At 41.0% G+C, this 72,089-nt stretch overlaps 1 protein-coding gene and 1 long non-coding RNA gene across 2 annotated transcripts; one reads left to right on the plus strand and one right to left on the minus strand.

The window, feature by feature from the left end:
* Nucleotides 1-28,119: 28,119 nt before the first annotated feature.
* Nucleotides 28,120-37,406, minus strand: lhx1a (LIM homeobox 1a). The gene is made up of 5 exons (XM_049575562.1): nucleotides 36,493-37,406; nucleotides 34,118-34,341; nucleotides 33,119-33,402; nucleotides 31,051-31,216; nucleotides 28,120-30,046 (listed from the first exon to the last, which is right to left on the minus strand). The coding sequence occupies exons 1-5, from the start codon at nucleotides 36,660-36,662 to the stop codon at nucleotides 29,667-29,669; spliced, it is 1,224 nt and encodes a 407-aa protein (XP_049431519.1). The 5' UTR covers nucleotides 36,663-37,406; the 3' UTR covers nucleotides 28,120-29,666.
* A 169-nt stretch (nucleotides 37,407-37,575) lies between these two features.
* Nucleotides 37,576-40,505, plus strand: LOC125888304 (uncharacterized). Its single transcript, XR_007449315.1, has 3 exons — nucleotides 37,576-37,750; nucleotides 40,071-40,163; nucleotides 40,245-40,505. It is a non-coding gene; the product is annotated as an uncharacterized LOC125888304 (long non-coding RNA).
* The last annotated feature ends 31,584 nt before the right edge of the window (nucleotides 40,506-72,089 follow it).

Genomic DNA, 72,089 nt, shown 5'->3' on the forward strand with positions numbered 1-72,089 from the left:
ATGAATGAATGAATGAATGTTGTTTCAAAATTTTCTATCAACAGTTTTGTTTACCACAGTCACCAGGTCCAACAGGAGTAAACCACAGGGTAATTGCTCCTGATACTTGACTAAAAATGTTAACAAAAAGGGCTGTTTGTTACAGTAGCAATTATTGTACTTGTGCTTGTTGTAATGTAACAACATCCGCAACAACTGACCTGTACATGTGCACCTACAAAAATGCGTACCGACAAATATGCAGAAAATGTTCAGAGCCATTAAAAATCAAATCAAATATACTGCATGCACAACTGTTATAGATAAATTAACTATGGGTGAGCATTTCAATAGCATATATATCCAATTGAAATTCTGAATTCAAGTTAATAAGCCGTGACTTATTGATTTACAAATGGTCATTTTGAATTTGTGAAAAAACTTTTCTTGAATGCCTCCATGGAAAATGACATACTGATTTATTGATTAAGGACCATGTTTAAAGGATAACTTTGGTATTTTTCAACCTGGGCCCTGTTTCCCCATGTGTATGTGTGTGTATGATTCATAGGTACCACTCGTTCTACAATCGGTTAAGTATTGAAGGAGGCGGATGCAGCCGGCAGCCGCGAAACAAGCTAAAACGGTAACGGGGGCAAATGCGTCCCGTATAAGTTTGCGCATTAAAAGTGCTTTTTTTTCGCCACTGACCGGTTCAGATCGCCAGTGCTATCTCTGTAAATAGCATACTAAGTGTTTCCCTGACCCTTCACCTCTGTGAAGCTGTGTGTGACGTCATGTTGCGAGAGCTTTGCTTGTTGCCGGAAGAAAACAGAGGAGCCATGCTAAGTGCCACACAGTGTGTTATCCTTTAATAACAACAACACTATATTAACACATCACTTTACAAACTCTCACACAACTCATGCGTAATCCAAGTCTCACTCATTCATTCATATGCTCAGGACTTTCCAAATGAATGCATTTTCACTTACAATATCCCTTTGTATTTTAAACTAAATGAAAGTTATTGGTGCTCTCTTCAAAACCAGACTCCAATACTATACGAGCTTTTAAGCCCAGATGCATGTGCTTGCGAAGTACTGAGCATACAACTGGATAAATAAGACTTGTATTATACTGCACAAGTTGTGTGAGAGTTTGTAAATGGATGTTTTGGTATAGTTTTGTTGTTGGTAAACATCATCTCCAATCAATCAATAATTATGGCAACCTTTGTCCATGGAGGCATGCAAGAAAAACAAAGGTTTCTTAACAAATTCAAGGTAACATGGCGTGACTAATTGTTTACAAGTTTACAAATGGCCATTTTGTGGGTGGAGCATTCCTTTCGCGGTTTCGGGATGAGCCAAAATATTACATAAATATATTATAATAATATAGCCGCAAGCATCAATTCAAGGGTGCAAGCCCTTCCTGGGGGCGGCAGAAGGAAGCAGCTGAATTGCCCACAATCAAAGACACAAGAAAAATCTATTCATAATACTGTTTTTTTCATATAATGTATATTAGCAAATATTCCATCATGGAGGCCTTAATTGTCCAAGAGGCTTTTTGTAGAGCACATTGAGATGTAGATGGCTTTCAAATTTCAGGTCATTCAAACTCATGGTGTGAGGGGCGTGGTCTGTCAAAGTTTTCTTTTTTTAAGATCTCAGTTATTGTACCACCATCAGGCTGGTGGGGATCAAATGTGATGTGAAGCATTAGGATATAATTTCCGGTTATGGTGCCGAGTTTCATGTCTCTAGCTTTTTCCAGGTCATGGTAATTTGAGCAAAGGCATAATAAAGCATACAATACTAACTAGGCCATGCCCACATGCACCAATCACCATGACACTCCAAACTTGGTTAATAATTGAATCCACAGCATGTGTACCAAATTTGGTGAAATTCTATCCACTGGGTTTTGAGGTACAAGTTTGTGGCGTCTGTGGTTCTGCCCCTTTAAGGGCTTGAACCCTAAATAGAAATGTTGTACAAAATTCTGGTGGAAAGCATCCTGTCTTTTGACATGGTTTCATAGCACAGACACTTGAGTGTCAAATGTAAAGGGAAACTGTCAAGAGTAGTAAAACTTTTTTTTTTCCAGCTGTTTCGACTCCAGCCTGCTCTGCTTAATGTCAGTCTGGACATCCCTGTGCCAGGGGTTCTTGGGCTACCCTTTCTTTCTTATGCCTTGGGGGCTCCATCTGCTGGTATTGGGTTTCCAGAAGGTGTAGCCAGTCCATCCCCAACTAAGTATCAGGCATGTTCTGGAAATCAAAAAGGAAGTTCTAGACATAACAAGTGATCGTCCCATCTACTGTACCCCCAGTTTGAATTGTGTCCCTCAGGAAGGTGCATTAAACTGCACTGACCAACCAAAATTTTTTACGAGAACTCATTCTTCTCAAGTTCAGCTAATTATTTAATACAGAGTCAGTCACACAGGGCCACTGCTTCACCCCACCCCTTGCCCTTCCCCTATTTAAGCCTCAAGTTCTCCGTTCCCTCAAAGGTTACCTAAGATATCAAGATGGTTCTATATTGGTCAATGGTGCAATGGCCTTTTTTACTGACAGGCGACAGTAGAGAAATGACAGGAAATTGAGGGAGAGAAAGATGGTAAATGGCATACAAAAAGGTCTCCAGTCGCAAGTGAACCTGGGAGATAGCATTCTCGGAATCCATCGGCTGTATTCGGCGTCTGACTTCCAGCAGATGGCGATACAGCCTCTGGGGGCAGACCCCCGATTTATTGGCATTCCGGTTTGATTTGGGCGGAGGAGGCGAATTTCCGTTTCCGACTTCCGTTTATATATAAGTAAATATGCTGAACCATTGCGATGGATTCAGAGTTTGCAGTGACGCCAATTATGTACTGCCTTGTTAGTTCACCACACAGACCGTTTAACCTGGCACAACTGCAGGCGGCTCAAACGTGATTGGTCAATATCACACGGACTACAAACAGCCTACAACCGGAAACCAGGGCTCTTTCGCTCTTCTTCCGGGGTCAAGATCTACGGGGTTTGCCTGCAGACTCTACATTCACTGAATTTAGAGTCTGTATATAGAGACTAGGGAGATAGTGGTTCTTGGCCTGTTCCTTAACCTAGTGTACCAGGGCACTCCACTAATATTGAACTTGATGCAAAACATTTATGCAGATTTATTATCAGCAATTTAACTGGGATTATTTATTTAACTGAAAAATTTTGTCATTTTATGCTGGTGTGTCCAGACTGTTAATCTGATGAAAGATGAAGATGAGTGTTGCTTTCATTATATTTGACTTCTTTCATTCATTCATTCATCTTCTAACTGCCTCATCCTCTTGAGGGTCGCGGGGGGGCTGGAGCCTATCCCAGCTGACATCGGGCGAGAGGCGGGGTACACCCTGGACAGGTTGCCAGACTATCACAGGGCTGACACATAGAGACAAACAACCATTCACGCTCACATTCACACCTATGGACAATTTAGAGTTATCAATTAACCTAGTCCCCAATCTGCATGTCTTTGGACTGTGGGAGGAAGCCGGAGTGCCCGGAGAGAACCCACGCTGACACGGGGAGAACATGCAAACTCCGCACAGAAGGGCTCCCACGCCCGGGATCGAACCGGCAACCCTCTTGCTGTGAGGCGAGAGTGCTAACCACCACATCACCGTGCCGCCCATTTGACTTCTTTTCTTTCACAAAAGTTGAAGTCAACTATAATCAATCAGCAAAACAGAAATCAAAACCAATTATGTAAAAGCTCTTGCCAGCCCTAGTGAGGATAGTTTGGCTAAGGTCTCAGTCAAACTTCATGTCAGTGTGTGTGTGTGTGTGTGTGTGCGATGACTAAAAGAAATTCAGAGTAAGGTCAGCAATACTGCTTTTACCTCTTGTCATGATCAGGACATGGTTGTCTAAGCTAATCACACTGCACACAGACACTCATACCAGCGATTCTATCAGTGTGTGTATTTGTGGGTGTGTGTGTCTGACACAAGAAGAGTCAGGTCAGATCCAATCAAAGCGGTGTAGTCCTGTTCTCTGGCTCACCACATCCCACCTCCCTGAAATAATACTCATAATTCACGGGGAGGAGGAGGGAAGTGGGAGGGCGGAGGAGTTTGCTCTTTAGCATCATTCAAAGGACATTTCCAAACTATCGCTCAAAATGACAGAGGGAAGCATGGGGGTGTGCAAGGAAAAGGGAGAGGGGGTTGATGGTGGGGAGGGGGTGCTCGGAACAATCACACTCATTCACACCTCCGTCGCCAATCCCTTCATCCCCACATCCCTCCCCCTCAGAGTCCGCCAATTAATCGCAGTGAAAACATGTCTGATTGAATCTTTTCAAGCAAATCCTCAGGCTTGGGCTTTTGTTGGTCCACTCCTTGTCAACATCCATTAAAACAGGCCTTTAATGCTCCCGCCCTGGCTATCTACCCCGCAAAATATGGAGTGAGAGGACGAGAAGAAGAAAAAAAGAGGGAGAAGGGAAACAGGCAGGGGGAAGGAGGGGTGGAGGACAAAAACCTCCGGCGCAGACTGATCCCACTGTCTTCAACTTTAATCAACTGTATGCTAGACCGCTCTTCTCTCTCTCTGTGCCTCTCCTGCTCTCACTGTCAGTCCCTCTCAGTGTCTCTCTCTCCTTCTCTCTCTGTCTTTCTCTCTCTCTTCCTCTGTCTGCCCAATAATGGGCTGTTTGTAATGCAGGAGGCGAGCTCCACATCAATCATTCGCCCCAGTTTTCACCCCCCCACCACCACCATTGCCGCCACCACCACCTCGTCCTCCGCTGCAATAAATATGGAAATGAGCAGGAGCCAGTCATTGGTAATTTCAAGCTCGGTTCACTAGTGTTAAAAAAGGACACAAATGTATTAATTGCCGGCGGCCGGAGGAATCCCATTTTCTGTGGGCATTGATTACAAAATTGGTGTGAGCAGCCTCTTTTTTTAAAGTTTCGGCTGGTTGTATGGTGTGTGTGTGTGTGTGTGTGTGTGAAGTGGAAGATGGAGAATGACAAAGATAGGGTTGGTGATGTCACACGCACATAACCCTAGTGTTTATCATCCGTAGAGATACATCAGATTATGGTGTAGGTCAGCTTTTCTGTCACATACAGAGTGGAACAAACATGGGAAGTATTTGCTGTTGTTTTTTTTTTAAATTTTTAAAAAAAATTGTATTCAGATGATTGGAGTGGCACACGTACATGCACAAGACATGAAACCACAAAACAGCACCCCTACCCTCAGTAAACAGGTAGTATGCATGCCTGCTGCACAGCTGGCTGTACTAATGTAAGATTATGTCGCGTGGAGACCCAATTATCCACAATTGATCCCAAACACCTCCTTCTACAGCTCTGAGAGCTGCCGTGAGTGTGTGTGTGTGTTTTGTGTGTTGTCGCACAGCACTTACCTCCATAAGGGAGAACCACATGGACATTCTTGCAAATGCAGCAGGGAGACACTGGGGAAACATTTCCCTCAAGGTTAAAGGATCATTTGAGTTATTTTCAAGCACGGTCTTTTTCCTCAGGTTTCACCATCATGACGACTGATTGGGTTGAAAACGTCTTCACTTCTTTCATGAGCTTTTAAAAGATCTAGTTTGGTGCTGCTTTCTGAAATGTAATAACACACAGCTAAAGCATTAGTGCTATGTGGAACACTAAAATATAATGAACATTAATGTAATGTCATGTTTAAATGACATTTAACAAACTCCCCCCAAAAGACATAAACCTACAAGTTAACTTTTTTTTGGTAATTATTCACTGTGATTTGGCCCAGTAGTAATTTGAGCTAAATGTTAACACCTGAACGCTAACATGTTCATCATGTTCACTATACTACGCACTAATTCTGTTTTTAAGAAAATAAATTATTTGCAAAACAGTCACTGTGCATTTTAAAAAATACCTTTCTGAGTGTAGTAAAGATGGACTCTATTCTCCAACAATGCAATGCACAAAAGGGTAACACTTTACAATAAGGTTCACAAAAAATGAGTAGTTCCTAAGGAACTGATGACCATACAGTAGCCTATCATTAGTTAATAATTAGTTGATTAATAATGACTGAAGGAACTACTCATTTTCTTGTGAAGATATGGAAAAGCTAATTATGTCTATTAACAATTTAAACTAATTGAGTATGTGGTGAAACAGCTCCAACGATTGCTGATTGATTAATGTAAAATTGTGCAACCACTGTATAATTTTCTGCAAACTGTTTTTTGTATACTTACTGCAGAGATAGTACGCCGTAAAGTAGTGTACTACATACTGTATATAGTTGGTATATTGAATAGACTTGGGACACAGCTAATGTTAACATGTGGATAATAGCAGGCAGTGTTTACCATGTTCACCAACTTAGCTTTTATGTGTTACCATGTTAATATTTATATGTTGTTACATTTGCAGGTATTTTGCTGTAAAGCAAAGTATTAGACAATTACATTAGAAATTTTAAGCTGATGATGGTGCTGGATAGCTAGCACTGACTAGATAGCTGGTCAGAGATCACCAAAGTCTATCCCTCCATTATCTGGGGCCATGTCATGGTGGCAGCAGGTAATAGTCTAGACAACCTTCTCCCCATCAATGTTTTCCAGCTTGTCCTGGAGTTTCCTGAGGTGTTTCCTGGGCAGATGAGATATATGATCTCTCCAATGTGTTGTGGGTCTACCCAGGATCTCCTATCAGTTAGATGCACCCACAAAACCTCAAAAAGAGGGCATCCAGGAAGCTTCCTGATCAGGTGTCTTAACCACCTCAACTGGCTCTTTTAGAATGGACAGGAGCAGCAGCTCTTATCCAAGCTCTCTAGTCTCTCTCTAGATGCTGTGTGTAAGTGTGATCTCATTCTTTCAGTCACTACCTAAAGCTTGTGACATAGGTGAGGGCTGAACTTGTTCCTCACCAAATGCAGTCTGGTACAACAGTGGCATTACTTTTGATGCCATGCCAATCCACCTGTTAATCTCATGCTCCATTTTACCCTCACTTGTGAACAAGACCAAATGATAGGGGAACAAAGGAACCATGGCCTCAGATTTGAGGTGCTAACTCTCTCTGACTGCTTTAACTGAAAACTGCCCTGATGTTCGCTGAAAGTTATGATCTTATGAAGCAAACAGATCCACATAATCTTCAAAAAGCAGAGAGGAAATTCTGAGTTCCCCAAACTAGACTGTGCCTTGAGATCAGATTGGGTAAACCATTCCTCCCAATCTCCTCCCTCAAGGTTTCTCCTTTGCCAACAAGTGTTTGAGTCCCCCAGCAGAACTATGCTTAGACACTGTTTTTTTCACTTAAGTTGTTCCACTTTATCCTCTGGAGACCATGAATGTCAGTACAACATTTCATGGCAATTCATGTAATAGCTTTCAAGATATATCAGTATGGATTTAGTGGTGGACCAAGCGGTCTTTCTCGGACTGTCCACTGATTCATGTTTGATAACCAGTATTGTTGTGTTGGGTTTTGGTTTGATGTTCACTGTCAGCTGATACTTGTTTTCACATGTTATTTTTATTTTTGTTTCTTCTTATGTTTTCTGTAATAGCAGACATTCAGAGATTAAAGCAGCAGGATTGTGGGTAAATGTGGTTAGGAGGAAATGATGTTATGTTCTCCCAACACCAGAAGACTGTAATTGCACTGGACAGCTTTTAGTGAGAACGTCAGAGGCAGGTTTATATTCTGTCGATAAAAGAAGGAGATCTAAAAATAAAAAAGTTACATTAAAAATAGAAGTACAAGTGAGTTATACACAAACATAAGTTCAGCCTGTCAGCCATCTAGCTCAAGTGTGTGTGTGTGTGTGTGTGTGTGTGTGTGTGTGTGGTTGGTGAAAAAAAAATTGTATGCAGTATGCATGGTAATGTGTACATATATTTATGCATAATGTGTTTTTGAATGTATTACTATGGAGTCTGGAATTTTTGTTTATGTCTGCCTGTTGGCCTGCCTGTACTCACAGTGAATATGTTTGCCCTGCCACAAACCCCAAGTAGTGCAAATGAATCTTGCTTTACTGATATTAATGCAGGGCAACCTCATTCACAAGTCGAACACATACTGTATACATACACACACGTAGCACAATAATAATAAAAATAATGAATCGACACAGGTCCAAGATGGTGTCCAAGGATTCTCATCTCCCCATAAATTATAGCCGTAAACTTTTGCCGCCACACAGCCTAATTAATTCTTGTGCTGTTACACAAAAGGAAATGTCGAGTGACAAATGGGCACAGGACTTGAAAGCTGCCAGGTCTGCAAAACATTTTCCACTCCAATTTATAAGCAATTTTACTGTAAATCATCAACCAGAACTGGCTACTTTAGGAAACAGGACAACACGGGAAGTGGAGTGATGAGGGAAAGAGAGGGAGAGAGACACACACACAGACAAAGCGAGAGAGAGAGAGAGAGAGAGAGAGAGAGAGGAAGATAGAGTGAGGAAGAGAGGGAGTACAATATAATGCAATATACTGAAGAGAGAAGAAATAAATACAAATAAGAAATATTGTATTTACCATGTCATTATAAATTTAATTCCAAAATTTGTTAGTCCAAACTGTAAACAGAAACATGCTTATATGGAATTCTAAAGTATCAGTGTACTCAATATTAAATATATAAGGCATTTCAAAATATATAATCATACATTCAAAAAACATACAAATAATTATACTGTAAAGTAAATCTTGCAAACTCGGTTAATGTTTATTACACATGATTCATCCCAAACAGAATTCATTACAGATCATTTTTATTTAATACAGCAGTCTTTATTTATTTGTTAGTAGTCCATAAAATATTTGTCTGTAAGGTAATGCATACCAAGACAAATACTGCTATTTCATGCTACTTTTTCTATATATACATACATATATATATTTATATATATATATATATATATATATATATATAGAGAGAGAGAGAGAGAGAGAGAGAGAGAGAGAGCAGCAGGGGACACCTAAAGCTTTCCAAACAATTTTTTTTTATATTAATCATTTTCGATGCTAAGAGGATATAAATGAATAAACACAGAAATTAATGGGTCGAAATTAAAGTCTTCACAGCGATTGTGTGATACAGAATGCTGCATCCACGATTAACGAGTATTTTTGTATACAAGATACAAGATTTTTCTTTTACTGTTGTCAAAAAAGTATATGTATATATATATGTGTGTGTGTGTGCGTGTGTGTGTGTGTGTGTGTGTGTCGCAAGGTAGAAGTGCTAGTTTTATTGTGTTTCTATAGTTTGCTGTGCTTTTATATTTTGCTTTATCTTGTATGTTTTTATTGTGCTTGATTTTACTGTCTTTATTTGCATGTTTTGCTTGCTTTAAGTGAATAATTGTATAGTTGCTGTGATTTTAGTAAGTTTTACTTCCTGCTGTGGTCTCACTCAATTAGTGCCAAATACCTGCACCTGGTAGAAAAGTCTCTTACAGACTGACAAGGTAGAACACCCAACCAGACAAGACTGTTTCGGACTACTACCAATGAGGTGGTGGAGAGGAGATCCTTAAGCAATGAAAATGCGAAAATATAGGCCAAGATGTGCCGGACCAGGAAAAGCCTGAGACAGCCTGAGATGACGGCTCGAGGGGCAGCACTCAAACCTGAGCAGAGCAAGCTTCAGGGAAGCAGCACAAGGGGACGGCAGACAACAACACAGCTTTTGAAACAGCATGGTAGTCAGCAGTCCATTCAGGGATGGTCTGCTGAGAGAAACCAGCGCAGAGAAGCGAGCAGCGGCCACAGCACTACAGCGCATAACAACCATCGCGCAGAGTTGCCTGTGGACGCATGGACTTCCAACCTGGAAGAATGGACCTGCAGTGTCTTGACGCCATATTGGCCAGAGTCTGCTGCCAGATACCCGAAAGACTAAGATAAGGACAGTTGATTGCTTTTCCTTAAGGTGCTTCTCCGGACAATTTTAAGAACATTTTTATGTGTGCCTCTTATAGTTTTTGGTATGATGACATTGCATGTTTTTTTTTTTTTTAGTAAATAGTATTGTAGTATTTTAAGTCATTGTTTTTTTTATTCTTAGTAGTACTAGTAGGTTTTTTGTAACTATTTACATTTTTGTAATTTATTATTATTATATTTTTTTTATTTTACCTGAACTCCTATGTCATTCCAGTGTTGCTCTCCACCCGATTTTAAAATGTACTCGGTGTAACATAAATGAAAAGGCAAAAACACAGTTGACATGCATTTCAAAAGCCAAACAAGCAACACAATACAAGCCTAACCTTACAGTCATGTAAAGAAGAAAAAGAGGAAGAAGAAGGTGTTAGCCAATCAGAAGCCTGAATAGTTTCTTTTATTCCCGTGTCATACACCTAAAAGTGCCCAACCCTCATGGGTTTATAAGAGACCAAAACAGATAGTTGCAGCTTTCACAGATAATTCATAACAATTCAATTCATTTCAAAATAACAAAAAAGAAACAAACATACTATAACAGCTCATTCTTGAACAAAATATCCTGTCTTCTCTCCCAGGCCTTGCAAACAAAATCTGCAACAAAAAAGGTTCCCTTCCTGAAACATAGTTCAAGTTTTTCAGAATCATCCAACTCAAAGAAATAAACATAAAAGGAAGACATTCTACGCAATAATACCACCCTCTCAGCCTCATAAGCAGGACAGTAAAACAAAAAAATGAACTTCCTTCTCAATTTCTCCTAATTCACACAATAAACAAAGTCTTTCCTCTTCTGGACAGTTACTAAACCTACCAGTCTCTAGAGCTAGAGGTAACGTTCCTGAACGTAGCTGTGCACCAAGAGGTTTTTGTTTTTTGCTAAAATTATACCTCACAAAGGGTTCTGTGCTGTAGCTGTTCTTTACAAGACACTAAGTTCGCAACTTTGGTTTATACCAAATATCAACAGACCATTTCTCTTTATAAGTAAGGAACATTTTACTCCTAATCTCCTGAATATCACAACATAACCTATTCTGAAAAATAAATGACATATCATTCAAGTAAAACAAGGGTTTCAGCTCTTTAACCCAAGGATGACCATGTGAGATACCCCAATTAAATATCTTTTTAGTGAACCTTTGATCAATAAAAGCTAATATTGGAAGGCTACCTGAAGCAGTGACATTTTTGTTACTCGCTATACTATAAGAGTAACTGTACATGTATGTGTTAACATGCAAAATGTCCCACTAACAAGGTTAGAGCAAGAACTATTTTTGTCACGTCCCCCATTGCATGAAACGCTTCTTCTCTGTCTACAAGTCGACACCAAGAAATGTGACTGAAAATCCTGACTCTGGGCGGAGTTGTAAAGTGCAGGTGATGTGTGGATGGAAGGCCAAAATGTACATAGAAAAGCTATGTTTACAAAGATACTCATGTCCATGTGGATTAGGCCTGAGAGAAGTGCTGGAGAAAACCTTTTTTTCATTTTGAAAGAGTTTTCAAAATGAAAAAGCAGCATCCTCTAGGAAGTATGATTCTGGAAAGGTTTCAGACATACAGTACACCTTTAAGTTTGAATGCTTATTTAGCCTCAATTTTATGGGACTCTTTTAAAAGTTACTTCTCACATTTGTGTTTTGTGCGTCACATTTTCAGGAGATAAGCAAAGTCTGCATTTTTTTCATGTACTGACATTATCCCCTTGATATGATGTCAAGGTTTGGCGTAACATCGACTTCATGAACGACAAGAGCAATGACTGCAAATGCAAATAGACACTCATTTTAATTTGTGTGTGGGGTGGGTCTCTACACTGTGTAGTGAGATCAGCCCCCTGAATTTGCACCCAAAATGCTGTAAGAAATACCAGTTTACAATAGCCAGCACTGTTTCAGTAATTCCCAACTGAGAAAAAGGGAGAAAAAAGGTGCAAAAAAACCCAACAAAAACATAAAAATAATAATAATAAAAAAGAAATAAAAATATGACCCCCAAGTCACCAAGATATGGATTTGCATGGAACAAACATTATCACATGACCTTTGTGTTTGGGAAAATATGGTCAGTCATTTCTGGTGGAATTTTTACTTAAAAAATTATGGACATGACAGATTGGCATGGGAAGATCACAGAGGACCTCCGCAATTATTACACATTACAAAAGGTCCCCAGGTAGAACTAGTCCCATGCAAATAGGGCGTAAGACACTAAAACACTGCCGGCCAGTTTATAATACAAATAGGATGTTTTATATGGCTATAGAATTTGAATGACCTAAAGGTGAAAAGTAAAATCTGCTAAAAAGAAGAAACCAGGAATGTGCATTTGCAATGACGCAGAATTGTGCTGGGATACCCCCCTGTCTCCTTTTGGCTTCAACTTTGTTTTTTTTTTCCTTTAGCTCTCTGTGCTGTTTGTGTGAGATAGGTTCCAGTTCTGAAAACTGATATAAGCTGCTGTTTTCATAGAACAATACAGATGCAGCTATGAAAGACTACAGCTGTGTCAACTTTCTCATTGGTGCCACCTTTACACAGATTCACTACATCGAAACATGCGGTCCTCCCAGCGTCTGTTCAGCACACCAAAACATTGCTGGGCTGCACCTAACAGTATAATGGAAAGCAGTTCCTAATGCTGAAAGAAAGCTCACTTTGACTCTGCATTGATCAACACTCTGGACTGATTGGGGCCAATGCAAATAACAGGGAAGTGATGGACAGCGACTGGACTGCCTCAGCTCAGCCTGGAGAAATTAGCCTCCATGCTTCCCACCACACACAGACCCTCTATCAATGTCTGCGGCCCCGGGGCCAATTTGAATGTGACTGAGGCACTCAGTAGACGTGACAGTGACGGAGGAGGCCCATTGGAAGCTATGGTTCAATGACTCATTATGGAGGAGGCTACAGGCTGTGTTTTCTGCATTTGATACAACGCAGGCCTTTAAAAGCACTAATTGGAGTGTAAATGTGTCCTTTCTCTTGCATCTGTTTTGTTTGTTCTTATCTTGTTACTGAAATGAGCTCTTCGGATCAGCCATTAATCTCAGTGTGAAGTTTACAGAACATTTTGATAAAAAGGCAACAAGTCAAGAAAACCAAAACTGAAATATTTGTTTAAAAAAAAAAGACAAAAAAGGCATTTCTCTCCAGAGCAGTATTTGTGGTGGTATAGGAATGGCTCCTGATGGAGTTATGGTTGTTGTGATAATGACAACAAAAAAAAATATGACATTACCCTCTATTATCAACAAGATATATAATTACATTGATTAATGCCCCAACTCTGTTTCAAATCAAAGCATTGCATATCTGATGCTCAGTAGTCCTCTTGACTGTACTGCCATAAACCTAAACTGCTTCACTCTCCTGGTTTCACCAGAAAAATATACACTGTTCTCATGCACTGTTCATATGTTTTTCTATGAAAAGGAATGCACCAAAATGCATATCCCATGATAGCATAAGCTAGTAATTGTGCATAACAATACAATATTGTGCATAATAATTTGGGGAGGCTGTGATCATGTGAACAATTTGCTGACAAGACTTATAAGGAAGCAGTCCCATACGAATGCAGGCTGGTGTGGTGGATTAGTCAGAAAACACAGGACATTCCCCAAGGAGATTGGTGTATGGAACTGTGTGAACTTTGAGTCATTTTCAGGTACATCATTACCACGTTTCTTTATCCAAAACCTAAATACTGTAACTAACTGCCTAAACCTACCCTTTAACTTTACATTAATACGTGGGTTGCTAATTTGTAGTGTATCATATAAACCAATTAAGAGGATCTGTGGAAAGAATGAATCAAATACCTTAAGATCAAATTATGCTTCAAACAAAGATCCTGGATCATCTAAAAGTGAAACCCCTTTTTGGATGGCAGAATCAGGGGAGGCCTGGCAACTGTACCAACTGTAACTGTACCTGTAACTGAACCAACAGCCTGACAATTACACCAACATTATGCAGCAATTGACCAAGTTTGCGGAGGTGCAAAGACACAGGTAGCATAACAGTATCATAGCACTCTACAACGTCTTCGAGTAGGTCAGGTGAACAGAATGGGTCAAGAAAGCATATGACTATAACATGAGGAACAACAGTTTGCATCCTATCTCCTACCAACGGTCAAAATCAGCAGCTCACAATCTTCTCCAGACTTTAACCAAGTAGTTTTCGTGTGCTTAAACTTACTTAAACCATAGAGGTAGCAGATCAGAAGACACTTATATAAATCATTTTTGTAGCGGCCATTCGTAACAGGTTTGACAGGCACTGACAATCAGAGTTGTCCTACTGATAGGTGCATCAGACCACAAAAGACAATGACAAATAATCTACCCGTATTCATTTATTTTGGAAGACGATTAGGCTGTGGGTGTGTGAGAAATGCTGTAGGGGGAGAGTTGGAAATAAGGTTCCTTTCTATATGTACTATTTTCCACTTTGCAAATCCTATGCTAAGGATATGTTTAAAACTGAAACTGCTAGGACAGTAATATATGTCATTTTGGGGATGGTCATGTGTGTCATTTTTGAAGTCAGTGAAAATTGACCTGTTCTGCCCTCTAGGTATGAGAGAGTGTTGGAATGAAGGGGAGTTGTGGCAGCAACCTCTGATTCAGACTGTGAACACACAAAACTGGTGTGCTCCAAGAATAATGGCTGTAATTGAAATAAACAATGACCTAACACGCTCTCGCAAAACAGACTGTCCTTCAATCAAATATAATCTCTATTCAAGTGAGGTGTTTGCATTAGATTATTCATATCCCAGTCTGAATGTGTTGGTGACCTCATACGATTCATCTACACTGTTGCAGTACTGACTTTAATGGCTTAGATGAAGTAAATTAGTAATAGAGGTGTGCTTCAAAATGTTAGCATGCTCAATTTTGGCTGTACATTTCCAAACTGCAGCACAAATCCAATGGTTTGCATGATCTCACGGGGAAGTGAACAGTCAGCCATATCAATACATGCACCAAAAGAACACCAAAACATTTCCAAGCAAGGCAGCAGGACACTGAAGTGGAACAGTGACCATTTGTCTTTGTGGCCTGCCCTCGCTTTTAATTTTAATGAATTATTTTCTGTGAAATTCCATCCGCCTATCTACTCCATTATAAACTTTGGCAAGGGTAAAAATGGGAATTGCCGTCTAATTAATTATTTCCAGCTTTTGTTTCTAATTAAATGCATGGTTAGTCTACTCTGTTAAGGTGGGTGTGTCGCAACAATGCTGTTTTACCAGCGCAGACACACTCGGTGAACCTGGTTCTGACTGTCACACCCACGCATCTACAAGAAACATGATGCTGAGCAGCAGAACAATGGAAAGTTTGGAGAGGAAAAGTAAAGCAAAGTTCTTCTGCAGTGAAATCAGCACACACTCTGTGGTTGTTTAATAAAGTGTACAGTGGAGGAAAGGATGCCCAGTGTTTGCCAGATTGTGTGTGTTTACAAGCCCTTTTTTTGAGCAGCATTCTCATTCAGTTGAATGATATGAAATGTGTTTGTGCATGTCACCATTCCTGCAGCTGCTTGGACCTCGAGAACGCCACGCTAAACTTATATGAGACTCGCCAAGAGCGAGAAAAGGGACCCTAAACCATGTCCTATCTTCTAACTATGATTAATGACTGCCAACTGTCATGCATGCATCAAGAACAGAGCCATACATCATGTAATAACTACAGCTGGCAAATGCTGACAAGTACACTGAAGCCATGCCACAGCATAGACCTAATAGCACGTTTCAATGTTCAAGCTATTTTGATTTAATATTCAAGTACATGTGTAGGGAAAAAATATTTAGTATGTACAATTTTGGCAAAATAGAAAGCAAGGGGAAAAAAATGCATGTGTGCATGAATGCAGACACACACGCACACACACACACACACACACACACACACACACACCTCTATTCTCGTGTAATCCGTCATCTTGCCTATGGTTTTAATTCCTGTTAACTGCATGGTTGCATGCCGCTGCATCGTTCATTCTAATGGAATTGAATAACAGAGCTGCTTGGCTGCACTTGCACAGGCCTGCTTTAATTGGAATGAATGTTTTTTTGCTTTTTTTCTCCACAGAAATATTCAGGCCAATTTTTCTCAGCTTAAAGACAATGTGTGACTCAAGTATTAGTCAAGTTTCCCTCTCTGTAGCTATGTAAAATACTGAAAGTATACACATGGATAAATATCCCTCACATTTTGTATGCACAATATAAAGTAATATTTTCAGTTTAAAATATGTTACATGTGAAATAATGGTTCTATGCATTCTGGATGACCATCAGAAATGGCATGTGATATCTTGAAAGCTCTGTGGTGGTTAGGAAGAATCAAAGGGAACTGTCCACATAGTCCATTTCTGTGTGTATGTCTTTAGTATAAAATGTCACAGATTTTTCACAAATTCATGTATTTGTTCAAGGTGACAAGAATATTTTACTTCTCTGCAAAGAAACAATTAATAGTAAAAGATCAAGACAGTACATATACACTAATCAGCCAAAACAATAAAATCACTGGCTGGTGAAGTGAATAACACTGATCGTCTTATTACAATGCAATATTCTGCTGGGAATCCTTGGGTCCCGGTATTCATGTTGATGTCATGTGGCAACCAGCTGTGTACCATGTCATCGTGAAAGGACTGCTTTTCTTGTTGGTGTCTGACGCTGGAAGTCCTTGACCAAGCCCTGCTATTTGACAACAACTATGGTTGAGGAACAATACATACAACCAGTCCCCTCTGTGTCAGGACAGGGGGGCTCAGGAGTTGGCATCTCTCTACTTTCCAGTCGCATGCTACTCATCCGTGTATGAGACAGTTACTGGTGTTTTTTTTTAAACTTTTAAGCAAAAATGCACGGGTTTGGGAGTATTAGGTATAAAACTGGATAAATGAGACTTTGATTATACTGCATGAGTTGTGTGAGAATTCACAATGTTTATTGTTTCTTCATGAATTTATGGTAACACTCAGTGAGGAAACTGATATACAATACTTGCTTATTAATCATGAATGATGTTGACAGTGCATACTGCCATGCCAGTGTAGAATCAAGAAACTGCATCACTGAAACTTCAGGGGCATGTAAATATGCCCACGTTTACAAGTTTAAACACCAATTTAACGGAGTGCTACAAAAAATTTTTGTTTATAGAATTTCCAAAATGCATTCATTAGTGGAATGCAGCATGACTTCACATCAGAGCAAACCAGGGTATGACTTTCATAACTCGTGATATAAGCTGAAGCTACTGACCTGATGCTCACACAGGAAACATCACTGTTTATCCCTTTCTCTACTCAGGTTGCTTGCACACTCTCATCACTGTATATATACACAGAGTACTCAATACTCATCAGTACACACAGTGACAACTTAGGGGCCAGATTAGTGCATGTGCAATATCCACCCTCCACCAAAGTGAATTAATTGTCTAATGGCTTTAAATTGATTAGGCATGTCTTAGGTTTGAGTTGCAAATCTCCCTCTAATCCAGGTATTTCCCTCTCAGGATAAGCATGGGATTGCTTTAATTAGCAACATGGCCATGTGTGTTGGGTACAGTAACATGGCAGCGAACACCTGGAGCTGAAGTTACAATGTGTTTAGGTGATAAGGGCTTTCTACGGTGGTGCATTTAGTCACTTGCTCAAACACACTCAGATAATGCCACAGAAGAAAATGCTAAGCTGGCAGAAAATAACAAAAATAAATTTGCCCAGGAGGCGCTATAAGCAATGAACAGTTCTTAAATGAGAATGTTAGAGCTTTGCTGCTATGGCTTTGGGGTTTTGTGGTTCTAATATATTGTATTTTTGTTGTGTCTGAAAGTAAGAAACACAGCTTCTTTTTGTAGATTCCCAAACACAAAGCTTCATAAAGTTATGGATTTGTACATCTGCTACTTTGTTTTTTGTCCACTTTTAGAATGAATTCCTGGAACTAAATTTGGGCATTGCTCAGTAGTTGACACTAAATGCAACTTCTAGCTAGTTTCTGGGGTTGCTGGCAACCAGGACGGACAGACGTGCAATAGATGACGTACAGACCAGATCAACATAATAAATTAACAGTAATCCGTATGACACAATGAGACAGAGAGAGAGAGAGAGAGAGAGATGCAGGTAATGACAGTAGCTTACAACAACATTATTGAAAGTAATAATATTATAGTTATAGTTCTGGCTACTGTGGTACAATATGTTGAAAGTATGTATTAATATCTGGCAGTATACATGTGTGACAATAATCATATGTGTATAATAACAGAAGAAGTATGACTAATGACTAATGATGGCAGCAGCAGCAGGAGGCATCTGGCAGGACCACGGCAGCAGCACAACCACACACGTCATGCTGTCCAGGCACCGCTGTGATATGAGTTAATCTGAGAGACAGTGGAGCACAAAGGCTCCGGAGAAGAAGCCGAGTTAGTGACATCCAGAATGGCTGAGTTAGCAAGATGCAGTAATAGAATACGAGAGCGAGAGAGAGAGAGAGAGAGAGAGAGAGAGAGAAGGAGAGAAATGGCAGAGTCCAAGTTTCAGGTACTAGACAACAGGTTAAAGATGGATGAATGGAGAATGGCAATGAGGGTCGAGTGGAAATGTGGCCGAGACAATGGACAGAGAGGCAAAATAAGCAGTAATATACACAATTGGGGCAGACATTGTGACAGTTTTGTTTTCTGTTACAAATGTGTTTGTGTATTTTCAATTTTTCTATCATTTGAGAAGTTGCTAGCTAGCTTGCAAATAAATTCAGCAGAATACGATGTCACTGGGACATTTTCCATTTTCTTATGTCCCCATGCCTGTCCCCCATCTCACTACCAGCCAGGCAGCATGTCTTATCTGGGACAGATTTTCCATGGGCAATATCATACAATATCGGCTTGTTAAACCAGGCGGCAATTAGTGTGTCCTCTAGAAATACTTCTTTGCTATTGGTTGAGGTTGCGACCTTACCTGTTAAAGTTCACCAAAGTTGAACTCCACGATGCCATGATGAAAATTTGCTTTTTTTTGTTTTTTTTTAAGGTATTTTTTGCCTTTACTTGACAGGACAGGTAAGCATAAAGGGTCACAGGCTGGAGTCTAACCCAGGCCACTGCGGCAACAGCCTTGTACATGGGGTGCCTGTTCTATCCACTAAGTCACCGACACCCCAGAAGCAAATGTTTTTTACGCCCCTTCACTCGCATTGAAAGGAAGTGAACTGGAGGGGAATATTTGCCAGTATTATTTTGCTCATGTGTGACTGTGCCCTAATGCTTGGGAAGTTTACACCCTCTCCGTAAAAGTCCACCCCCCTCTACTTAAGCACACTGACTGACCAGTAAGGGTGGCAATACTTAGGAAACAATCCCTCAGTAACTTCCCACACACTTGGAATGGGTTAAACAACCAGGCTGTAGGCAGATGGACCTATCCAAATAAATACTTGTGAAATGTTTGGAAAAAGGCGAAGCTGGCTGAGGTAGGTTTGACTTCTGTTGATCACACCAGTGAGCAGCATAGGATAATGGGGTCGCAATCAGAGAGAAACCTGTCCAGCATGGTTTGTCACATCGTGGTTAACATCATCACGACAGAGGCTGTCCTGAGATCGCCAACAATATGTTACTGGTTTGCAGTAATTTTCCATTTATATTCCCTCATTTAACTCCTCCAAAAAGTCACAGCAGTGGGAGTATCCTGTTGACTTGTGTTGGAACTGAAATTCTTTAACCATGTTGGGCTGGTTTGTGTTGTGTATACTATTACAGGTTTGATTTCTGGACTAAGTGGTATAGTAGGGTAAGTGTAAAGTTTCTGGTAAAGGATGTATGGACTCAAGTGCAAGGCCCAGGAACAAAGGAGGGAGGTTAGGAAAGAAGTTTGTTAATTGAAAATGTGAAACAGAAGTTGGCAACAGGTGGCATACAGAACCACAAAGGCAGCATGTTGGGAAACAAAAACAGAGGCCTATGCCTATGGGGGCACAACAGAGGAGCTGGTAAGAAATAACTGTTTGAGGCCAGGTATATAAACTGGGGAGCTAATGAGGGAACTGGACAGGTTAGGATCAGGTCACTGGGAACAGGCAGGGACCAACTGCATGATATATCATTTCAGCATTGACATTGCCTTGTATGTATGTGCAATAGTTACATTGCATGATGTAAAATATCAAGTAAGGCAAATTAAGTCAAACACGACATGGTAACAAGTTTTATGCTGTTTGATTCAAAAGGAAAACTCATGCGTTTCTCATTTCCATGACTAATGTTCCCGGCCAAGCCTTCCCCTTTCAGTCAGGTTAAGTGTGTATGTGATGTTTGTTATAGGAAGTGAGATTTTCCTGCATCTGTGTGTGGAGAAAAGTACCATGACTAGGCAGGCAAATGCCACAATCACAGTAAAGCAACGGTAGTCAGCACAAAGTGTCTAGATAAGCTTAGGTTTCAGTATAATGTGTTTTGTGTTTGTTGCCCAAAATAAATAAAGCACCTGTTTAATGCAACATAACCACAACATCTCCCAACCATTTTTTACTGTAGAGTTGCCAGAGTGTAAATGCTAGTTACCAGCTACAAGCCAGGTTTAAGATAAATGAATTAGATGAAAGAAACCAGAGGTCTCCAAACTATGGTTTGGAGCCACAAGGCTGGAAAGGTAACGTTAATCTACAAGAGAAGTCTGTCTGATAAAAAAGCAAAGTATGCCCAGCCAGCAGTCAACCACAACATGAAAGCGAGGAACATGATTGGAGCAACATAAGCGGAAGAACTGCGCATTGTTCCAAACGCTGCTGGGAAAAGCTGCCATACGTTGGTAAAAACACCTGAGATCAGTAGCTTAAATGTTGTGAAGGGTCAGTAAAAACTGTAAAAACTTGAAAACTGAAACTAACCACAGGGAGTGTTTATTTTCGGAGTGCTTCAAAGTTCTGGGCCATTGGCACAATAGCATGGCTCCCTTATTTTAGGGTAGCAACATGCAACATTATTATGGCAGGTTAGATCATTGACTTTAACATGTGTTAATAAAGGAGTATTACATGATTACAATGGTGTCATGGTGAGTCAACCTGGGTATTAAGATACCTCATTCCCACTCCCTCAAAAAAAAAGTCCTCAGGAAAAAGCTATTTTCTATTTTTCAGCTCACACACACACACACACACACACACACACACACACACACACAAATCAAAAACACACCAATAATTCAAGAATGATTAATTATTTCCAAATAGAGCTATCCAAGTCATCTGGTTGTATCTGGTATATGTGTCACACAAAACAAAACTATCACAATATCAGTTTTTTCCAATAACATGCAGCCCTAACCTGATGACAAGCTCAACTCAGCACCTCCATATATATTCTGAAAAGTGTAGGCTTCCTATTGTTTAGAACTGTGTGGATTCTCTACACAATAATGGATACACTCATTAAAGAGCTATTTCAGACCAAAAAAAATTTCAATCAGCACTGAAACAACCTCTTCATGGAAGGAAATATACAAAGTAAATTCTAAACAGATTTTGCACTTAAATGTGTATTCCATGTAATATCACAGTGGGAAATTGCCAGTGCAATCATACACAAACAACTCATTGAGAAACCCCTTGCCCTGAGCAAAAAACACAGCAGTTGGTCTCCAATATGTGAATGACAAATGAATATCACTCAGTGGGTCAGATGGTGTAGACACACTCCATGCTCTGTGCTAATCAGGCCAACCTACAGACCTAACATACCATCAGGACATCCTCCAGGGGGAAATTAGTACTTTCCACTTTGCTAAACGAGTATACTTTCCTCCCTGGGTGAACACATTGTTTGTTACATGGGCAATTTCTTTATGTAAATTGTACTACAATGGGTTACACACCAATTATAAGTAAAACATTCAGTTTTATACTGATTCAGAATAGCTAATTAGAGGCACATTTATGCACATTTTCTCAGGAGCAAGCTACACTAAAGGCAGGAATAAACTCAATATTTACCATGATTTATTCATCGGTTAAAGGTAAAACTGATTTTTTTTTCTGAAGTTAACTACCTCAGAAACTTGTGTCAAAGAGTCTGTGTCCACTAAATTTAATATCTACACCAGTGTACTTGGAATGTCACTTAGTTCATGGAAGCAGACCTTGGTATTAATTTCTTACGGTAGACTTTAGAAATAATGGACGTAGCTACGATATCACCCATTTATTTGTGGACTTCCATTTTGAAGCCTTGAGTTCAGCAATTTGGCCATCGCCATCTTGGTTCTGGAACTGGAAGTGACCATATTTGGACAAGAGGGTGGAGCTATGAAAGAGTGAGGGGTGAATCTGACTCATAAACTGAAGTCTCACAGACAGTCTATAACTTAAAGCTACCACGCCCTTAATTATACTTAACTTTAAGCCTAAAGTCTGCAAGTCTTTTAAAATGTAAGCCCCATTTCTTTGTTTTTTGCTTTGAATTTTGGAAAGCCTTGTGTAACACCTTGTCCAAGGGACTGGAGATGAAAAATAGCTTTTTGCTAATTCTTGCATTTTTATAGTATGTGTATTTATTAATTTGCGCCGTCCCTTTTAAATTAATCTAAACTGAAACTTAATAAAATGTAAACAGGTCAGTTATATAAAAATTCAACCCCTGTACAGTTGTCATGAATGGTGAAATTAGCTAGAGAGCCCAAACTTCTATTTTGTACTAGATGGTAAACGTGTTTATTTCTGCTGAAAAGTTGGGCATTTCAGCATAGCTGTATATGGGGACTGACTTGCTCTTGGAGCCAGCTTCAGGTGGCCGTTAGAGGTACTGCAGTTTTTGGCACTTACAAGTTAGCTTTATTTTTCAGGTTCAGGTCTACAGTGCCTGTGATTGTATACTTGGTCACTTGTTAGTTTTTGTTCCCTACATGCAGCATTTATTTCAGTTTGAATTCCCTGCAAGTTTTTATCCTCTATTTCTACTGTGGTTCATCTCTTCCAGTGAAAATTGGAACTGGCCCCAGAGTCTTAAATGAAAGTTGAAGTACAGCTACAATCACGTAGCTAAAGCATTTTATGTTCTGATGTAAATATTCCAGCAGTGAAACTGTTATATCATTACACTACACTAGGGCACTCTGCGCAGGGCTTTCGATCTGACCTACTGAGCCCACGTGGGGCAATGTGGACTCAGGATTGTGACTGTCACGGCTCTGGGTAAGGGTTAAACCTAAAAAAGCACCAGGTCAAGATCAGGATTAAGAGTTGGATGATGCTCTGCCGTGACTATGGGGTCAAAGTTCAATGATTAGTAGGCACTTGCTAGCCACCATTTAAGCTGATGTGAGTTTTGATGAGAGTCAGATGTACGTCACAGTAAATCCAAAATGATGAGTAGATGCTGTACATTGTAGGGTCTTGTGTCTGTTGGAGATGATGTCATCCAGCACCAGGCTCCCAGGTGAAAGTCTGGGGTTTGTTGGACCCACTCTCCAGCGCTCCCACCAACCCTACAGGGACTTTCCAGCTTTCTTATATTATATTAACCTATAAAACCTGATGCTGGAATCACTGACAAAGCAGCAGTATGTGAGGACTTTGGCTTGAACGGGCTGGTGTTTCTGTTACTCAACCTAAACCACAGAAATAGAATGAGGGTAGTATGGACTTTCCTATTACAAATTAATATAGCAGGATGGTCAGAGCGGTCATTTTATGTGTACCATTGCTATTGCAACCATTATAGTGAGCTAACTTTTGTATTACCTTTAATGTAAATAAATCTGTTAGCAGCAAGTCATAAACTCACTGAGGTGAGGTTTTGCAGCAACAACCAAAGGAGCAGTGGAGTCGTACGTTTTCAAATAAGCAATCTGTCACTTTCAAATATTACAGTAATTGTTATTTTAGTGTTTCTTCGTTGCCATTAATTGCATATTTGCTGGAACATGTAAACTGAAACTGCCTCTGAAGAAGGAGTGGGCACCACTGATAAGTCAACAGCTGATACACAGAGGGACCCCTTAAGGATAAACAACGTGCAGAGCAGCATATTTTCACATTGAATACAGTGAAGTAAGGGTTAATTTTGAGCAAACTAGAGCTGGTGATTGTTGGAACAGTGGACTAACTAACTAGATGACTAACAAGAGAAACCAAGACAGTTTTGGTGAGTTTTATTTTGTTGCTGTCGTGTTTAAATGAAGTGTGTTTTACAATGAGTTAGCTACGCAGTTAAGCTAACATTAGTGTGGGTCTGGTGAAAGAGAAAAACTTGGATTGGTGTATGGTCATAATTTTTCTGTTTAATAGAGAAGAAATGTGTTGTCACTAGAACAACAATTGCCATTTTGTTTTGTACTTGTCAAATGACCACAGCAAACAGTTCAATATCCTGTCTAATCGTTCTACTTCTATGGCCTAAACTCACTCATAAATGTTGTGGACCTGATAACAGAAACACCTGTCAGTATAATGCAAAACAATTCAATAGCTCCACAAACTACAGCCTCAAAAATAAGAAGAGGGTTGAATCGACACATATGTAAAATTGTTAAAACAAACAAAAAAACAACCTGAAAGTAAAGCCTGACCTTCATAGTTCAATGGTGTTCATTATGACTTCAGTTTCTGATAATGACTTTAGTTGTTCTTTTATCTCAGACATGTGTTAGGATGTTACATACCTTTACATGTTTTTGCGGAAACTTCCGCCTTCCTCAGAAGTGTCACTTGGTGGTTGTGACATGTCTTTATCAGCTGATCTGTCAACCAGCTGATATTAGGGAGGCGTGACCTTCCTGTCAGTTTTGACAAGTGACACTTCTGGGGAAGGTGGAGGTTTCCGCCGAAACGTGTCAAGGTATGTAACATCCTAACACATGTCTGAGATAAAACAACAACTAAAGTCATTATAACCTTCATAAACGTAAGATGGATCGCAGGCTTTACTTTTAGCCGTGTGTACCTAATAAACTGGCAGCTGTATTGGAATGTAGTTGGACATGAGCTTTGTTTGGTTGTAATTTCTCCCTATAATTTTACTTAACCTCATAAAGCTAAATGAACAGAACCAGAAAATGTGTGAGAAAATCACCTTGGGTACTTTCCAACCCAAACACACACATCCCATTTTGTTTTAACTTAATGGAGCAACTCCAGATTCTGTATCCTGTTCGAAACCTTTCTTCACTGCTCAGACTGCTTTAGGTTGAGTCCTCTATATTTTACTGTTTTTTGGCAGAATACACACTTCTTATTAGCTGTAAGCTTGTTTAAAGTATCGAAGCCATACCACTGAGGACAATGAAATCCCGTCCTGGGTAATTTTTCTCAGGAATTTGGAGGAGTTTATTTGAGCTGACATTCTACGGTGAAAAACGTACACATGGTGAGCATTTTATAAGCTGATTCCAGCATTTTTGCACTGAATATGTTATTCCTATTACAGCAGTTTATCAGACCAGTTTATGGAGAAAGTGGCATATATTTATTTATTTATTTATTTATTTATTTATTTATTTAATTATCATTCATTTATATATTGTTTCATATAAACAGCTGAATAATCAAATCTGATAATTGTTAATATAGGAAGAAATTTGGTATCAGCACCTTAGTATTTCTTAAGTCCTGGAAACAGCCTTGTTACAAAAAACACTTAAAAAGGAATTCTTTCCAAACTAGATCAGTGTTATCACAGACACTTTATCTGCATCAGAATGTTACTCCAGCTTTTTTATTTCTATTTTTCTTTCTGTCTATCCGTTTTTGTATTTTCCCTGGATTTTCTGTTGATTATGTTTGACTTTCTCTTGGTGGCACACTTCTTTGCCCATTCATTGATGGGTGCCAGAGCTGATCTTATTTACTTTTCTTCTTCTGTTTGTTAAAATAAATCTTTTTTTTTTTTTTTAAGAGCTACTATGGTGTGGATGTTAAGAGAAGGGAAAGAAGTTTTCTTTGTCTGGTTATGAATTGAGTCACACCTCATGCAAATAAAAGAATTGGGCATTATGCGTCAAAATATGTCCTTAAATATTACTTAAATAGCAAAGAGAATGTTCATATGACTTAAACATCTCCTTCTGTCTTTACTCGTAGAGGAAGAGGAAGTGTAAAGAATAGAGAGGTGGCAAAACAAACAGCTCATCAGCAGAGGCCTGCTTATCAGGCTGCTACATGACTGTGTATCACCCACTCGCTGAGTATTGAGCCAGGGAAATGTGGCTCAGCGATCAACCAACCTGCTCCATTGATTAACAGCGTTTTCTCATTTCTGGCCAAGAGATTGGCTTCCCCCAACATGTGTCGTTTGTTTGAGGAGAAACGAGGAGCGGTGCCATGTGTTTGTGTGCTTACGTTACGTGCGTTCCGAGGAGTGGGTACGCTTCCAGCTGAGCCACTCTGCATTTAAAACTAGCAGCCAAATGCTCCTCATATGGAGAGGCGCTCTGAAAAAAGCCTTCTCAGTTTGAACGCAAGTATCTCAGTGTTCGCCTGCTGGGCATGATCTTCCTATTGGCTCAACACTTTGGCCCCTGTTGTACCCTAAAGTAAACCATTTTGTACTCACCCCCACCAAGCATTTATCCCCCCGTCACCCCCTCTCATCACACACACATGCACATATCAGTACACTTATTTTGGATCCCAGTGGGTGTGTGGGCTATTCAAACGTCCTGACTCAGAGATTTAAAATGTCATTTAAAACCCATTCAGTGCTGTTAAGGCTTGCTTTATTTTTCCAGCGTTAGACTACAAGGTCAGTTTGCACCAACAGCTGATGAGCGATCAATAGGAGATTTGAATTTAAAGAGCCGTGGCCCCGGGGGCGGTCAGTCGCCGGTGCATGGTGTTACCACAGGGGGGGCTAAGCCCAGGGGCTCAACAGAGACCTATATCCTTATACAGACCCTCCACCCCCACCTTCCACCCCACATCCCCAAGCTTGGTTAACTCTCAAGACCATGATTAATTCATGGTGGATTACAGTCTGGAGGCAGGGGAGAAAACTAGGATTGCATATGGTCCTAACTGCACATGCAGGGTTTGGGAGATAAAGGTTCCCTCAGATTCATGCCACAATCCCACCGCCTGACTCGTTTCCCTACAAGTATGAATAATTTTTTCATCCTTCCTGCAAAAGATCATGCCTCAGTGTTTGGGTTTGATTATTATTACGGCTATGTTCACCGAAATAAGTTAGGAAAAGTCCCTCCCAACCGTCAGACCGCACCGCGAGAACAGTAAGCTGCAGGGAATAATAATGTAGGAGCAGGCTAATAAAAGCATAACAAGCAGGAGAGCTGCGGTCACGGTGATTTCATCATTGTCCTTCACAGTTGCACAGCTAACTGCTTATGATTAGTCGACGACCTCGAGTAACTGAACACAAGAATCTGAGGCCAGAGTGAAAGTGGTTTGGGAAAGAAGTGGCATCAGCACAAGTTGTGAATTCACTCCCCCTTGTGTCGGCTACAGCAAGCCAGTCTACTAAATGCCTCCGCTGCTGGGAGAAAAGTAAAATCAGCAGAAAAGTTTTTTTTGTTGTTGTTCAAACCCTTGTTCTGTTTGTCTATGAATTGTTCTTCAAGCCATCGGGATCTGGTGCAATGCTGCGGCATGGAAGGGAAAGAGAAAACCCTTTGTTGACAGTTTAAGATTAGCATCGCAAAACGCATGCTTCAAAGCATGATTCGGTAGCATTTCTACAACTCTGCTTCTACACTTTCAGTTGGACTCCTTTTTTCTTTGTCTTTTCATCACTTTCCACAAACTGCCGTTTCAATTTCACTCCATGTTTTTGAATAACACTGATCAGAATTGTTTACCTGTCAGCATGTCTGCAAAGGCCAATTATTTCACACACTGAATGGAAAATTAGACATGTAGACAAAAAGCGTTCATTATGAAATGAGTGACACTGGCCTGATAAGTAGCTTACAGAGAGCTCTGTGATGTACAGCTGCACTGACACCCTGTGATACATAACACACTGTAATGTAAGGGTATACTGTAAGATAGCTGCTCCAAAGAAAATATGTTAAAAATTCATAAGTATATTTTCTAGTTTTATTAGAAACACATTTTTGTCAACATGTTGTATTTATACAGTGAATGGTCTAATATGCACTGGAGGTCACATAAGCTTAGGTTTATTGGAACAATAAAAGACATACCATGAGGGATTGATATTCAAAGAGATGTAGCAGCTACTAGCTGCATATTTGACCATCAATTTTTAATAGTTGGGATTTTTCTCCTTCGAAGACACAAAAATAAAACCTGTCTAAGTATGTTATATTAACAATTTTATGAATGTATTGTCAGCAGACTAAAAAATTAAGAAGTCAATTACTCCTTTTAACACTTACATTTTGTCTCAACACGTTCTGCAGATGATGGTGCAAAGCACTTTAACAGTATTTGTGCTATTTTTTTTTAATTTGGCAAATGTCTACTTATGTTTTTATTGTTTTTTTTATTTTTTATTTTTTTACCTTTTTTGTAAACAACATCTTGTACAAACTAGCACAGTGAACCACAACCCCAGCAAATGTGTTTTTATCTCCATACAATATAAATGAAATCAATACAAAAGTTTGGTTGGTTGCTTGGAACATTTTTATATGGATCGAGAGGTTCTAAAACATCGTTTTCGAGACTTCTGGACTCCTGAATTAAATAGATTACGTAAACAGTTGACTGTTCTAAGTCCCATTTAGAACCCCGGTAGAAGATTTTTAGAAGGTAGACTTCATTTCAACATTTCAAGTTCACTTCCATTTTAAATAAAGGGTTTGCAATCCGTAGAGGGTTTTTACTGTTTGCCTTTTGAAGGCGGCCTTCTTCAGATTTGGTGGAAATTCTGAAACCGTGAAAAGAAAAAAAAAAAAAAAGAAAAGAAACAAATAGTCCTGACAGAGGAAAAATTGTCATTTCCTCAGGCCTTCAGAAACATAGTGTCAAAAAGGTTAAGTGTCAATATGGCAGAGCCTTGAGAGGCCAAGAGGTCTGAGGAGCTTCTGAATAAATACAAGGGACAAGTCTAGTGCCTCGAACATAGTCTGAACGCCGCTCAGCCTTCCTACAGTGCCAGGTCAGCACACGATCAACCCTCTGCCCCTTTATTCTCTCTCTGTAAAGCTATTGAAGTCTTTGACAGTAGCTAATGATGTTTTCGTGTTCGGGACATACTATAGGAGATTTCGAAAGGGTTGTTTTTTACCCCACCGGTGAGTGTTAGGAGGTTTGGTCGCTATGCCGGGCCACTGTTGGGTTGGGGGGTTTGGGGGTGACAGGGTGTCCCAGGGGCCCAAAAAAGGGGGCCAAATGGGTGGCAGTTCAGCAGTCTCGCCCATTCTTTTTTTTTTTTTTTTTTCGTGAGTCCAGTTTTGGATGCAGGGTGGGGTGTGGGGGGGCAAACGTAGCAATAGAAACACCCAAACACAATACTGAAGACAATGTTTTATGCCAGATATGCTTTCCCCACAAAAAAGGTCAACAGATCAAATGGGAAAATAAATAAATAAATATGAAAACACCAAAAAAAAAAAAGATTCAATGGTTGCCCTAACCCTGTCGATATCCATTTCCCTGTACTCAACCCCAGCCCCAAAACACCACCAAACCTCACCACCCTCCGTTACCGAATCTCTCACCAGTAGAGTCCACTCTCAAAAAGCTACCACACAGTGCCCTCGTTCATTTCCGAGGGCGGGTGGGACAGGTGGTTGTTGTATCCGCTGCCGTTCAGTGACAGTGAGGTAAAAGGTGGACTAGGGCCGAACACCTCGGAAGAGATGCTGTGGAGGGGTCCCGGGATGCCGGGCTCTGGGCTGGGAGAGTCCCCCGGGTGGTGGGACATGATATCGGAGAAGCGTTGCACTTCGCTGGAGGGGTGGTGGCCCGGCAGGGGGTGATCCATACCTCCGAGGGGGGTGCCCGTGGGGCCTGAGGAGGGTACGAAGGGGAGATCGACTGGGGTCTGGGCCTGTGACGATGGAGGCCCCTGAGGGAAGAAATCATAGTTCCCTCCTGGGCCGTAGTACTCGCTTTGATAATCTGCAGATCCAAAAGAGAAAAAAAAAATCAACGTTAGCTCTGAGAACAATGTGTATAGAAATAATTCCGGAGACACTGAGGAATTCATTGAATATACATAGCTTGATCTGTATTAGAGAGGGCGAGAGACCCTCGCCGTACTACATTAGTCACAGAGCACGTTACACTTAAATCAAAACTGCAATTGGGTGGGGAGAACAACGTGGCCACAAAATTAATTAAAATGGGGGCCATTTCATCAGCGATTCTACCTACTGAGACTGATCTTTTTTTTTTTCAATTCAGCAGAATAGCATTAGACTTTTTGCTTCAGCAGAAAGGACAAAGGCCCGAGCACAAATGAAATTCTCTGAAAATGATCAGATATTTCAAAGCATTTGAGGGAAGAGTGTGGTATTAAATCACTGGGATGTAAACTAACTTCAAGTAAACTTATTTCACTGATTTCTAAAAGCTCATGGATGGGGCTGCCCAAACTGAATAACATATCACAACTGAATTTGCTTTAAGAAAATAAGAGCCTTATTGCTGAATATCTTAACTGGCCTTATTATTGAGGAAGAGCAGAGAACCACTGCATTGCATTTATGTGTTTAGATATGAAACATTATTTTAATGTGGTGCACTAAATTAAAATTAACATTTTTAAAAGACTTCAGAAAGCTTAAGGTGTATAGGTCATACATGCTTTTCTGTCTTTATAAGGTCATCCAATACCTAAATTAAAGTGCTTTATTTCTTATTCAACAGCTGCTCACTTTGATATAGAAAAGACAGGGCATTGTTTCATTCCAGTTGTGACATAGGAAATAAACAGACAGAGGAAATATTCCTTATTTCCTCTGTCTGTTTATTTCCTACACACAAATAATATATTTTTTTAAATGTGACTGAAACAGACATTTTAACATGACTATGAAAATGCTTCAAAAGAGAGAAAAAAAACACTTTGGAGGACATAATTTTTTTTTCTTAAAAAAAAAAAAATGCAGTTGCACTCATACCTCCGTAGTAGGAGAAGGGCCCGTTGGGGATCAGCTCTCCGGGTTCCAGGCGGTCCACCAGCGTCCTCATCCGCCTCGGGCTCCGGAAAAACGCATGCCTCCGGGCGCCCAGCGCGCTCAGCTGCTTCATGCGCCTCTCTTTGGAACGTCGGTTCTGGAACCAGACCTGGGCACAGACACAAAAACACACACATATGGGTCACCTCGTGTCACTCAGCAAACATGCAATAGGCTTCTGACGCCATTTTGATTGCGCGTCAATATTGTGTGCGGAAGATGGGAGGGGAGTGAGAAATGGAGGTGATGGAAGAAGGCAGACGGCTGAATTTTAGAGGGCAGAAATGTCTGAATAAACATGTAAACAAGCCAACAAGCAAATAAACCTCACTGTGTAAATTCTTACTCATACAAAAGAAAGTGTAATTAGGTGTCATATTTACCTTGGCACCTGCACCGCATTGGTTTCTTATTAGAGTAAATAACCAGGCTGTCTGTGTGTTTTGCGGCGTGCGTGATGAGCCGGTGCGTTAAATCCGCAAGGCTCTGCGGTGGAGAGAACTGCGCCCAATTATCGTTACAGGAGCGAGAGTCACATCTAACCTCCCTAATGATCTTTTAACCCTCCATTTACTCCGACTGAAGGCTGCAGCAGCGGGGGCTTAAAATCTCCAATTAATACTTAATAGGAGGGTTGTTACCAATATATTACCGGGCTCTTGGAGGTTATCATTTCCTAATCTATAGGCCGGCTTCCTTTAATTACGCGCTTCCCTTTCTCTCTCGTGCTCATACATATTAGATACCCCTACTTCACCACTTTTCACTTTATCGCCATTAATCTGCTATGTTTAAGCTTTTTACCTGATCTGCCCCGCAGCCTCATCCACATTATGATAGAAACCTGTTAGTAAACCAAAAGACCTGTTTTCCAATTATTTCCACTTTTTTTTCTTGGAGGAGGTCTGTTATTACTTCTGATGGGTATTAATATTTTGGCTCATGAATGTATAATTTACAATGTCAGTGATTTAGTGCGTCATATAAAATAATGGCTTTAACAAATTTTGGACATTAGCAATAAAAGGGGAAAAAATGAAAATAGTTCCTCATACAAAATCGATAATAATAATAATAATAATAATAATATGATAATAATAATAATAATAATAATAATAATAATAATAATAATAATGTGTTGTCATTTGTCTGTGTTGCTCTTTGTTTAACTTAATATGGCCCTGCTGTAATTCAGATTTCTGAGGAGACAATCTGAAGACCCTTGAAACAGATTTCTGTCTTTCCACTTGGCTGGAAAGACTCACAGCATGGCTAAATGTGGTCGCAAAACGTGATGGCAGCGCTGTGCCAGGACTCCCAGCGGCTCCCAGCGCTCCCAGCAGCCCGGCGCCAGTTGGCGACTTTGCCCCGTCGCCAGCGCCAAGAATCAAAAATACCCATATAAATTACCCGTTTCCAAATCAACCTCGTCCGTTGGCCAATCTCTGGCTTAATGAATTCAATGTGACCGCGCAGTTTGAAGGGAAGAGGCCTCCTTTAAAGAGGGGCGAGGGAGGTGAGGAGAGGGTGGAGGGGGAGTTGATGCTGAGGGGGAGGTGGAGCCTCTCTGATGGGATGAGGCCTGCACGGTCATGGCAGTCTGGCAGCTTGGCAGGGACATTTTTCCATAAAATATAAGCTGTTACATCACACCTTTTAATGGGTGCGTAACACCCTATAAAACAGAAAAGGCGCGAGCCCACCTCCTCAACCTGTGGGTGTCCCCTGAATGTTATTTCCATAATATTTCAGAACCATCAGACAGAATCAGAAGACCCCAATTTTGGTGATTTACCATTGAACCGTATAAATGACTGGGGATGGAGAGCCCTATAATTTTTTGTTGGGTGCCACGTGGACCTTGAGGAACACCCTCATTTATGCGCTTTACGCGTCTTTATTTGGTGGTTAATGAATGAAGTTGTAGTGACATAAGAGGGATAATCCACTCTGGAACTCAGGATCTCGGGGAGTGCTCCAGCTTGGACGCTAAATATCGATGTTCCTTTACCTGGATGACCCTCATGTTGAGGCCGGTCTCCTGGGCCAGCTGCTCCCTGATGTGTCTGGTGGGTTTGGGGGTGGCAGCGAACGCCGCCTTCAGCGTCTCCAGCTGTTTGGCCTTGATGGTGGTCCGCGGGCCGCGCCGCTTCCCGCCGAGGTTCTGGTCGTCATTCTCGTTATTGACCGTCTCTTTGTCGGACAGGGCGGCGATCTCCGTGTCCTTTAGGACCACGTCGTCCTGTAGCGGGTCTTGAGAGTCCGGCGATAAACTGGGGTCGCTGCACGCCGTTACTAAATAAATGACAAATGGAAATGAGAATAAACACAGGAAATACTGCAGTGATAAAGCACAGCGGAAAAGGAACAAAACTATATTTATCACTGTAGACTGTGTCAGCAGTGATGTAGTGGTCAATTAAAGGTGGAGGAACTATGACCTCAAGTCGGTGATGCAAACTACACCAACATTAATAACAAGAAACGATATTTTCTGTGAGGTTCATCTGGCTTTTTAAACGGTGTTTAGCAATTTGACACGATGGTTTTATCTTTATGTGTTGCACCGTTAATATCCAAATAAATATATAAAGACTGGAACCTTCATTTTATAAACAAATAGCTGCTGTGTTTTCCCCTCGACTGTGTTGCTTAGAGACTTAAATACTAAGTAAAAATGAAGAAGAAGAAACGCAATATGCATCCTACATGAAGCAGCATGGAATAAACATTTACGTTGCACGCCCAATAAAAATCGCAATCTTACGTAAATAAAAGGTTGGAACTGAAAATATATATTTGGAAACAAAATAATCAGCAGACAGCGGAGTGTGTTTGTTGTTGAATTCTCAGAATGTGTCTGAGTCCTGGTCATGGAAATGATGAAGCCACTGCGGGGCTGAACACATCACATCCATCACAATTTATCCCGCCTCGCGCGCGCGCACACACACACACACACACACACACACACGCACACACACACACACACACACACACACACACGTACCTGAGAGGAGGTTGGTGTCTTTTACACTGGCGTTGTTTAGGTAATCGTCTTTGCAAACGAATTTATTCTCGTCTATGATGTAAAGCTCCTCTCCGGTGGAGAGCTGCTTATTGCACATCATGCAGGTGAAGCAGTTGAGGTGAAACACTTTGCTCCGGGCCCTCCGGACCAGGTCGTTTGGAGAGATGCCCTGCGAACAGCCGCCACACTTTGTGCCGAACCGTCTGCAGGAGGGAGAGAGGGAAAGGAGATGGCTGTTTGTGTTATTATAGACATCATGAAGTCATTAATATCAACGCGCAGCATTTTTGGTGACCAGGCGGAGTTTCGTGGGACTGAAAGAAACGTATTTAGCATTATATACATTCACATTTTAAAATACTGTTGACCCAGTTCAGCTCGAAGTAACATTGTTGTGGAAAAAAAAAATATAACATAGTCTAGACATCAGATCGCACTTATTTTTAAAACCTTACTTGACCATTTGAAAGCGCATATGCTATGGGCTAAAGTCGAATCATAACCCATGCTTAAACATGGAATATTTTACATGAAAAATAATAATAATAATAATAATAATAATAATAATAATAATAATAATAATAATAATGGTGAAAAGGAGTCTCTATAAACCCAAGATACGCATAACATGAAGAAGAAAAGAAAAGAAAGCTGCTTCACTTTGAGAGCGCATTTCAGGAGGTTTTTGGAGTGCTATTTCCAGATACAGGAATGAACCTTTATGCTCAATCCACATTGACGTTTTGGGTATTATAATAATAATAATAATAATAATAATAATAATAATAATAATAATAATAATAAGTTTCCCCCTTGTTTATACATATTTAAATCAGTATTGTTTGATTGGATTGAGCCTTAGAGCTCAGAGTGTCATCGCCAACGACAGCTCCTCTGGAGCCTGACTGTTGTGCATATGACAATAAATTACCCGAATAATAATAATAATAATAATAATAATAATAATAATAATAATAATAATAATAATAATACATTAATACGTATAGTTATGTTTTCATTGTGTGCGCAGCTTAAATCTATAGGCTACATGAGCACAAGTTGGGAAAATGACGCTCTAAATAATTTTAAGAAAAATGATGTGCTTAAGCTAAATGGTTTTATTTTTTTTTTTAAATTTTTTTATTACTCTAGAAATAATAACATGATTTTCTTCTACCAGAGGCCGCTGTACAACTGTGCAGAAGTGAGTAGATTTATTGAATTTATTAAATATTTTACCCCCACATTTCTGACCTTTTTTGTGTTTTATATATATGTATATATCTGTACACAGGCTCAGTTAATCAGTTAATACTACAAGACAGCAGGCAGGCTGCTTGCTTTGGAATAATAAATTATAGCCCTGCCATTGACTTCACCGTTAAACAATGTGTATTGAGTGGTGTGCACTGCTTGTTGACTGCACGTCTGTGATTGCATTGTCTGCGGACTTGATCTTTTCAACTAGTTTACTATTCAAATCCACTTATCACGTCCTCCTCAGTCGGACTGAGCAAACACACCGGGGCAGCGGCTCCTCTGGCCGGGGTTTGATCCTGTGCGCTCCCCCGGCTGCCTGCGCGCTGTAAAAAAACACACCCCAAGTGTGATTTCCTCGATTTCCTAACAAACCACCCCCCTCCCTCTCTCTCCCCGCTGAGAGCGAGTGCACACACGCTTAATGTTTCTGGCCCTCTTTTGTTGTTGTTTTGCATAAGAATCCAAATTAACAAGCTTTTAATTACTCGCTCCTAATCAAAGCTTATCGCCTCCGAGTCCTCCTTCACGCCCACAGGCACGGACAGGTCGCTTTATCCATTTATTTGGAGAATAAATAAATACAGCAGAAACTCTGTGTTCGCTGCAAATGCTTGCAATCATGTGTGTTCAGTCAGCAGATGTGTTAAGTTTAAATATATATATACATGTATATATTTAATTTATTCTATTTAACTATTTGTCTGAAGAAGCATGAGAGGCAGAGTTTTTAATAAGTACTTGTTTAGTCAGTGGTATTTCAATAGTATACCTCATTAAAAAGTTGTAAATCATATGGAGGACACAAACATTTGGTCTGCTCTTAATGTGCACAAGACTACAAATTATTATATCATACGTTTTAATAAATGTAATGTTTGGCCCAATTGTTTTCCTTTTTATTTTATGATGTGCCATCACAATCTCTGCTCCTATTTTACGCTCCTATTTAAATGTCTGTAGGCTACATAATTTCCTAAATGCACATGTGCCTGTTTACCTGCTGCTGCTGCTACAGTCCACCTCCTGACATAAACTCACACACATTAATAAACAAAAACACTGCTGAGTTTTTCTGTCACCTTCCCCGTGCTTACCTAAAGAAATCATTTTTGCAGTACAGTCTCCCCTCTCGAGAAAAACATTTCTCTGTCAAGTTACATTTGCACTCGCAGCACTGCACGCACTTGACGTGCCAGGCTCTATCCAGCACGTTGAGCAGAAAGCGGTCCAGAATAGGCCTCTCGCAGCCGGCGCAGTGGACCATGGCTTTGGCTGGGCTACAACCCCACAAATGAAGCGCACACACACAAACAAAATCAACAGCACAGGCCGAGCATTGACCGAGAATCTGCTTTCTCCTTCCTTGATTCGCCTGGAGCTCCCGGGTCAATGTGCGCGGAGAAGCCAGTCGATCAGGTGTCACCACAGTTTTCTCCCTGCATGCGTAAAAAGGCTCAGCGTCCAAAAAGAAAAACAGACAGGATGGCGACGCGTCCTCTCTCTCAGGTGAAAAAACCAAAAGGTAAAGAAAATAATCAGTCCTTTATTGGATCCGGGGCAAAACACACAATTCAACCGAAATGTAGATTTCAACACAGGAAGCTGCAGATCGGCTCAGGTGAGAAGACTGGAGCCAGTTTGGTTGTCCCGGCGCTCTTGGAAGTGACGCATCGGTGAGAGGAGCGTCGTGTGCCAGTCAGTGCTGGAAGAGGCGTCTAATAAAACGCTTTTAGGGCAGAGCTGTCACACAACAAGACACGCACGCCTATAAATAATTCAGTGTACTTTGACATGGCAGCGTATCCACTGTGCACAACCCGGCAGGAAACAAAATCACACACCCAAAAGGTTTTTTCAAAAGAGTGTTTTCCCCTCTCGCTCAGTCCGATGATCCTGGACGTTCAGCTTGTGGCGGCGGGGGATGCTGCGATGCGCTTTCGGCTCCGGTAGTAGTCAGTGTGTATGCTGGGATGCCCTCAGTCTCCAGTACCGTGTGTATGCTGGGATGCGCTGGGTCTCCAGTAAACTGTCTTGCTCCTAAAGCTCCAACCCAGCCTTATTCCCAGCCTCCTGACGTCAGGCCGCGGCCGGACCAATCAGCGTCGCGCCATGCCAGCAACCATCAAGCCGCCCCATCATAACCCAGCGAGGGCTCTGCCTGCTATTTATGCCACACACTCAAGACACCAATTGTCAAGAATTTCCCTGCAAACTGTCATATGTTAGTGAATGTGTTTGGAGGAAGCAGCCGCGGCGGAGGGCGAGCAGCGCGGAGGGAGAGAAGCCACTTTTCAGCTGCTGAGCAAATTGTCTTCTGGGCATGAGGGGGGCATGAAGAAGGAATCTGAGCAGGTAGATAATCTCAGTGGCGTCTTCAGGATAAAGAAGCTGGAGGCGCATATTGCATGGCGCGCGCCCCGTTTATTCATGTAAAGTTACCTTGCGCCAGTACGCACAAGTCGGGCATGTTTGTTTTGTTATTTGAAAATAACTGGAGGCTTTTTTTAAATCAATAAACCAGCTGTCCGTTGATATATAGCCTATATATAGGGAGAGAATCTTAACTGCCTGCTTTGCACTTGAACGCATCATCCATAGGGCTAAATGTTTGATTACGCAGCACAAAGCTGTCGAACATCTCTGCCAAGATCTGATTTAGCTGATGACCGGGTTCTGGAAATATGATGTTGTCGTTTTTCGCTTTTCCCAGTGTCGTGCAACATTGCAGAATGGCATGTGCTAATTTACATTATATGTTTTTGTGCGCACAGCACACTAAAAGCAGTTGTCTCTTCGGTGTGATGGAGAGGAAGCTTGGTAGTGAAAGACAGAAAGGCTCCAAAGTTGATGCTGGTGCAGCTCGGCGAGTCAGGAGCAATCCAGTCCAAGTCCACCTTAAGTAAATAACACCATGAGCTCAACAGCCTGTTGGATTATTAGTCATTTTCCATCAATGAGCACCATCAAGTATTTTGTGTTGATGATTTACAGGCCTGCACTGCTGAACTCTTTTTTCTCTCAGTGAACATTGTCTAGACTGGAGAGAAAAAGTTTACATGCTTGTCGAACAAATTCGTTTCGTTCTACTATCTAATCAAGATTTGCATTCGCCAGGAAAATAGTTTGTTTAATCTCTGAAACGTTTGTTTACACAAGATTGTGGCTTGTAAACATAATAATTTATTAAATGTAATTACACTTAAAAAATATCGTATTTGTCTTTACCGTACAAATAAACAGAATTTTAATTTGCACGTCTTAAAATGGAGCCAATAGCTGCGCACTTAAGCAGAAAAGACGATCCCAAGATCACCCATGTATCTCTACCAATATCCCGCCAGCATCCCCTTGCATATGGGCCGCTTCTCATGCAAAACGCCCGTCCGTCCCCGTCCAGCTGCCTCCCGGCGTCTGGGGAGCGCCCCTTCAACAGGACATGTGTTAGTGGCTTTAGGGGAAAAGGAGAGATAAGGCTTCAAAACGCATGGACTCCATCTCGTTTTTGTTTTACCACCTCTTAAGCCCGACAGTCTCCTCTCCCTCTCCTCAAGTGTTCTTCTTTTTCCTCCCATTTCCCCAACTTTTCTGTTTGTGAGCGGTGCGTCTGAGCGCATTCTGCTGAGCATCTGGTTATGTTTCCATCAGAGAGATAGGCAGAGAGGGGTCATTGAGCACCATGACAACTGGGCGGTCCATAGTTCTACATAGAGGGGGGCAATAAGCAGTGGAAATGTCGCGTTTCTGTCGGACTACAAACTCACTTTCCCCTTTTTTCGAATGTAAAGACTAAACCCAGAAAGCCTGCAGTCTGCAGGCCTGACTCTCTCCACCACCACACAAACTTGTAAATGCAGCATGTAAACAACAAAAGTTGTTGTTATTTCCATGTGTAGAAGATGCCTTGATAGTCTGTCAGTGGGGATAATCTCTGCCTGATTTAGAATAAGCCAGAGAGAGAAGAAAAAAGCCAGCTCACAGAGGCAGATTAATCCACGAATAGAAGGAAATCAAAATATAGGCTATAAGCTTAAAAATATCTCAACTCCCCTCCAGGCAAAGACACTATTAAATGCAAAAATGGTTTTAACCTTACCACTGTAATCCCTCACTAGCAATAGATTATATTCTCACTCATATTTTTATTCTGATGCAGGCAGAAGTTGTAAATTGGAATTTGTGGCGCAGCGTCTGCGCTCAAGTTGAGGAAAACAAAACTTTTTATTTTTTCTTTTTGTGGTGAATCTCAGGATGGGTGGATTAAGACTGGATGGCGCGTGGTTTCCCGGCAGACCTGTGAAGAAAATGAAACTCAGAGCGTTACAGTAATAGTTGGAAATGTAAATCTATCTCTGAAATGTGTCTTTTATTGGTGCCCACTAAGAGGAATTTTATTTTATTTCACATTTAAAATTTTACGCATTTCTTTTACTTCCTCCAAAATCTAATTGTGGACAGTACAGGCCATGCATCCACAGGCAAGAAAAGGGATATTCTTGTATCAGGGCCATAGTGTTGTAAAGCAGCCCAGGAGATTTGGGGTTTATGAAGTGCAGACAAGTGAACTGGTACACTGCGAGATAATTAATCTGAGATAATGAATGAGGCTGTGAAGATGCATGCAATCATTAATTCTAATCATGACACGTTTATTTGTCTCCCGTCTCTCCTCCAGGCTCAGTTAAGAGACACAATGTCACCACAACAATGTATGAGGGCCACGGCTAAAGGAAGGAGAGGACTTTGGAATAAAGACTGAATCGAGCAGGTGATTGGATGGGCTGGGCAAAACATTTTAATATTTATGTATAAAAGAGATGCTAAAAGCTATTTCTTCTTCTACGTGTAGTTTCCCGGGGTGGCCAGGCTGTTAAAGCCGGGCTGTGTGACATTACAGCCGGGCCAGTGAGGCCGGGCAGGCTGCCGGGGGACACACCGTGACTCCGGTAATACAGAGAGAAATATCACCCCCGACTGGAGCTTTGATCAACTGAGTGTACCGGGGAGGAGGAGGAAGTGGAGGGTGGGGTACCGGTCCGCTGCTCTGCTCTGCTGTTTGCAGTCTCTCTCTGCAGGATTTTTTTTCTCCTTTTACAAAGGAATATTGCAAACAGGCGCTGATATTCATAATTCATACTAAGACGCATTGATCATTCTGGCTTGTGAATGCGTTTATTTTCGGAATAAACAGTCCAATTTCTGTGAAACTGGCTCAGTTAATATCATTTGTATAATTTTTCATCTCTATTCCTATAAAACTTAACACGTGGAATAGGGGAAATTATTCGAAGGTGCAGCTGTGGCAAAATGTGCGTGTTTTGAAAGAAAGGAAGAAAATTAAAAGCTCATGAGAAAAAAAAAAGATTCCATTTTATTCACTGCACTCACTGTAGGTCGCTTTGTACAAAAGTGTGCCTCATGTAGGCTCCATAATGTAACATCATTTACACGGAAATCAGAAGATTCTTTAAGACGAAAAACGTATAAACATAGGCCACAATTATTTCTTTCTCTGAAAAAACACTATTTTTCTCCTTTCTTTTGCCAAAAACGAAAAGTAGCATCAGAATGTATCCGCGTTATTTTTAAGTGGTAAAAATAAACTGTAAATGTAGTAATTTTAGTAACACGTCCATCCACAGAAAGCGGGTTTAACAATGCGTAAAGTGTGCTTTCCACTCAAATTGATCACATATGTCAGCTATTTTCTTGGCTGTGCAAACAGCATGAAAAGCGCGCACATCTGACGCAAAGTTAACCATCACATCCATACAGTGAGTTTGTAGAGGAGATGTTGGAGGAGGAGGGGGAGGTGGGGTGGGGGCAGTTTCCCTGCCCTGACCATCCTGTCAATCATTCTTCACAGTATTATCACGCACTCCCAGGACCGAAATCCGACCCTCCCTCCTTCTTCTGTCCATCCATCCATCCATCCACCCATGACTCCGTCCATCCATCCTGGCGCGCGGAGCTCACACAGCAAAGGCCCTATAGTCCGTAATGGTGTAACCCACATGGCTGGGGGAGGGCTGTGGCAAAGCTAACGCAAAAGGACGCACAGTTCCATGATCGACTGACTGAGCTGTTTCCTCCTCTTCCTCCTCCCTCGACCTCCTCCTGTAGTTCAGCAGCCAAACATATGCCGATGAGAACTCATCGTGGATTATTGAGCCAACACCAACTCTACGCAAACATTTTCCAGACTTTCCAACTCCGGTCCCGTCCTGTGCTGAGAGAAATCCAATGGGATTTATAGATCATCTCCCTACAGCTGTCTCTTCTCAGCCAGTCAACCCCCAACACACACACACACACACACACACACACACACACACACACATTAGCCAATATTCAGAGGCTGATGATCCGACCTCCACAACCATCTACAGCTTCAGCCACCACTGACTTCACTGTCTGTTCGTTTTCCCAAGCAGATCATATGAGGAAGAGAATTTGGGGCTTTGGGGGTCCAGGAAAATAACCCTGCACGAGACTCCGAGGTCACCCAGAAACGAGGCCACCACCATCATCACAGCACCGCAACCACCACCAGGGTCCCGCTCGCTCCTCTAGGGGGCGAATTCAATCCGAATACAGAGAGGGTTTAGCCAATGATGCTATTAGCACTATTACTATTACATTATTATGTCCTCAGTTCCAAGTTACTGCTGGCGTTATGTGGGAATAAAGCTTTAGAACAGGCAGTCAGCGCACATTACACACACACACACACACACACACACACACACACACACACACACTCACATATGTATATATGTGTATATATATATATATATATATACATACATACATTCTATGTACGTGTTTTCTCTTTGTTTTTGTGTTAGAAAAGTCATTTGGAACCCTTTAAAAATAATATCCACAGCTCAAAACGCAGCACAGGTCAGGAGATTCCATCGTTAAACCAATAGAGCAAATTCCAAAAATCATTTTTTACGAGGTTGAGAACACTAACGGGCTGATGGAGGCGGGTACTCTCAATAAAAACCTTCTAAAAACCTTCACCTTCACTGTGAATCCAAACTAAAAACAGAGTCAGTGAGAAACGCACATACATAAAGGCGCTGGGAAGCAGTTCCCCTAGTCCAGATTAATGGTTCTCCGCGCTTATTCTGCAGTCAGGGTGAAAGGGCTAGGATCACTAATGATTATAATATAATGTGTGGCGATAACCACTCCCTTTGAGATATTATCGCCCGATGGCCAATACTCTGGGGACGGGCTGCATGGCTGCAGAGCGGCAGATAGCTGCTGCTGCTGCTGCTGCCGTCACCGCAGCCGATTTCAGCGCTCTGGAAAAAAAAGCCCGCAAGCATTGAGAGAGGGAGAGCTGGCCGCTGCTGATACCTGCATTAAAATAGAGCAGATCGGCCCATGGATGCTACTTAAACACTCAACTGCTGTTTTTATTTATTTATTTTTTATTAACGATGAGATGACGAGTTTATTTTTTTAAATGGTTAAAATATCAGTGCGTGTTTAGTCAGGAACATCCTACCAATAATTTTCTCTTCAAAGTGGTACAGCCAACCGCCACATTGTGATTGAATTACTACTTGGAATATTTAGTGCTTTCTAAACCGACTTTTTACAGCACTAAAGAGGCCCTGTGGAAAACCTTATTGAGCTTTTTTAATCCCAGAAGAAAATGGCCTTAAAAGTTTTGGTTAGAGTAGGTGGATACAAAACCTACATTATAACAGAAACATGTTTATTTGTAAAATAAAATAAGAATAATCAAATAATGTGATTCTTAAAATCTGATTTAATGCGGCTAAATGTCAAATTCTGCTCTGTCATGGACCATTTTTGTAACGATCCAAGTGCTGCAGGACTGAATGGCCTCATATGATGTGTGCTCTTTGGTGTATGAATTTATTCATATTCTATGAATAGAAACAAAGGTAGAAAAAAAGCTTTTTATGATGTGAAAATCAAAGAATTGAAGCTACAGTGTGCCTGATCTAAAAGTATTTCCGTTGCATCAGTTTCTGCAGCTTTACTATTTTTTGTACATACGCATATATTGGATTTTAACTGTTGGAGGAGCTAGAACTGAAAAAAACGCGGCCTACCTTTATTTTACAATGTCTAGATATCATCAGAATTAAACCTCTTGCAAATGCATCTCCAGTTTTAGGCCTGTACAATCAGCAAAACCAAGCGACAGTCACGGTTCTGTGTTAAAATCTTCCTCATCCAAAGGGTGACTGACAGTAAATATTGTGGAATCACAGATGACCATGTGAACCTGGAAATGTTCTCACATTACATAGAAAAGAAAATGAAACAAGAAGCCAAAGGAGTCAAATCATTCCTGAATGTGAACGCGCACAACTTTTCCAGAACCGATTAGTCTGATAATCCTTGCATAATTATTGGCATTCACTGATCGATAACCAACAACGCAGTCCTCAACAACATCTGAGTAAAAAAAAAAAAAGCTGTGAGAGGAGGAGGAGGAGGAGGAGGAGGAGGAGGGGGGGGGGAAGAAGAAGTGGAGTGAGTGATGTTGCTGTGCTGGACGCACCGCGGCCAATCCCGTACCATCCATCTTCATTGGAGCTCTGTGTGCGCAAAAAGCAAAGGCGCGCATAAGGTAAAGCCCGCATCAAAGCCGCGGCTTTATTTTTATATCCAATAGATCAGCAGGCAGACAAAGCTTTATTTTCGCCAGGAGAGAGATATTTTACCTCTGCCTTACGGTTTTATGTTGGAGAGGTGTCAGCCGGGGGAAATGGATGGCTAATGCATAGGCAAAGCGCTGCTCTCCTCGGCATGCACGTCAGAGAGGGGCTGCAGGGAAGAGCAGGGGGGATTTAGGGCCCCTGGGGGCCCAACACGGGGGACTGAACGCTTGGGGGGGTAGAAGCATCCGCCCTCCACTCACACTGTAGCTCATAACACAGTCGAACACAGAAGCACATATCAGTTTAAGCAATGCATGAGTTTTCCAGTGTTTGCTTTGTGTTATTAATCCAGGGCCGGTCACAGGTTTTATAGGGGCAAAGCAGAGCCTTCAAATCCCCCTACCCCACACCCCACCCCAACACACAAACAAAAAGAAACAACATACATATAATACATAATAAATTATACATTTCATTCAGTTTTAAAATTACTCACGTCATACAAACATGTAAAACAACAACCTATTCATACAAATATCAATAAATGTAATCATTTATGAGTTTTCCACTAATGACGACAACTCCATAAATCTCATGTTATCACTTTGTCAAGCTCAGGAAGAAAAAAAAGATGCACATAAACACAGTGAAAGACAAACACCTCAGTGAGATCAATACATGTATTTTCATCCAAAGTCCTATTATATTATTAAAGGGAAAATTAGTGACATCAGGAATGTGATTAGAATTTTCAACTACTGTCAAGATCAAGAAAGAGCTTTCACGCTCTACTAAATTAATCTGGTCAAATACACACAACAGTTACAAAAAATAAGTTCATTATATGAACAAACTTCAAATTTATGACAAAAGAGACAGAGCATATTTGTTATTTTCTCTTGTAGGACAGCCAAAATTTTATTAAGCAGCCAAGTGGTTTGCTTTATGCAAGGGGCCGGCTATTAATTCAGCTCAGATCACAATTAAAATCAGCCTGACATCATGCCATGATATGACATTAATTTATTCAGTCATTTAAATATAGTTTTTCCAAATCAAGTATTCATTTAAGGATATAATGTATCCAACATTTCCTTTGGATAAAAGCATGTGGAGGCTTCACGATGCCTTATATGATGCGTAACATGGAAGATTTTCAGTAGTCCAGGTCAGAGGCTTTGCTGTGCCAACATTTACATTGCATTTATTACTGCAAATAATCACATTTAAAGATACTGAATAGCCTTACAAAATGTGAACGCTATCATACAAACAAATCTGTGGAAATCAGCCTTGAAATCTTCACATTAGCTGAATCTACTCCGGAGCCCTCTAACACATCCCCATACAGAACTATTAGCTAGTTGTTAAAATCTTATGCACTGCTCACTCCCTGACGTGAATGCAGATTTCTCACCGTGTGCTGCAAAGAGTTAACGAGATTTACAATGCCGCTCAAAACACAGAGCTTCCCTGTCATATTTCCCCCTCATGCTAAATAGAAATCTTAAGAAGTAATTGGAATTTACTGCATACCTGAATAACTGCATATAAATAAGCACACATTTCATCGGGGGGTTCACTGACACTGTTTGGTCGCATAAAAACTGCTGCATACATTATAATACACAGCAAATAATCTTATTTTGCTGGAGCCTTTGCTACATGCTTGGGATTCCGTCCAAATTACCGAGGATTCAAACAAGCGTTTTCAATTTATTAAACCTATATGGGCAACATTTCATTTTAATGGGACAATTTATTTCTGGGAAGGGATTATCAGGGGTTGGTTGAAACCATGGCAGTGTGTAAATCTGACAGTGTTCATCTCATTTAAAGGCAGCCAGCCCTCCTCTGCCCAGGCCTGTTTCAGTGGACAGAGGAGGGGGGGGGGGGATTCAGGTGCCTCTCAAGGCCTCGACCCCCTGTCCTCATCCTGTGGCTGAAAAGCAAAACTAGCTCATTGACTTTGGCCATGTCTCCCAGACAAATTCCTCAATTCTCAACACCTTTATGAGTCTGCATGCGCTTACTGAATTTGGTGGAGGAGGACACAAATCCTCCGGATGGGATTGGCAGTCATGCCCCCAGTCTCTCGGCCCGACACGCTCGGGATGTAAAGTGGTCGTCGACGGCGCGACCCCCCGGTCGAGAGGGCTCAGCGGATTTGGAGATAATGACATTGCCGCCTCTATTAAGATTCACATTAACCATTTCACCACACGACCCCATTTCCCTTTGTCCTAGCCCCTGTGTCAAAAGCCTCGCAGTCTTACCGTGCCTGTGGTAATATTCAAAGCTGGCCAAACAACCTGCATGTGCACAACCTCTATTCCTGGGAAGGACAAAAGAGAGCCTGTCTATATGCAAAGAATACAGAGGAAATATTTCCCACTTGTTGAAAGCAAACCCCCTTAACATTCATGGAACAAACTATTTGGCTGCAAATAGATCCCCTCTGCCTGTATCTGACATTTTCCATGTTGGAATACACACCCGCTCTCAGAAATATCTTTTCTTTTTCACTGACTGAAATACACCTCCACCAAGTGACCTCTCTTTCTCTCTCTCTCTTTCTCTCTCTCTCTCTCTCTCTCTCTGACACACTCATACCAACCCCTGTTGCCTCCCCTGCTGGCTCCCAGAGCTGTGACTGTGGGAGGGAGGCCAAATTGTTTGTCTCTCCCTGTGTCAAGGCTCTGCAGCGGGGATGAGACCATGAGGACAACTGCTCCCTGTCTGGCTTCTGGCTGATGGCTCCATCAGGGTAGAGCAACAGGGAGTCTGATGCTGGATGAGGTTGAATGTATGTGTGTGTGTGTGAGTGTTATGCGTTCAAGAGGAGATGGGGTGATCTTTCCAGGAGTCAAGAGGGTTGCTGTGTGTGACCGAGGACAGCAGTTAGAGCGAAGCCTTAAAAGTGATTGTTGGAAAGCAAAGTGCAATATCACTCAATCGTTAGCAGCAAAGATAGAAACAAAATGTCAAAATACACTGTATTTACACTGCATATAAACTGTATATACACATGCATAAAATGGGGACAAACTACCAAGCAAAGAACTCAGAAACTTCCTTTCCAAGAAATCTGGCACATCCAGTAAATATCACAAGGACACTATGTAATGTTCTTGATGTATGTGCAAATAATTCTCTTAGTCCATCTGTATATGACAAAAAGCCACTTTTGCATGCTGTCTCCAATAGTCAATGTTAACCTGTAAACCCTCTAATCTTAACCAGGTCATGCACTTTGAAAGGCAATGACAAGGACTTACTATTTGGTTAATGTTAGTGGAAGATGGTGGTTTTGGTAAAAAAAAAAAAAAAAAAATTCTCAACTTAACTGAGTGCTTTCAGTTGCCTAAAAATAATTACAACAACAAAGACGTAGTTCAAGATAGTGGGAAATATGCTTATTTGACTTATTTCCAAAGTTGGCACAATATCTACAACATTGTGTGTGAAAGGACGGGGTTAGCCTAACTTAGCATTAAGACGTAACCCAGAAGGGAAAGCTAGCCTGACTCTGTCCAAAGTTCAAAAATAGATCAACATGTTTAAAACTCATTTACAAATTAAACATAGATTGTTCCTTGTTTATTTAATCCATGCCAAACATACACTGTGTAATTTTAGGGGGATTTAAGAGCTGGAAATATTTCTTGACAAACAACAGCCTTCGCAGAATCTCCGGCTATGGTGTACATTGCCAGATACAGTCAGTGATGAAAGCTCTGATGGCATATGATGCCAAAACATCATAGCTAGTTCTAACTTACATACCTTTTGTGTATTTCATCCTTCTTTTGCAGGTTGTCCTTTCTCATTGCCGTGGTTTCAATGCACCTAATGTTGTGTTGAAGACTGTTTCCCTATTGCTATGAATTTCCCTCTCCCTTAACCTGAGCCAAACTTTATTCCCAAGTCCAAACACCAAGGGGGTGCTACGCATTAACAGGAGAGAAATATTATTCGACAAGGGAACAGGCTCTGAAACAACAGTGGTACCACTCTAATAGGTCGCCGTATTTGGTTTGCAATGACTCCCAGTCTGTTCTCTGCCATCCTGACTGCCTTATACAGTACTCATGTATTACTTTCTGTAACAGTTCCACCTCTTTGTTGATCCAAACAAAGACAGCTTTATTTTTATATGTTTGCCATCTCTGTAGTATTTTCTGTAACCAAGCAATCAGAGTAGCCAGTCTACTTCCTTTTTATATCAGTATGTGCATGATGTGAATGGTCACGTGACGTGTTTTCAGGCGTGTTAGTATGGACAGAGACTAATCTTTGCTTTTGCTAATGTTTTTTTTTAGGTTATAAAATGAAAACCTATTAGTATGTATGTAGCCTGAAACATATAGAAAGTGCATTATTGACCAGGCTGTGAGCAAAAGTTCAGTCAGGAAGACAATACTTTTCTGGCTTATGCTGTGACTTTATTTCTCACCCTGCCATTCACTTGTTGCACACATGCTTACTCACAATCTCTGGCTGTCATTGACCGGGGATGTCAATTGAGTCATCAGTTGTTTTCAAGTGATTCACAAATAACAAATAGCACAGCGACACATCTCCTTCGTTAACTTTGCTTCTCATTTCGGTTCATTTTAGTTCTTTCATGCTGCTGCTGTGCACACCCTCCACCTCCCCATCACTGCCTAGTCTTCTCAGATTCACCTGCCTCATCCGTCTCATCATCCATCAGCCTCAGAGTCAGCAGCCACCACCTCCACCTCCACCAGTGTCTGGACTCCATGGGGGGATTTATCTCGCTGCCACTCAGATGTACCTCAGTCACAAAAAACTCTCCCTCTGGCGTGCAAGTGCAAAAGGCTTCTGTTTAATCTTAATCTGCACAATTCATCTTTTAATCTGTACACTCATATTCTGTATTAAATATTATCCTTACTTCACTCTTCTGTCTCTCCTGATTGAACCGGCATTTGCTCTGCATTTCTAAAGAGCATTGCATGCAGTGCTTTATTGGAGAGAATTTAGTCATATTCCATCCCTGTCCATGCATTTCGCTGAACTCTCTCTCTTCACATCATTTTCTGATTCTTGTCTTGTGATAATGTGGATGAGGTAGTTATGCTGCTGCATGGAGAACCCTCCTCCTCTCCTGACTTGCAATGCCTGCAGATGAGTTGAAAGGGTGAGGAGGTCGCAACCTTCCTGGGGGATGTTTTACGATGACACGGCCGGGAAGGTCTGATTTGTCTCCACTGGAGCGTGCTGCTGGTGTCTTCACACCCAGCCAGCGAGAGAGAGAGAGGGAGAGAGAGAGAGAGAAACAGAGAGAGAGAGAAACAGAGAGAGAGAGTGCGAGAGAGAGAGAGTGCACAGAGGAAGAGTGTCTGTGATAGTTGAGGGGGTGGGGGGTGTTTGTTGGAGGTTGGACATCACAAGGTGGAGGAGGGTGGGCTGTAAATTAGCCGGCTTGGCAGACTGATGGTCAGCAGCAACAGCACCCACCTTGACCCCCGCTTAGGACGTCCAGCTGAGCCCCGAGGGAGGACGAGGAAGAGGAGGTGGAGGAAGATGAGCTATTGGAGATCAGATGTGACTATGCAGACTCACTTCTATCTCTATGTAGTAGGCTAAACACAGATTCTGGTCACTGCCCACTCATTCAAGTTACAGTCGCAGTTACCATTTCAACAAACCTTTGGCTTTTTTATCACATTAATGCTGGTTAATAGTGTTTATCCAAATGACATACAGCTTTCCCCATTTTGTTAAGTACCTTTAGGGTTATGAGTCGTCTTATCCCACTCTGTCCGCCTGCATCATACAGTAAATATCATCGCAGTGATATTGACGCTATGATGTTAACTCTGACTAAACTATTCAAACCAAAGACAGGATATTTTTCAAGTGGAAATATTGTAAATTTCCTGAGCATCAATTTATATACATTTCCCAAACTTTTTAAAGTGTTTGAAGCTGTAAGTTCTCCAGGTCAGTCAAGTTTTAGTGGTTAAGCTGCCAGTAGCTGTTAGAATAGAATGGAATGCCTTTCTTTTCATTGCACCTTGTACAACTATATTTGCGGTGCACCTTCTAAAAGCGTTACATCCACACATGCATGCATGCATGCTCACACCCACAACCCCGCATGCAATACAGATAAATAATAACAGTAAAAAAAGAAATAATACAAAGAAGTGCCATATCAGAATCTACGATTTGTATGTAATTGTAATTTATCATCATTGGTGATTACTGTTATTTTCTTGTGCTGATTCTAAAATTCAATTAAACCACTGTTATGTCAAAAAAAATACATATGAAATGATTATACAGCATTCAAGTCTTGTTGGGAAAGATTCTGAAATTGCTCTCAAAACCCACACCCCATGTGTTACTTTGTATGTTGAGAACTAAGACCACTTTAAATAGATTAAATGATGAGTTCTACACCTAGCAAATATATATTTTTTCAAGACCTCATCTGCCCCAGCATGGGGCTCTGACCCCAAGGGTACAAACAAAGACAATGGGGAAGTAAAGCTCTGTTTATACTCATTATGTTATAAATATGTATCCAAACAAGTTTAATACATGCATTGCAGTGAAGGTGGACAGCACTAGCTGACGTGATATTTAATAAAAAAACAACATTTGCTTATTTTATCAGGCTAACTTTAGCTTAGACCCTGGGTCTTAAACAGGGAGTCCATGACCCCGAGGAGGTCCTTAGAGTTATTGCTGGGCCACCAAATTACTGTTTGATGATTTAATTTATTAAATTGGCATATTGGCATATATCTCTACCCTATCGATAAATACTGAAAACTGGACACACAAATGTATTTGCAGGCAAACATGATGAAGTAGTCTGTGTTAAAAATAATGCAGCATTCTCCAGCTTCCATAAAAAAGTTACCGTATATAGTAAATTGGCCTATATTACACAAATCAATCTCACGCTTGGCAGTTCATCGATCTGCTGTTTCTTCGCTGCTTATTTGCAATCATGGAGCTCATTAATGGAGAAAATTATCAGAGTCACCCGGAGGCGCTTCAGCTGGGGAGCAGAGAGTTAAACAAACTACAGAAGCACACCATAAAAGAGGAAGAGAAACTTCATTTGCATGAAGTTTGCTGGAATGCACTCCCCTACAGGGCGTAGGTGGGAGAGCTAGCACCCTGCAACACACATCCCCAACACACTCTAATAAATCATGTAATCCCTGATACTGGAAGACAAACATGGGAGCAGATCTAATCAGGACTTGGCAGAATCCTTTTATCTGGGCCCATCTCTGCCTGGTCACACACAGTACACAGTCCCACGCTCCTCTCATGACAAACACTGAAATAGTTGATAGTGGCTGATGGATAGGAACTAGGGATGTGGGTGGGTGGGGTTCCAAGCCCAATGCTGATGTTAGAACAATAATATTCATCTTTAAATGTGGCTATTTACATACCAAACCAACCTGGTTTCACCCCAAAGTTGTCGAAAACTGGTGCTTGGTCAGTGATTTTTGGCATCAGACACTGACAAAATAAGCCATCCTTTCATGTCGGCATGATGCAGGGAGAAACATGGCGGGACAACAACAAAAGTAACAAAAGCAACCATTGACTTTAACCCAGGAGACTGGTGATCACGATTGTAAAGGCAAGCCCTGTTCTTTTTTCCTAAACCTAAAACCCAACCATGTGTGTGTGCACAGGCAAAACATAACCATGTGTGTTTGGAAAAAAAAACATGAAGTTGTACTGATATAGTGTATTTATTTTGATATGAAAAAAACAACTGCATGGCAACTGTTCCTTTTTGTGAAAATGGAAGTGTATTTGAAAACAGACAATGCATGTAACAGATTGAAGTTGTCCCAGAACATCAACAGCTAACACACTCAGGGACTTTTGGGATGCATTTGTATTCATAGATTAATGCATTTTTACAATCTAAACTGACCAAAGTTTGTAGAAAAATTTCAGTGAAAAAGGTGCGGTCAATGCTGTGTCTCTCTGTGCTGTGAGTCATTGCTATGTTTTCAGTAGCGCTTTAGTTACCAAATGTAGGTGTTTTCAAGCAACTCATCGTTTTTCCACCAGAGATAGTGCCAGGTCAAGTGGTTGTTTTTTACTGAGACACTGCGTTTCCAGTCAAGACTGTGCCATTGAAACTGGTCATTTTAAGAAAAAACATTTTTCTTTTCTAAATCCTAACCAAGTGTATTTTGTGGGTTGCTGAAATGTAAAAATTCAACGTATCCACTATAATGTACAGCAGGGAGGGCCACTGCCATTAGGGGGTGTACTTGGTCTGCAAGGGTGTTTGGGTGGATGGTGCAAGTCAAGTGGCAAGTGCTAACAGTGCTCTGCATTGTAACGCGATAATCAATGTTATTCACTTCACCTGGTTTTAATGTTGGGGCTGATCAGTGGCAAATACATATATATTTCTTTGGATGACATCACAGATGGCATCCATATTTATCTATAGTAAACCTGATAAAATGCTAACCTCGTACATTGGTCCAATGCATGGAACGCCGAATGGACCAAAATGTCTAATTTGACGTCCGTCTTAAGATGTCAAATTTGTACCTCTTAAGACGAAAATGCTGTGTCAAAACGTCAATTTTTAACGTCTTAAGACGTTTGGTCCGTTGCTATTGGCTGGCATCAACATACCCACGTAAGGCTTCCATGCTCCACCTCCTTTTGACATAGCGGCTACGTTGGGCTGTACTTATGCCTTCGTTGTGGTCATGTGGTCTCTTGGTAGAGGGTACGTTTTACCTACTTACCTGTGACGTGTCTTATGATTAGTATTTGGGACAGTCCATTTCTATGAGGGCGTTGTGCTGGTAATTTTGAACTCTGATGGCTGAGGAGAGCAAGGAATGGCGTCCAGAAACTTTGTCAACAACTGTGGTCGTACATTTACTGAATGTATCTGACTTTTATCATTGTGAGGAAGACAGCACAGTCCTTTGGGGTGCTCCAGCGTTACTGACTAGTTTCTCTGACAGTCGTGAAGCCTACTGTACTGTGGTCTGCCAGTCAAGTAGTCCGTAATCCAATTCACCAGGGGGAGCCCACCTGCACTGATTATAGCTTGTCTGCCAAGTGTGGGCTGTATGGTGTTGAAGGCACTAGAGAAGTAAAAGAACATGATCCTCACACACGCAGTGCTGCCCGCCTTGTCCAGATGGAAGTGGGCCTTTTGTTACAGGTAGCCTAGATGATGGCATCATCAATTATTTTTTCTCAATAAGTAGGGGAACTTTTGCACCCACTAATCACACTGTACTCAGGTTGAATTTTTTTTTTTTTTTTAAAAAAAAAAGAGGAACGGTCTTATTCTGAAAGAATAAATGAAACAAACGGTGATTTTGTTGGTCTTCAGTAGCTTTACTCTAGGTGTAACTGCCAACTCATCTGGCTTAGAACCATGTACAATATAGGGTAACAATCACAGTATTGTATAAAAATCACAAAAGGTATTAAAACTCATTCATTGATCTACAATTCTTATGACTAGTATACTTTATAGAAAACAATATATATAATCCCAAATATTACAATAAATTAAATGGTATTACAATTTAAGCTCTTTTCTAAAAGTTTACTAACTACTAAAATCCCACATCCTGTGTCAAACATAACTAACTATATTAACTATATTTACAATGAAGCTTGATTTTGCACTCTGCACTTCATACCTGCCAACATTGGGCTGTGAAAAAGAGGGAGATTTTCTGGGGTAACAGTTGGAATGGTCTACTCGCAACATATAAAAAAAAAAATACACACAAAAAATCATGGATCTTACCTTTCACAAGCTGTGTAGTCTTGGCTCTCCCTCACGCATATATCCGAGCAATTGCAGAGTCAGGAAACATGTCTGCAACACCTTTGCTGAAGTCAGACTAAAGTCAGCCCGACATAGCTTGCAAAATGCGTAGTACTTGCTGACGTGGCTAGCGACTAGAAAAGGGAAGGTCTGGCACCAAGCAGGCTGAAATTTCGATGCATACTTCTTCTTTTTGGGAGCCGTTTCATTAATTTTCAGTTTGTAATGTTCCACCACGAGCTTGAGCATGGACGTGAGCTTGAATGTGCGCAGTCACACACAGCACGTCGAGCAGCACCGTTAAGTTTAGGTTGCCAGGTACTACGACACATGAAACACCAATTTGACTCATATCACTATGAAATCGGGAGAATAGTGGGAGAAATTACCAATCGGGAGCAGGGCAGGAGAAAGGGTTAAAAATAGGGAGACTCCCACGTAAATTGGGAGTGTTGGCAGGTATGGCATTTAACCCATATGTGAATGTTTACCGTTGCTATGGCAACAAGTGACAGCTGACGTTAGCGTTGGTTAGCTTAGCTCAATCAGCCGACAAACAATAACCCAAAAAATTCTAATTCAACATATTCAAATAAAATCAACAACAGCTACCAACAGTTACAGTCCTTACAACCTTAGCTAATGTGTTGTCACAGGTTAGATTGTCAAAATGAAAGTAATAACAGCTTAAATCCCTGAGGAACTACGCCAGCATTAGTGACAGTTGCATCTACTTGTATGCAGTTACCTTAGGTCACAGTTCCCTCAAACAACATCACGAAGCACAATACAAACTATCTAAACAAGTTATCTATAAAGAGTACTCTACTAAAATCTGAAGGTGCTTAGCTGACATTTACCCACCTGAAAGAATAAATGAAAACAAATGGTGATTTTGCTGGTCTTCAGTAGCTTTACCAGAGATATTGGATAAAGCGAGATACCCCACTCACCTCACTTCCTGATTCAGTGACGTCAGCACCACGCCCCCATAGGAGACAGGAAGAGTAACCGTTTTCTTAACATTGGATAAGCCTACGGTAGGGTATCTCCTTTATCCAATATCTCTGGCTTTACTCTAGGTGTAACTGCCAACTGAAGAACCAACCATTTATATGCCCAGATTTGCTCTCGTGCCTTTACTCAGATCAGTTCTGCTTTAAATTGAATGGGGGGTATCTGTATGGTATCTGTAAAGATACGAAATCGATATCATATGCATAAAATAATGTCACAATTTAGTGGGCAGATACACATAAATACCCTAATAACCAGTAACCTACTAAAAATGCACACTGTTCATAATGTCACCATAAATTAATATTATTTCTTATTAACCCCAATTCAAAGGCTACAAGGTAGGTTGAGTGGGGAATTGTTTTCTCTCTTGCAAAGATTCTTGTATTTAGGCCCTCAGAAGGGTTTCCCCCTCAGAAATAGACGAAGTGGTAGCACCTAATTAAATTGTCATGTGAACACGGCATTTTCTGTAGTCTTAAGAGGTACGACATCTTAAAGGAGCAATAAGCGAAATTCATCATTTCTAGATTGAAGGAATTAAAAAATTGCTATTAAAAAATTGCCCCCCCACCCCCTCAGAGCCCTTGGCCCTCCCTCCCTATAAAAAGCTACAGCCAGTGAGTAATGGCAGCACGTATTTTCGGAGTGAAATGGCGGAGAGCGGAACAAAATGTCCACCTGAAGACAACCAGGATCCGACATTACCTCTTAAGAAACAATGGTTGTTGGCAAAGAAGTTGTCGGATAAAGAAAGGGACAGAACTCAGATTAACATTGGCCTTGCATTTCCAAGGTGGAGAGCACTGCGAGAGCTAAAGGGGCTACAATTTGACTCAGAGCTAGCTCTTCTTCTCCTGGACAGGTACAACATAAAGTCAAATGTCTGTTTTAATTAGTGTTACAGTAATGTTAAGCACATGTCGCTAAGTCGATTCAATTAAATTTAATGTTATAATCATAGCATGGGTTAATGTCCGGAGCTTGAGTTACTAGCGGTTCGGTCCCAGCAAGGGGACAGGCATTACAGTTGTGTTAGGTGAGTAGCCTGGCAGCCCAGCTAACATTTGCAATTAGCATTGTAAAATGTCGCCCGGCAGGCAGCCTTGCAGGCTGTGTTTAGCTATTTCCCTGCCTACTTCAATGATGATGGTACCTGTAATAAATGTAATATATTTGCTGAGATGAAGGCGAGGCTCAGTGACTAGAAGAACTGGTAGAAGTGCTCCATAGCTGTAAGTTACTCCAGTAGCCGTAGTAGCTCTAGTGCTAACTCCAGGAGCTAACGCTAACGTCCCTACTCTTCTCCGAGCCGTGGCGGGCTCATGGGCTCATGGAGAAGAGTAGGAACGTTAGCATGGCAGCCGACTAGTGCTAACGTCCCTACTCTTCTCCATGAGCCTGGCGGGCTCGCGGGCGCACGGCTCCGGCTCACGGAGAAGAGTAGGGACGTTGGCGTGGCAGCCGACTAGTGCTAACGTCCCTACTCTTCTCCGTGAGCCTGGCGGGCTCGCGGGCTCACGGCTCCGTTTCACAGACAAGAGTAGGGATGTTAGTGTGGCAGCCGACTAGTGCTAACTCTAACAGGAAAGCAGGGAAATAGCTAAACACAGCAGAGACCGAGAGTGAGTGAAAGGCAGAGGTAGAGGGAGGAGTGGTTCACTTTGTTTTGGTGTACAGGCAGTGCACAACAGCAAACCTAGCGGTGAAACGATTTCGCTTTTTGCCCCTTTAAGACGTTAAAAATTGACGTTTTGACACGGCATTTTCTGTCATCTTAAGAGGTACAAATTTAACGTCTTAAGATGGACGTCCAATTAGACGTTTTTTGTCCATTCGGCGTTCCATACTGATGTGTAGTCTTGTCTCACTTTTTAGTGTTTTCATAATGTGGATAATGTAACACCAAAGGTGAGAGTTGTGTCACTCTATAGGACGTTAGTGGAAGTCATATTACTGATATCACCTTTATGATTCCAGTTTCAAACACTTTCCAAGACTGATTTCAAATGAATTCAGTTGAACTGGGCCTCCTGCTGTAAATATTCACTGTGTCAGTTACAGGTAGATGACTGGAGAGCCCCCCACCCCTTGCTTTCTGTAACACTGCGGCCCACCATGAATCAAACACACAGCCAATTCACAGGGGAGCCATCATTGGGAATATATAGCAGCTCCTGGGTTACTTTGTATTGTAATAGATGCATTGTGCCGCTAAAGAATATCCCAGCCTGTATTCAAGCAGAATGAACAAAAAGGGAAGAAGAAGAAAGAGTCTGGTGCAGATTCAGGGGAAAGTAGCGTAATTAGAAAGAGATGGGATCGGGGGAGGTTCAGTTGCTCTAGATGTGAAATCTAATTTCTATATAATGTCATTTAAATCCTGTGATCCAGGAATTGTATTTGAACTCGGATTATCGGAATCATCAGCCTGTGAATGCCTAAGATCCCAGCCACTGTTTGTGTGTATGTGTGAATGTGTGTGTGTGGGTAGGAGGAGGAGGAGGAGGAGGGGGATTTAGTGTTCCTCAAGTTCACAAGTTGCAAGCTTTTTTGGGATGATTATAGTGGTGGAAAGAAAAGATGAAATCCATTTAAAGTGGAATAAAAAGGCAGAGCAGAAGGGAATAAAGGAAGGTTTTGAAGACAAAATGAGCGGGAACTCATTTGAGCAGAGAACTTGTATCTTTTGCTTGCAATCACCAACAAGTTTGGAAGCAACAATACAGTGAAAAGTGATTTTCATTTTGTTTGCTGGTATGCAATGCCATTATACACGCTGTGTAGGTGTGTAGTCTAAAATGGCAAAGTCAAAAGTTGCATTCCTCTCACCTCTGGAAAATAGTGTGTTATAATGTGTACACATCATTAAAATACATCCCATACTGTTTCACACTGTCCATGTTCTGAACTCTGCATGTCTGCTGAGGACAATAAAGTTTGTTTTCAGCTCAGCAGCTCTTTGGGGAAAAAGAGAAATTCAGTGAGATTGAATTTATGATCAAAGAAGAATCTCCATCATTGAGTTGGATGATAAACAGAGACACAACACAACATTATTAATCCCATCAGAGCAATTGCAAACTACAGAATAATAAATAAATGAATAAATATTGAGGCCAACTGATGTGCCACAAGAACAGCGGTATCTAAGATGTCTTTTAGGAGAAAGAGAGATTTACATGCAGTGTGAATACACAACCTGAGCCCAACGGGACCTGACAGGTTGGGCCCGATTCAGACAAATATTTAAAAAGTAATGTTTGATTTCAGCCTAAAAAAGAAGGATCTTCTGCCTGTGTTGGGCTAATTCCTCTTCAGTACTGGGGTTTATTTCCATCAAAGTTTACAAAAGCATGCACATCCAAACAATAAAAAAAAAAGTTGCTGGACAAGAGATCTTATAAGAGACAAAAAATAGAGACTGTACACTAGAACCTGCTCCCATAAATATTTAATTAAATTACCTCTGAGGTGATGTTTCCAGCTACATACTCTTCGTCAGACAAAGTAGGATGCAGACACACCTTCAAATACATGTGACCTGGCCTAGTAGGCAACAGGTTGGGGGTCCGGTTTTGAAAACCTGCACCCACCCATACCCGTACAGCTCAGTACCAGAACCAACCTGTTATCCACCATTAGGAGGCTAGGAAACATTTTAGCATGCTCCCCCCACCACCATAAAACCTCAAAAGGATTCTCCTTGGGTGTCTTGAACTCAATGCAAGCTGCCACCTCATCCTTGGGCTGCAAAGTTTTGTCACCAGAGTCCTCCACGTCAGTGACGTATGTGACTCAAAATAACTTTCAAAGGAATTGAGGTTTGATAATAATGATTTAAATGTCACATTATTACAAATATACTGCACATCTTTTACATTGGTTTTATTCTGAAAATTAAAAAAGTCTACTTTTGTATGACCACCTGCCCGCCCACATGTAGCTCATTTTTACTTGTGCCTGTACCCATGAATTTATATGTATATATATATATATATATATATATATATATATATATATATATACTACATTTTGTACCCGTTACACAGCTTTTTGCAGGTCTTGACCGTTTGGTCTGGTCTTAGCCGCACTCTAGTATTGAGGGAGTAATATTTGAGTTTTTAGTCAAATACCAGTGTCTACCAGTCAATTAGCTGAATCAAGCAGGAGAAACTCAGAACAAAGTCCACAAAGCACTGGCTGACGCGCATCTTATTGTTGTGAGCACACATTACCAAATCAAGGCGACCCAGCTGAGTATATCTACATTCTCAACTCCTCTTTCATCATAGTTTTGACAGTTATTTTTATTATTTATTTATTTATTTTTTTATTATACAGTGATTTTAGTAATAAAATCAAACTTAAACAATGAAAGTGAAATTATGCCCTTGTGACCAGCTGATGTCTGATACTTACTCAAAGATAACATACAGTATCAAACAGGTTGCTGTTCTGCTAAGATCATTACTCCAGAGTCTGATGTCACACTTCAGGATGGGTTCTATTTCTAACTGTAGTACTCAGATTTTTAACCCTTTATTAACAAGAGAAATATTGTCAAGGGTCAGGCTGTGCTCACAAATTTTTCATGTGTTTTCCCACAAAAAGCAATGCACCCAACTTCGTACAAAGCCCACGCATTTTGAAGGGCTGTGGTCATGTGAACAATGCTCTGAGAGCAGTAAACAAGGAAGCGGGCCTAAATGCTTGTAAGCAGGCAGGTTGGGTTGGTGGATGGTCACAAAATACCAGACTTTTGCCAGGGCCTTTCCCCTGGAGTCGCATGTTCGGATCCATGTGAACTTTGAGTCATTTTAAGGCACGTCCCCACCATGTTTCTTTTCCTAAACCCAACCACAGTAACTTTTATTGCCCTAACCTAACCACCGTAACTTCATGTTAATTATGTAACTGTACATTAAGGATGTAACATCATTAGTGGGACGCACATTCATAGGAGATTATACAAACTGTTGTCCATGCATTTTTCACAGGATATCATTTGAGCCATTCTATGAGAAGACATTGTAAGGGTACCGCTTTTTTTCAGGAACACTCTGATCACACATTCACTCCTGGGAGCTTCCCAGTGCAACCTCAGATTACAACTACTTTTGGTTAGCTGGCAAATAACAAAACTATATCACAGCTAACATCTGGTGAGGAGTGTGATGGCAGCAATTTTTTATTGCATTTTGGGGGTTTTTTCCACAGACGTTATGTCTTCTAACAAAATCAGCGTGAGGACAGAATAATGACATCTTGGCTGTATCAGTTATGCTGACTTTTAAAAACTGAATTGCATAAAAAGTTAGATGACAGAAAGTAGTCCTCTCAGCTCAGCATTGTCGCTACAATAAACTTTAGCATTGTATGTTTCTCCAAACCCCAGATACGTTAGGCTACATTTGTACATTATAATATAGCAGATATGTTGAAACAGATGCGTTATAGTTAAGACAAGATAATGTTTTAGCTTAAAATACCTGGTTTGAAACAAAACAAAGAAAAAAATTTTGGGGGATAAAAAGCAGCGATAACTTGCTAAAAAACAACTGGGTTTGTTGTTTGTTGGTCTAAAACAGTGGTCTGAAGCTTAGCGTCTCGCTTAGGTGTCGGGCCATCCACCATCCCCTCCAACTCTCAGTGACAAAGTCATCTTATATACCAGAACTTTAGAGACGTTGATATGAAACATATGAAACCTACACATTTTTACACACTGTTTTGCAGCAACATACAATGCAAACAGTTTCTTCTGGCGACTGGACTGCTTGATTTTACTGTCACACAGCTCCTGCCTGTGAGGCTTAACACACAGACGGTTACACCTCCACACAGTGCCCTGCTTTCTGTGTGTTTTAATGCAGCTGAATTAACCATATAGCTGTTCTCATTTATATACTTCTCAGTTTGTGTTGTCAGATGATGGAACGAGTACAAAATTAGTATTTAATCGTGGCCTATAAGAACTACATTTGACCAGCATCCATTCTCCAGCTACTGTGATAAAATTCTTAATTTGAAATAATCTGACGTAATCCAAATTCAATCAAAATCAAAATCAAATCCAATTCAATGACATCAACTCTGTTGTGTATTCAACTGGCACACAGGGCTGGCTTACGTCATTGCTTTGGAAAAGTTCTGTTTTGCACCAAACCAGCATTTTAGGATTTAGTAACTCTGGAGGCTGTTTTATAAAAGCTCCACTGCAGTTCTAGTTGAAGCTCCACTGACTTTTATCACAGTTATTCATGAGATAACAACTGATCTGCTTGACCACAAGCAAATTCCATCTGCTGAGGAATACCACCAGGTGAACCTTCACCATCAACATTATTATTTAGCCAAATATCATGTTTATATGTGACAGCAGGACTTCCATTTTGCATGATTGCATCAAACACATGAGCAAGCATGCAGCACATCTTACAGAGAGATTGTCTATAGTCTTTTTAGTGCGATGTAAGAGAGTATCCAGCAGCAGCTCACGCCTCGGTCCCAGCGCGCTGAGCTGACAATAAAACAGAGGAAGCTCTCAGTGGAGCCTACAGGTGTGCTGCATTGTCCTTCCTCTGTGACAGCCCTGAAAGGAGAACATGCTACTCACTGTGGCGAGCCTGATTGTAGTGGCGTTATCGACCAGCTCCCTGGTGTAATTCCCAGATACAGAGCGGCAGAGACAAACGCAGGTAAAAACACTCGAAATATTTTATCTCCACCGAGCAGCCGACGGCAGGGTGAGAGTTCTCCTTTCCCTCAAGCCAAAACACAGAATACTGGCAGGGATGCAGCTGTTATGTGCTTCTTCTTACTAGTCCAAATACATGATTTAAACTTGTTGTAGACGCATATCTGGAGAGGAATATCAAGTCATTTCTAAGACCAGCTTTAAACAAGATCCAAGTGAAGACAGAGACCAGAACAAATCAAGATCACAACAGACACAAGCTCTGCAGATGAAAGACTTCTGGATGCACACAGATTGACCCGTCTTCAAATCTTCTCCGTCTACCTTTAAACATCAAGGTAATAATGTATAAAAGACAACATGCAGAGGATTATACAGCTGAAATCACAATTTCTTAAATATTTTAATGCTTTGTTTACACCTGCAGTTTCATTTCTGCAGAATTTTAGTTCCTGTCTGTTCCGACTACACTGTGACCTTGTGACATGAGCCAACAGTTGTAAACATAAAGTCATTGTAAAATCCACACTGCACCTGGACTAATAACACCATGCCACAGGAAAAGAAGGAAGCACATGATGTGGCCTTTACTGCTGTATGATGGGGAAATGCAGACCAGATATCTCCTAATGGTACATTTGAAGGAAAAAGGAGATTTGAAAAATACCAGCTGGAAAGAAAAGTCTGTCAAAGCATCTCATCTCTCATCGAAATCCGGCAATTGGTCAGTGACCTCCAGTGTCAGAAACTGACAAAAAAAAAGCTGTCCTTTCACATCAGCATGATTTGCAGCACCATCATCTTTTAACGGCGCCCGGCAACATCCGGCAGGACAACAATGAAAGTTAAAGTGGCAGAAGTCCAAGTAGGGCAAGTGGGAGGAGTGGTGGATGGGTCCATCAACCACTGATTTTCACCCAGGCCGGTGTTCCCTTCCTGTAAGTCTATAAAGCCAAACCCTTATCTTTTTTCCTAAACCCAACCACATGCTCTTGTTGCTTTAACCCAGAGGTCAGCAACCTTTGCTGTCAAAAGAGCAATTTTTAGCATAATTTTTATTGTTTTTTTTTAATTTGTGTGGAGCTGCAATATATTTGTGCTTTGTAAGAAAGGTAACACAGTCTATCAGGTCTGATATCACAAATAGTTCGAAATGAGCATTCACTAATATGTTTTAGCACAAGGTGGCTACTCTGCAGTTGGCTATTTATGATTATTTTTTACTTAAAGCGAGCAGCATTGGCAGTGAAGGCATAGAAATCTGTCCACTCACTGTTAAGTTTTTTGATTTCCTCTGAGATGTTTTCTTTTTTGGATTTGGAATCAATAGCTACCCTAGCGAGGGAGACTCCACTGCTAACTGGCCACTGCTATTAAGGTTCACCAAACTTTTGGAGAAGTGACCAGATCATAGATGTATGACACATACTTAAGTTGAAAGAACTTAAAACTTTTTCTTTTTTTCTCACTGAATTGGTTGCACATTTTAAAAACTGAAAAATCACTTTAGGCCTATAGCAATGAAAAAAATAAAATAAAAATGTTAAAAAAAAATAACTGTTATTCATCTCCATATAATTTTTGGTAAAAGCCACATAGGGACACTGGAGAGAGGCTAAAGATGCAGCTCCAGATCCACAGGTTGCTTACCCCTGCCCAACCACGTGCATTGAAGGAAAAAAAAACAAACATGAATTTGCAGTGTTGTACCCATGTAGTGGGTTTATTTTAAAATAGACTGTAAGCAAACTGTACATGTAACAGGCTGAAGGTGACACAGCATCCCTTGTGTTGCCTTCAGGTTCAGCCTCTGAACACCGGAAAAATGCAGAGACAAGCAAGCAGAGTTATAATCACAAGTCCTATTGTCTGAAAACCACCTCACATGAATGTAGCAATAGGGACCCTCCTCTTTTAGTATATCTCTGCCACAGTGATGTCGCTGACAAAAACTGGCAAAGCAGTGTTAAATGTCATGGACTGAATTGAATATGCTTAAAATAAATAAGTAAATACAATAAAGCTATTTATATAATACTATTAAATACGGCTATTTAAAGCAACTTAATCTATTTGATTTTCATAATGAACAAAATATCTGGTAGCTCCCTGGATGAATAAAACTGACTCTGAAAACAACACGCATTGTAAGTGTTATGTTTAATGTACAGTATATGTATAACACCACCAACATTTGTTCATGTTAATGCACACCCTCACAAAAGCTAGTAGTTTCTCGAACTCCATAGACAACTCCAGTGTTTCCCCGTCCTCTCAGGTTAAGAGTCTGGGTGTCATCCTGGACAGTATTCTATCATTCCAAACCCACATCAATAACGTCACCCAGACTGCATATTTCCATCTTCGCAATATCAACTGACTTTGTCCCTCCCTCACACCCAGCAGCACCGCCATATTGGTCCACTCCCTTGTCACCTCGTGTCTGGATTACTGCAACACCCTTCTCACTGGTCTCCCCCTCAAATCCATCCATAAACTTCAGATGGTCCAAAATGCTGCCGCCCGGATCATCACCAGAACACCATCCATCCAGCACATCACTCCTGTCCTCCATCAACTCCACTGGCTTCCCATACAATACCGCATCCAATTCAAAACCCTACTGCTCACATTCAAGGCCATCGATAACCTCGCTCGTCCATACCTCACTGACCTCCTCCACATCCACACACCCAGCTGGACTCTCAGATACTCCTCCTCAATCAGCCTCACTGTCCCTCCAGCCCGCCTGACCACCATTGGGTCCAGAGCCTTCAGCCGCTCGGCCCCCCGCCTCTGGATCTCCCTCCTCCTCCCTCCCACCTGATATCCGAATTAATCAATCCCTGGACACTTTCAAATCCAACCTCACAACATGTCTGTTTAAACAAGCCTATCACTGCTAAATGACATTGCCTGCTGCTAACTTCTTAATGTTTCATTATTACTACTGTGTTATTTATTTATTCTCTAAAAAAGTTTTGTACTTCCAGTTAATACTGGTCGAATTTAGCAGCACCATCTTTTTTAACTGAATCTTAAAATATCACAGTGCGATAACTTTCCCTTTAAACTATTATATATATATTCAAACTATTTTTTGTGCTTTTTATTTCTCTACATCGGGTAAGCGTGGGTCACGAAGGAAAACCAGTCAATGAGAGCGGGTGGTACGGGAATCACAACAGGGAATCATAACTACAATATTGAGCTAGCAGTGTGTAATCAGAAGCTATTAGTCCATTTTTTGCAGAGCATAGCAAATATTTGCCAGTTACTATGAGCACACCTCCCATTTTATGTAAAGCATGTTAAGTAAAATAGATTAAGATATTATTATCACAGTCACGATGCTAATTCCCATTAGCATGTTCATGGTAATTCCTATTATGTGTTAGCATCAAGTTAACCGACTATGCGCTAGATATTTGCCACATGGTTGTAGCACTACGAATCAGAATAAGGTTTGTTACCAAGTATATTTTCATTCATAACAAATTCGTCTTCATTTTTTTTACTCTGAATACGCTTGCTACAACCACCAACTTTCACCCAGGAGGGCAGTGTTTGCTTCCTGTAACACTGTAAAGCAAAACCCTGCTCTTTTTTCCTAAACCCAACCAAGTGTGTGTGTTGGCTAAACGTAACCATGTGAGTTTAATGGTTGTTTTTTTTGGGCCATTTTGCCTTTAATTGATAGGACAGTTAAATGTGAAGGGGAGAGAGAAAATGACATGCAGCAAAGGGCCACAGGCTGGAGTCAAACCCAGGCCGCTGCAGCAACAGCCTTGTACATGGGGCGCCTGCTCTATCCACTAAGCCACCAACGCCCCATGTGAGTTTATTGTTGAAGAAAAAAAAACGTCAACTTGCAGTGTTGTACCGACATAGTGTGTTTGTTTTGAAAGACAGTGAATGCAGACTGTACATTTCCTGTGAAAACAGAAGTGTATTTTGAAAACAGACAATGCATGTAACAGGCTGAAGTCCAGAATGTCAACAACCAACTCACCCAGGGTACCTTGCATGTCATATCTGGATGTGGAATGTCCATGACCAGGTACATTAGAGAAATAGTGATGAGACAACAAAATCAGCTGTCAACACTTAATCCCAAATGTACTGAATAGCTATGTGTGTGTGTGTGTGTGCTGTTGCTTTAATATTTTCACATCTGTCTACATGCATTACATTAACACACATCTTTTAAATAAAAAAATTAAAAAAAACACCTTTTTGGAATAGTATCTCTGTACGTTGCATATTCTTTTTGTAGTCCTAATACTGTAACTTTTGCTTGTCTAAAATATATTTCTGCATATTACTGCTTAGCTCTTTCATTTTAAACAATTGCATTTTTTATTATTACTATTTTTTAACTCTTTATTTATTTGTCTTTTCTAGGCACCAAAACACCAGAGAAAATTCCTTGTTTGTGTAAACCTATTTAGTAATAAAGTATGTTACTGGTTATTTACCTGAGAAAAAAAAAAAAAAAAAAAAAAAAAAAAAAGCTTTGTGACAACTAGCTACAACCTGAGGCCAAACCTTTGAGCTGGAGAACTCAAATCCACAGAGAAGTATCACCCTGTGGGTCTGGAGGTGAGTGAAAGGGTAATGAGGAGCACTGAATTCAACTTTCATTATGAGCTTGGATACCTCTCTGCTCTTCCTTCGTATCTCTCATGCCTTTTTCTTCACCTTTTACTTCCACTTCCACCTGTTCACTTTCTTGTCTCCTTTTTCCATTTCTTTCTTTTCCTGCCTTTCATTTTGTCTGTCTTGTACCATCTCTCCACTCACACCACCTCCATCTCGACATTGTGCCTCGTATTCCAGCCCTCAAAAAAAAAAAAAAACAGGGAAAATGGGAAAACAGCAAATCCTGCAGCCCCTTATGGCATCCGTGTTTACCAACCCATAATGCCGTTCTCAGATTTGTTCAGCTCCCAAGATCGCTCCTTGTGTGCATGTATCCCTCCACCCCCCCACCCTTATCGCCCAACAAAGGTAGCGGATGCTGTATTTTCAGCTGCAAAACCTCCTGCAACGTTACCCCTACACCCACCATCCCCCTGATTGTTATAGTGGTAAGTACGCTGAAGCATCTCGCCGTTTTCTGCTGCTAAACCTGGAGACTAAGAGGGGAGTCTGCCAAAAGCTACAGAGAGAGAGAGAGAGAGAGAGAGAGAGACAGAGACAGAGACAGAGAGAGAGAGAGAGAGACGCCTGTCAATGCTGCATCCCCACAACCACTAACTCAAGATTAGGCAGCGCTCTGAGCTGGGAGGGATTTCAACAAGACACCTTCTTTTACCTTGATGGTTGGTGGTGGGGGTTTAGGTGAGGGTGACAGCAGAGAAAAAATAACACAAAAAGAAATATAATCTGCATCTATTCATCATTAAAGAACAGCGCGGAAAGTTGCGGATGCCACTGCTGGGTTCATCATTGATACCTTGCCAATGCTGGATGGATAATTGAAGTCTGGGGTTTTTCAAAAGGGACGTGCACAGGGGGGAAGTTATAATACCCAGGTGGAATGAAAGGATGTGTGTTATGTCTGCCAAAACACTCTAGCCAATGCTTTAGGTCTCTTTAGGAGCTGAGCACAGCAGACAATGCTATTTTGCAGTTCTTTGTAGACTTCAGTCATCCAGACAGACCTCCAATCTACAGTAGATACAAGAGAAATGAGAAGGGAGAAAACACACTGGCTAGGGTGTATGAAACCTACAGAGCAGGGTCACAGCATATATACAATATGTTGCCCAATATGTTCCTAAGTACTCGCTATTGGCAGATACTATTTATGGCTGACATTCATTCTGTTAGGTAGTCAGAAGTTTGTAGTTTGCATACTGAGTGGATATGTGCAAGCACAAGGGATTCACAGAAAATGATCAATGCATGTTCTGGAGACGTGCACACTGCGCATGATGTGAAGCCATGTATATATGTCATGTAATAACCAAAAGAACAGAGCACGTGGTCCTGGGTATTTGGAAGTAGAAACATATTTGCACTGTTTCAGGCAAACGACAGCAATTTAGAAAGAAAAGAAGCCGCTTGCCTTATTCCATTGTATTCCTGACAGTAATGCCCACAGAGGTAGCTCAATGTGCCATTTTGAACAGAACTCTGTGACTTGTATTATTAAGTTATCAAGGAAAAGAAACATGGTGAGGATGTGCCTTTTAATGACTCAGAGTTCACTCAAAGTTCCAACGGTTCCGAACACCAGTCTCCTTGGGAAGGGTCCCGTGTTTTATGACCCATCCACCACCCCAACCTACCTCCTTACTGGACAAATCAGGACCACTTCCTTCTCACTACTATCAGTGCATTGGTCACATGATTGCAGCTTTCCAGAATACATAGGTTATACTACTATACAACTATACATTATATGGGATATCTACGAATTTTGGTGCATTACTTTTCATAGGAACACATATGAATAGTGGATGAGAACAGCCTGCCTAAATCTATACATACTAAATCTATTTTGGGTATATAGCATGTTCACACTAAAAAAGAAACAAAATTAAATCATAAAGACGAACAACAGGTTATGAATTTCTCTCCTAAGGTCAACATCAATCAGTTTAGATGATCAGTGGTGTCGTTCTGATTCTTTTATACCACTGCTAATAAGACATTAGTCTACCCAGGCGGCCAGCTCAGCTGTCAATCAAACATAATGCCCACCCACTAATTTAAGTATCTAACAGTCTCTTCTCCTCCTTTCAACAATAACAAAAGTATTTACCCGACTTGATGTATGACTGCAAAAAAAAAAAACAGGATGACTTTTGGAATATAAGTCATTTCTTGCCAAATAAGAGAGTATCTGCTGAAATCGGAACTAAAACAGCCAGTATACTTTTAATAGAGTATGGTGAGATGCCATAGACGCTTGAATGACTTCTGTTTATTTTCTACCTTCTCCCTTGTTTACATCTTCTCATTTCCTGGCAATTTTCCCTGTGTGAGATTACTCTCCACACTCACCACGGCTGGTGGTTTCTTAGACCAAAACAAGATGTGCTGTCGACTGAATTTCAATTAATACACCTCCGGGATTTTCTTCACTTGATAGGAAGGTCTGTAAAACAAATTAGTTTGGCAGCACGCTCTAAAAATAGGAGAGATGCTGAGGATGTGAGCGGGAAAACTGGGAGCAAAGAGGTCCTGAATGGTTATTTGTTTGAGCTGGAATGACTTTTGTTTCATCTGGTGTGTTATAACACACCTGACTGTCATGAACGCAATGTGACTGCACATATACACACACATACCGTGGAAAGCACGGGCCCAGTGCATGTTTGGTAACACAAGGGAAGCTGGGCAGCAGCCTGCATATACACACTGTTTGTTTTGGACTCAGTGGCGTCTCATTTACACGTGTTAATTGCAGCTAATTGGTTCTAATTAGATGAACAGGAAACCCTCTGGGACCACTCATACCTTTAATTTGAAGTAAATATCATTAATTAACATATGCTAATTCCAAGCCAATTAACATTGATTAGGAGATGCCAGCAACAAGGGGGGAAAAGCTACCAACTATCAAAAATTACTAATGACTCAGCAAGAGAGGAGAGAGGAAACGTCACATTGGATGTCAGGGAGAATGGGTGTGAGTCCAGGCACGACTGGCAACCTTGGCCCCTGGTCCCGCCACCCTGCATGGGGTCATACTGTGACCACTAACATGGCTACCATTCCCGCCATGCTCACTGTACCCAGTGTCTGCCATGTATCATACGCACTGTGCCCACCATCTGCCAGTCCCACTGTTCCCACCACGCCTGCCGTACCCTCCACAGTTTCCATGCACACCCTGCCCAGCGTACTTATAACCACCAAACCCCCCCACACTGTACCCAGTGTCCCCCATACCTGCTGTATCCACCGTACCTGCCATGTTAGCTCCACTCGCCACACCCATCAGCATACCCAGCATACTCATTGTGCCAAATCCAACCTGCCCTGCTCGCCATACCAAAGCTGCCGTGCTCGTCGTGCTCACCATACCTATTGTGCATGCTCTGTGGTACACCTGCACAGGAAACATCCCCGCTGGCTCTGCAGACAGAGGGCATGTGTCTGCCAGGCGATTGAACAGGAGAGATTAGAGGGCTTACTGCTGAGAGAGGGAGCAGAGAGACAGAGGAAGAGGAGGGGGGCAGAGAGAGAATGAGAGATGGAGTGAGACAGAAAGAGGGAGACAGTGACAGTGAGGGCTAGGGAGGAATGAGAATTAGCAACGTACACTAATGTTATGTGGAAACAGTACAAAAGGTCAGAATATAACTACTTTATCTTTATAACTGATTATTGTGTCTGGTCAAAGAAAAGAAATGTTACAGAGAGACAGAGAAACTTAAAATAGATAACAAAGCTGAAACATTCAGTCCAGTAATTCTCAACCAATGGGCCAGTGGCCCACTGATGGGCCTCAGAGTACCATCTAGTGGGCCGTAGAGATACTGTCAAATGGTTAGATTAAATTAAAAATGAAAATTTTTGGAATTTTTCAAAGCTAGTTATTTTCATATTAAAATGTGCTCAAGAATTCGTGTAATACAAAAACATCAAGTTAACATTCATAATTTCAATTACCAGTAATATTTAAACATCACCACTAAAATCCTGACACATCATCGGGTAGACCAAACGTGTTTCGTGACTGCTAGCTAGCAAACGTTCCCTCGGATGCAGTGACACAAAATGGATCTGTTTTTGAAATGAAAATGCACACAAGGCACACACAACCCTGCGCCAGTAGAAACTCCAAAGTGTGGTAAGAAATATGACCCATTAAATTTGGATTCAGGATTTATGTTTTGTCTTTACAGCCCAGTTTAGTTTGCCTTCTTTTTTTGTCATGTTTTTTTTTTCTTTTTTTTTTCTTATTTATTTGAGAAGGTGGTTCTCAGGAATTTTTCAACAATCACAATTGGGCCTGGAGTCACAAAAGGTTAAGAACCCTAGCTTAGTTATTTAATTTTTTGGGTTATTGACAGAAATTAAATAAGCTACAATTTTGAATGTTTTAAAGTTAAAATACCAAACATTTAGGCCCACTATTTGTTGCTTTTCAGATGTGAATATATGCTGGCTTTTATAGTTTCCACGATTGTAAACTGAATATTACTGGATTTTGGACTGTTGGTCAGACAATACAAAGTGTTTGTAAGTTAGGGACAACAATGTAAGTTAGGAGGGCAAAAGTCCGAATAAGGCAGGTGGGAATGGTGATCCAACAGCCGCTGACTCCCACGTGGGAGACTGGTGTTCGCTTCCTGTATGTTTGTAAAGCCAAATCTTCTTGTTGCCTAAACCTAACTACATGTGTTGACTAAATGTAACCATGCACATTTGTTGTTGAGGGAAAAAAATGTCAATTCATGGTGTTGTGTGTGTATATATATATATCTATACATATGTTAATATATATATATATATATATATATATATATATATATTACATCAGATTATCAATTTTGACCAAACAATCATAGTGTTTTGTGGGGGTTAAACAATGGTTGCCTTACCTAACCGCTACTGTTGTTATGGTAGCAGCGTGTCACCCATCCTCTCACTCATAGTGGCCATGCCCATAATTGTAAGCTTAATAATTTCAACAGATAAGTGTGGCTTTAGATGACACTAGTTTGTCTCATGATCTGGTTTTTCATATGATGTATAGTTTCATACAGTGTCTTTATTTTGATGTGTAGGCTGCATATATAATGGCAGTATTTTGTTCACAAATGTAGAACAATGGGACTATTTTGCCACAATTTAACACTCACTGAGAAGAGGAAGAAAAAAAAGTGTTATCAAGATCTTGTTCCGAAAGAATATTGACAATGAGCAAATAATCAGCAAGAACCAGGGAGTTTCCAATTTCAGGAGCCACATGCTCAAAGCTATATATATGTACATATCTATATTAATTTTTATTTTACTGAGTTGTTACTGACAGTTACTTCACCAGGCTAACGCTAATGCCAGGCTAATAACCAAACCTGAACCCCAAAGCTTTATGCAACTATGAGCTTCATTCCCTTTAGGTTAGTTAAGAGAACTCTACCACAAGCAAACCAAAAATACTAACCTGCTCTGGCTGGCACTCATTCGACAACATCAACAAAAAGGTATGCAGTAGCCCTTAATGCCTAATTCACACCCCACTTTAGCCCTGATTTTCTACTTGCCAACAGCTTTTGGAACTCCCTGACAAAAGCCCCACATCAGAGGCAAATCAGCATTGTCTCTGACAATCCTGGAAAGGCCCCCTGTCCATCTCATGGTTCACGTATGTTACTGACATGCAGCTGATGCATGTGAAATCCATTACAATGTAGTGAGAGAAAAGTTTAAAGCAAGTAAAAAGCAAAAAACATATAGCCACATGGGGCATATTCAGGCAGACTATAGAAGGCTGGTATGGATACATCTGGACTGCAGCAGTTGTAATTGCTT

This window comes from Epinephelus fuscoguttatus, linkage group LG5 (assembly GCF_011397635.1).
Source record: "Epinephelus fuscoguttatus linkage group LG5, E.fuscoguttatus.final_Chr_v1".
NCBI lineage: Eukaryota > Metazoa > Chordata > Actinopteri > Perciformes > Serranidae > Epinephelus > Epinephelus fuscoguttatus.

Bases quoted from the DNA above. Each gene is read 5' to 3' on its own strand.
- lhx1a (XM_049575562.1), bottom strand. From the start codon at position 36,662: ATGGTCCACTGCGCCGGCTGCGAGAGGCCTATTCTGGACCGCTTTCTG. The intron at 33,403-34,117 runs GTACGTGTGTGT...TCATTTATTTAG, and splicing joins AGACACCAACCTCCTCTCAG to TAACGGCGTGCAGCGACCCC. The intron at 30,047-31,050 runs GTATGAGTGCAA...TTGGATCTGCAG, and splicing joins GCCCTTCTCCTACTACGGAG to ATTATCAAAGCGAGTACTAC.